General features: G+C 35.3%; 1 long non-coding RNA gene across 1 annotated transcript; it reads right to left on the bottom strand.

Annotated features, from left to right (window-relative positions):
* Nucleotides 1-21,190: 21,190 nt before the first annotated feature.
* LOC126957202 (uncharacterized) lies at nt 21,191-64,024 on the bottom strand. The gene is made up of 5 exons (XR_007726692.1): nt 63,993-64,024; nt 60,247-60,323; nt 31,147-31,339; nt 23,257-23,315; nt 21,191-21,290 (listed from the first exon to the last, which is right to left on the bottom strand). It is a non-coding gene; the product is annotated as an uncharacterized LOC126957202 (long non-coding RNA).
* Between the last annotated feature and the right edge of the window lie 8,065 nt (nt 64,025-72,089).

Below are 72,089 nucleotides of genomic sequence, written 5' to 3'. Positions count from 1 at the left end.
TTTTTTCCAGCTTTTCTAGTTTCCTTCAGTATACCAAAGCTGCATACTTTAGGTTCAGTGGAATGTGTCTGCCTGTTTCCAATCTGAGCAACTGGGAGGTCTGTGTAAGCACACTCTGCAATGGGATGGAATCCTGATCAGGGCTGATTTATCACTTTGTGCCCTGAGGATAGGCTCTGGGAGTGATCCTGAACTTGAATAAGCAGGTTGGAAAATGAATAAGGGAATAAATAAAATGATTGCAAAATAAAAATTTGTAAAATCTATGAAAAAAATACAGATGCATGACAATAAACAGTATGGTACAAATACACTCAAAAAATAAACTGGTGTGATTAGTGTAAATATAATAAAATAAAACTACGGTGTCAAGATCAAGTTATAAACATAGCTAAATAGATGAGCAGTAAGTGTATATTTTAGTCTTAAAAAGAAAAAACAACTTACGTCAACTTTTGTACTCTAATAGGAACTACAAATATAATTAAATGTCAAATGAAAAATTAAGGAAATCTACAATTCATGATAAAAATTGAGATACATACTGTGTAAAAAACACTGTAATTAGTCTAGGATGAACAGCACCGTAGAAAAATGGAAGATCAATATTCATTTCACAACACAAGAAACACAAATAGACAAAGCACATAAGAACATATACATATGGACGATTATCTCATATTTGTGCATAGTTTGTATATAATTTTACCTTCTGTACAAGTAAACAAAGTGATATAGAAGCTGTTTGCTTATCTAATTGGTGAAGGTGAAAAAAATGCAGCTTGTTGATTATTACACAAAATGGGACTCTAATTCCCTGCCAGTGAGAGAGAGTGAATTATTATACAGCTGTCAAAGCACAAAATTGCACCAAAGTTATTCAGGTAAGGAAGACTTCACGGAAAACGATTGCAATAGGGAAGAGAGACAAGAACTCAGTCTGAACTTCATGGACATAAAGGGAGTTTATTAAAAGTCAAATTATGGCGGAGTTTTAAGAGCTGTGGTGAGGGGAATCATAGGCCATTTGTGTTTTCTAATTGGCCTCACCAAAAATAAAAGTAAACTTTCTTTTATTGTCATAACAGGAGCTAATATTACAACTTTGAGCAAGATGCCTCCTATCCTCCCAGGAAGAATGGGAAATGCTGTCTTCTTTCATGATTACATTTCAAAGGAATGGCTCACATGTTTTTGAGAAAGACACTCTTGGGTTGTAAAATTGGCAAGAGGCCTTTAAAAACATTTGCATACTTAAAGAGGCAGAGAAAGAACTTGCCTTACACATCTGCTAAAATAAATGTTCTAAGTAAAGGGAGGGGAGTGACCTCTGTGGTTAGTTCGTCTGGATTCTGTCAGGAATAGGGTGAGAGGGAGGTCTGGCCTAGAGGCCAGAAAAATCCTATGTAAAGTTTAGTCAAGCTGAGAGGAATGTTAAAGACTCTTGGTCATACCTTACTAAGGGATCATTTTAATACATTGCTTAAAATACTCAAGGCATTCTGTGCCATCTAAGTAGAATAAGATTTTTATTCAGTTATTCTAGGGAAAACATTAGTTAGTTGTGTATGCTATGTATGCAGGAGGAGTAGGTTGCCTGAATGGAGTCACAACATCGTGGTAATCTGCTCCTGGCAGAAACTGTGATGCATCTGATTAGTTTTGACTGAGTTTCTGAACCAGAGGTAAGCATTTGAAATCTGTATTTTAACTTTCTGTAGTACAATGTGGTACTGTATGAGGGGAACAAAAGTCTTATGGTTTCAATAATTTATTTAAATATATTGTAGAATTGGTAAAAATAAGCCACTTTTATGTGATACTAGGTGTGTCAGATCCCAAGCTCAGCACTTCACAAAAATCATATTTTAAATCTCACAAAATTCTAATAGTAAGGATATTGACATCCCTAGTTATAAATATGGAAACTAAGGCTATTAATTTCCTGAAGATCCAAGAGTTAGTAAAGGAAACGACTTAGTCAAAACTTGATTGTTCTAATTTTACAATACCTCTTAGACATTGTGTTTGTTCTCCAGAATCAAAGTCATTATCAAATATTTGTATCTGTTCAAAACTTTCTGTGAGTCTAAGTTAATGTAAGATCTTGAATATGTTATGCTATGATAACTAAAGATCTGAGGAATTTCTACATATTGGGGAAAATATCAAAAATACCTTCTATAATAACATTGCATTGAAAAGATGTATTGCTGTTGGATGGATCAATGAAAACTTTGGAAAATCAAGACTACAAATAAAATATTCCTCAAAGCTAATCTTTTGTGTAATATTTACTACGCAATTTCCCAGTAATATTGTAGCTTTCATCCCTACCAGAAAACATATATGAAGCAAAATTTCACTGAAAAAAGTGAAAATAATAATACAAAATATGTGCAAGTTTACAATATGATAAATTGCTTTTAATAGGCAATTTTGAATAGCTCAGATTAAGGGAGGAGACCACCCCTCATATTGCCTTATAGCCAATTTCTGCCTCCAAAGAAAGAAGAAGTAAAAACTAAAAGGCAGAAATGGAATCCATAAGCAGACAGCCCGGCGCCACACCCTGGGCCTGGTAGTTAAAGATAGACCCCTGACCTAATCAGTTATGTTATCTATAGTTTACAGACATTGTAAAGAAAAGCACTGTGAAAATCCCTGTTCTGTTCTGTTCTGTTCTAATTACTTGTGCATGCAGACCCCAGTCACGTACCTCCTGCTTGCTCAATCTAACATGACTCTCTCACACGGACCCCCTTAGAGTTGTGAGCCCTTAAAAGGGACAGGAATTGCTCACTCGGAGTTCCCAGCTGAATAAAGCCCTTCCTTCTTTAACTCGGTCTCTGAGGGGTTTTGTCTGCAGCTTGTCCTGATACAATATGATATTTATCAATTGAAAACAATTTAACATGCTAGACACTGAAATATAAAAATATTCTAAATCATTAAACATATTTATAGCCAGTTTAGCTTACGATGTATTTCATTAATTGTCATTTTCTAGGATTAAGATTATAACAATTCAGTGGGCCCACAAAATTTTCAAATGTTGGGCCTGAAAAAGTTATGGGTGCTCAGAGAAAAAGTATAAGTTACAGTCTTAAACTGTCTTTAGTTATGTCATAAATTAATTAATATATCTTCTCAATTATATCTAAACATCAAGATCAGATCTTCATTTGAAATGAAAGTGTCACTCTATAGAATAAATTTAATTCAGAGAATGTCATTTGTTAATGTATTTTCTGGATCACAATAAGAAAATTACATAACTATTTTATGTAAATTCAATTATATAGAATATGTTCTATTTGATACTATTTATGATCTGATCCAGTAAGTTTAGAATCTTAAATGTAATATTAATAATAAATTTATCTGTTATCTTTATTGACTCATCAATTTCAAGTAGTCAAATAATTTAAAAAACATATATTCCAAACTGCATAACCACTCCAATAATTTCATTCTTACTACCTGGAGGGTTTTATGTGTCTTGTTTTGTTTTGTTTTTATTTTTTAAATTTTTGTTTTATAGAGTTGCATGAAGGAAAAATAAGCAGAAAAAAATTTATGGATTAGCATAATAAAGAAAGGATAAGTAGCTTTAAGTGGGTAAGATATTTGAAATTTCTGCCAGTAGTTCAGGAAACAATATTCATCAGGCATCATTTCTGAGATTTTTCTTTTGACTCTATCTTATTCGAGTTGTACAACCTTAAAATTGGAATGAATTCACAGATAGCATATTGAAATTTACTATTTGGCCAGGCATAGTGGCTCATGCCTTTAATCCCAGCATTTTGATCCGAAGCTGGTGGATCACGAGGTCAAGAGATGGAAACCATCCTGGCCAAAATGGTGAAACCCTGTCTCTTCTAAAAATACAAAAATTAGTTGGGCGTGGTGGCAGGTGCCTGTAGTCCCAGCTTCTCAAGAGGCTGAGGCAGGAGAATCACTTGAATTCTGGAGGCGGAGGTTGTAGTGAGCTGAGATCACACCACTACACTCCAGCCTGGAGACAGAGCTAGACTCGGTCTCAAAAAATGATAATAATACATAAAATAAAATAAATAAATAGATAAATAAAGAAATTTACTATTTTGGAGCAAATAAAATCAATATTTAAAGATCTTATAAAGCTTATTTTTAGAATAAGAGATTGTTTTTGTTTCCCTTCCTAGGAAAACAGACTGTTATCTACCTATCTTTCAGTATACAATGCTTTAGATGGCAATCAACTTTAGTATAATGGTCTATCTTCTACTAAAAGAGGTAAATATTTTAAAAGACAGATGTGTTTTGTGAAAGTGTAACTTATTGGAAAGTTCTCTTAATCAGTGAAGTAATCATAAAAGAAGTCTATTTTAAAAGGAAAAATGCAGTGGTAGCTTTGTATAGCAGAGGACCTAAAAGAGATTTAAATTTTATAATGTTTGTTAAGCCTGTATTTCCTCGATGTCTCCTGCACTACTGGAGAATAAAAGCTTCTGAATTAGAGCTAAAGAAAATTATCCTCTAATCAGGGGTATTATATATTAAATGATAAGCTAGTGATATGCTTTATTTGGGTTTTGATTTATTTAATTAAAAAGAAAGCATTTGCATTATATAAAATCTACTTTAAAAAATTTTTAAGTCTATGTAACTTTTTAGTAATTGGAATTCTCATCTAATTACCAAAGAAGACAACATTTGTTCAGTTTCAGTTGACATTTTCCCCAATATCTTATTGAATTCATATTTTTATCCTGTTTTATACTGTTTTTGTACACTGAAAAGCTACTATTAAGTTGGTGGTGTGTATGAAAATCGACAGTGTTCAAAAATATATGGAACTTCTATGTTTCTTTGCTGAGGTTAAGTTTTAAGAAGTAAATAAATAAGACAGTATCATCTGTGAATGTCTGTTAAATGTGGATTATGGTAATTTTATTAAAAATTGACATACACTTGTAGAATTGTGTGTTCCAGTCTATTCTGTCACTTAGTAGCTCTGATAACTTGGGCAAATCAAGTTTCTCTTATCTGTAATCACACCTAACAACACGGGGCAGTAATGTAAATAAAATATTAGCCTTTTCTCCTCTATTTGGAAACTATTTATCTTTTATATTTATCTGTAACTATTAAACCTGTCATCAAAAACACATTAGAATCAGGTGTTCTCGCTGTTGAGTGTAAAGGCGGGCAGGGTAAAAAAGTGAGGAAAAACAGGGAACGTATGTATCACAAAGCTCTTCCAGGGCAGCTTCAAAACCTAGGTTGCTAAAGAATAGAAAATTGGTCCAACAAATCAAGTCATAAATGAAATTAAATTAAGCAAATGTTAGTTAAAACTATATTATTTACACACACACACATTCACACACACACACTCATTACTACATTTGAAAGATTTTGTTCCTAGTCATTCACAATCAATTGTAATTTGCAAGTAATATAGTTTAGATCTGTGTTCCCACCCAAATCTCATCTCAAATTGCAATCCCAAGGTGTTGAGGGAAGGACCTGGTAGGAGGTGAATGGATCGTGGGGGTGGTTTTCCCCATGCTGTTTTCGTGATAGTGACTGAGATTTCATGAGATCTGATGGTTTTGTAAGTGGCAATTTCCCCTGTACACTCTCTCTCTCCTGCTGCCTTGTGAAGAAGATGCTTGCTTCCTCTTTTGCCTTCCACCATCATTGTAAGCTTCCTGAGGCCTCCTCAGGTGAAACTGTGAGTCAGTTAAACCTCTTCCTTTAAAAATTACCCAGTCTCAGATATTCTTTTTTTTTTTTCCAAGGCGGAATCCTGCTCTGTTGCCCAGGCTGGAGTGCAGTGGCACGATCTTGGCTCACTGCAATCTCTGCCTCCTGGGTTCAAGCGATTCTCCTGCTTCAGCCTCCTGAGTAGCTGGGACTACAGGCTCATGCCACCACACCCAGCTAATTTTTGTATTTTTAGTAAAGACAGGATTTCACCATGTTGGCCAGAATGGTCTAGATCTCCTGACTTCTTGATCCACCCACCTCAGCCTCCCAAAGTGCTGGAATTACACACGTGAGCCACTGCACCTGGCCTTCAGGTATTCTTTACAGCAGTGTGAAATTGGACTAATACAGAAAGTTGGTACTAAGAGATTGTGGCACTGCTATAAGGATAACCCGAAAATGTGGAAGTGACTTTGGAACTGGGTAATGGGCAGACATTGTAACAGTTTGGAGGGCTCAGAAAAAAAAAACAAACAAACAAACAAAAAAACCAGAAAGATGTAGGAAAGTTTGGATGAGGAACTTATTGGGAAATGGAGTAAAGACCCTCATGTTATGCTTTAGCAAAGAGACTGGTGGTGGTTTTCCCCTACACTAGAGATCTGTGGAACTTTGAACTTGAGAGAGATGAGTTAAGGTATCTGGTAGAAGAAATGTATAAAAAGCAAAGCATTCAAGAGGTGACTTGGATTATTGTAAAAGTGTTCAGTTATATCAATCCACAAAGAGATGACTTGAAATTAAAACTTATGTTTAAAAGGGAAGCAGTTCATAAAGGTTTGGAAAAGTTGCAGCCTGACCATGTGGTAGAAAAGAAAAACTCATTTTCTGGGGAGGAATTCAAGCTGCCTGCAGAAATTTGCATTAAGTAATGAGGAGCCCAATGTTAGTTGTCAAGACAATAAGGAAAATGTCTCTAGTGCATGTCAGAGAATTTCATGGAAGCCCCTAAGGTACTCCTTATAGCAGTGTGAGACCTGACTAAAACAGTAAGCCAGGTTCATTTATTTAAAACAGCTTGGAGGCTCAGCTATTATATGTTTGGAAAATAATGACTACAACTAATGCAACTTGACCCAATAGACATCTATAGAACAAGAACATGCCACCCAAAAACAACAGAATAAATATTCATCTCAAGTGTATATTGAGGATTCTTTATGCTAGAACATCTGCTGGGCCACATAAAAAACTTTAATACTGGTATCATACAGAGTAAATTCTCCATACACAGTAAGGAGTATAAAATTAAAATAAATAATAAAAAATTTGGAAATTTAAAAAATATGTAGAAATTAAGTCTCACACTTCTAAATAATCAATAGAGCGAGAAAGAAATCACCGTAAATTTCAAAAATACTTTGAGATGAATTATAATTAAGGCACATTATGCCAACACATATGGAATGCCACTAAAACAATGCTGAGAGGAAAGTTTATAGTATTAATTTCCTATACTAATCAAAAAGAAATATCTTAAATCAGTAACCTTTTCTTTCATCTTAAGACACTGGAATAAAAAGCAAATTAAACCTAAAGCAAACAGAAACAAAGGTAATAATAATAGTTAGAGTGAAGAATAATCAAAGAAAGCACAGAAAAACAGTAGAGAAAATTAAAAACAACAAAAGTTGTTTTTATGAAGTGAGTGACAATATTTAGAAACTTGGTTAGACTGTCCAAGATGAAAAGAGTGAATATTCAAATTACCAAAATTAGTAATAAAAGTAATTTCTACTGAGTTTCCAGAAATAAAAGAGTGTAAAAATATACTATTAACAATATTTGCCAATAAATTAAATAAACTGAGTTGAATAGAATAGAAACACAAATATACATACTACGAAATTTCCTCAAGAGGAAACAGAACTTATAAATAGCCCTAATAACTAATCAAGTGATTAAATTAGTCATTCAAAAACTTACCAAGGAGAAAGCGCCAGACCCAGATGCCTTCAGTGGTAAGTTCTAAAAAATATATCTAAAGAAATGTATTCCAAATCCTCACAAACTTTCTAAAAAATAGACAAGGAGGGAATAACTCCTACTGTATTAATAAGGCCAGTATTACCCTTATCAAAACTACAGAAATAAATCACAAGAAAAAAAGAAAACCAGACAGATTCTCATGAATTGAGCATAAAAATCCTCAGCAAAATATTAGCAAACAGAATTTAGTAATAAAAAAGGGTTGTACAACATGACTATATGGCATTTATCCCAGGTTTAATATCTGAAAATTGATTAATTATTATAAAAATATAATAAAGAAAACCATGTGATCATCTCAGTAGCTGCAGAAAAAAAAAAAAAAACACTAGACAAAATACAAAACCCCTCTGATTAAAATATGTGTTCTACATACTAGCAGTACAGGAAAGTATCTTAGGCTCTTATATACAAAAAAGCCACAGTTCATATCATATTTAATGGTGAAAGACTGAATGCTTTCTTCCTAAGATCAGAAACAAGAATAGAATGTCTACTCTCACTTATTTTATTTAACATTTTATCGGAGGTTCTAGCTTGGGTATATATGCAAGAACATTAAAGGAAACAGTTTCAGATTAGAAAGAAAGAAATAAAACCACATCTATTTGCAGACAATAGTCTTATATATGAAAAAATCCCTAGGAATCCACTACAATAAAAGCAACTATTAGAATTAATATAGGAGTTAAGTAAGCTTATATAATTTCAACATAAAGAAATCAATTGTATGCCTAAACTATCAGTAAATTTACATTAAGCTACAATTATTTAGTCAATTTCAGTTTTTTTTCAACTTTTATTTTAGAATCAGGCCATACATATGCAGATTTGTTACAAAGGTATATTTCAATAATGCTGAGATTTTGAGTATGATTGAATTGGTCACCCAAGTACTGAGCATAGGACCCAATAGGTAGTTTTTCAAACCTTTCCCCCTCCCTCCACTCTTCTTGTGTTCCCCAATGTCTATTATTTCTATCGGTATGTCTGTAGGTACCCAAGGTGTAGTTCTCACTTATAAGTGAGGACATGCAGTATTTGGCTTTCTGTTTTTGCAATAGTTTGCTTAGCATAATGGTCTCCAGCAGCATCTATGTAGCTGCAAAAGACATAATTTTATTTTTTATGGCTGTGTAATACTCCATAGTGTATATGTACCACATTTTCTTTGTCAAATACACTGTTGATGTGTTGATTCCATATTTTCTTTTTCTATTGTGAATAGTGCTGCCATGACTATATGGGGACATGTGTCTTTTTGGTAAAATGATTCAGCTCCCTTTGACTATATACTCCGTAATAGGATTGTTGGGTCAAGCGGTAGTTCAATCTTAGTTCTCCACAATGGCTGAACTAATTGACATTTCCACCAACAGTGTATATGTGTCCCATTTTCTTCACAGACTTGTCAATACCTATTACTTTTTGACTGTACAAAAATGATTCTGACTGCCGTGAGAAGGTATCTCATTGTGGTTTTGATTTGCATTTCCTTGATGATTAATTACGTTGAATATTTTTTTCATCTTTGTTGACTGCTTATATGTCTTCTTTTGAAAAGTGTCTGTTCTTGTCCTTTGCCCACTTTTAATGGGGTTGTTTTTTGCTTAATGATTTGTTTAAGTTTCTTATAGAATCTGGGTATTAGTCCTTTGTTGGATCATAATTTATGATTTTTTTTTCACATTCTGTAGGTGGTCTACTTACTCTGTTGATAGTTTCTTTTTCTATGCAGAAGCTCTTTAGTTTACTTAGTTCCCACCTGTCAATTTTTGTTTTTGTTGCAATTACCTGTGGGGACTCAGCCCTAAATTCTTTCCCAACATAGATATTGAGAAAGGTATTTCTTAGGTTTTACTTCAAGAATTTTTATAATTGTGGACCTTACATTTAAGTATTTAATTCACCTTGAGTTAATTTTTGTATATGATGATGATAGGTAGGGGGTCCAGTTTCATTTTCTGCACTGGGAAATAAAAAAGTTAGAAATATGTTTAACAAAAGTCAGACAATCTATTGTATAACCATACAAAACAATTGTGAAAGAAATTACAAACCTATGTTTGTAATCACATCTCATGTTATGGGTCAGAAGACAATATTGTTAAGCCAAAGCTAAAGTTATAAAATTTTTGGAAGAAAATATTGAAGTAATCCTTTGTGAACTTGATTTAGGTGAAGGCTTCTTTAGATAAAACATCAAAAGTGCAAGTAACAAAAGGAAATTATGAATAAATTAGATTTCAACAACGTTAAAAATTCTGAGTATATATTTCACCAAAGAAGAAACATAAATGAACAAAAAGTACATGAAAATGTGTTCTACATCATTTATTATGAAAGGCACAATGAAATACTGCTTCATGCTCAATAAGGTGACCATAATTAACAAGACGGATCTTAACATGTGTTGGTGAAGATGAGGATAAATTCAATACATATATTAACAGTTAGAATATAAGATAGTGCAGCTACTTAAAAAAATTCTGGTAGTACTCCAAACATTAAGTAGAATTACTATATGGCCTAGCAAAATTTTACTGCAAGGTATTCATTCCAGAGAAATAGAAACACTTGTCTGCACACAATCTTTTACACAAATGTTTATAGCAACGTTATTTGTAGTTTCTCAATAGTGTAAACAAATCAAAAGTCCATCAGCTTATAAATGGTTCAGTAGACTGTTGTATCTTCATTCAGTGAAGTAGAGAATTATCTGCCAGTAAAAAGGAATGAAGTATAAATAGATGCTCAAACATGGATTAATGTTGAAAATATTATCATAAGTAAATTAAAGCCAGTCACTAAAATGTGAACTTATTTTTAAAAATGAAAAAAGTAAGTCACGCATATATTGTGTGTGAATCAATTTATAATGTCCAGAAAAGACAAATCTATAGTCCCATATCTCTAAAACCAATTTAAAATTATTAACACTTTTGCTATTTTCAAGTTACATGCCATTTTTATTAGATCTTAAGTGTTTATCTATTTCTATCATTACAATATGGTTTAAAGCAATAGTAGAGAGGGTTTGTCATGTATTTAGAAATACAAATTATATAGTTTAATGTGTTTTCAGTCTGGTTACAAAAATGACATTTTCTGGCCGGGCGCGGGGGCTCACGACTGTAATCCCAGAGCTTTGGGAGGCTGAGGCGGGTGGATCACGAGGTCAGAAGATTGAGACCATCCTGGCTAACATGGCGAAACACAGTCTCTACTAAAAAAAAAAAAAAACCAGATGACATTTTCTGAAGGCAGGTGTGAAAAGCAATAAAGGAGTGGGCGCCATATAAAAAAACAATAAAAAGCGATAAAGAGGGATGCAGTATAGTCCCTGTTCCCACTTCTTTCAGAATATTTGAAGACCTAATCGAAGGCTTTGCTTTAGAAGTGAAGAAGCTCAACTCCAACAAACCTAAAGACTTTATCTAACTAGCCAAGCAAATTAATGAAGAGTCGAAATAAGGACCAAGATTTCATAATTCTGTATTCAGAATTGTACTTCAGTCTGATGATTGAAGGATGTTTAGCTGTTTTACACACTACAGTATTGTTCAACTGGAAATCATATCTATACAAAAAGTGTGAACTGCTTCTGAAATTATTTTTGAATATGTATTCATAATTTATACTATTCTTTTCACTCTTATTATATAAATATTTGTTGAGTAAGTTTATTAGTTTGGCAAGTGCTTCTTCTTTTAGAGGAATTGACCATTCTTTCCATTCCAAATATGTCATTAAAGGATGTCAGGTTCAGTGTTACACACTCTCGATGCTTGAGCTTTTGCACAATGATTGAGCATAAATGGGTATATACACAAGTAAAGATAGAGTACATAACAAGAAGAGGGTCTCTTTCTTATTCTAACAAGAAGCTTTGAGTATGTGAGCCTTGATATACACATAGTTGTGTTTGTATTGAAAAATACATACAAGAAGTGAACTAACATGTAAATGGCTTCTAATGGTGTTGGGGTCCCTAAACTCAGTTATATTTGACTTTTATTTCACAATTGTTTTAGTCCCATATCTCTAAAACCAATTTAAAATTATTAACACTTTCACTATTTTGTTATTATACTCTTGTTTTATGTTTCTATAATCATTTTCCAGTAAAAGTCATGGTTGGAAAAAAAAAAAAAAAAGTCATGGTTGAAAATGTGGAAAATTAACAGCACTGTCTCCTCTAGTGTGTGCTTTGGGTTGGTGGCAAATTTTTCCTATGGATGTTCTCTGTGTGTAATAATTTCGCTTCACTCAAAGTCATTGTTGCAGCATCACTCTGGCAGCCCATGAAAAACACCATGATCCCACTTTGAAAATTCTGCTATGACCTGAGAATGTATTCCTTGCCAAGCCATCCTCTGAAGGTTTGGAACTGACCATGGAGCCATAAAATGATCATGATGATGAAAATCCTGCAGATTCCAGGGTAGCTGGTTCAACTCTTTATCAGTGGAAGACGGAAGGAATGAGACAGAGAAAGCACTACGAGAAATGTAGACCAGACCACCCCTGATAATGCCAGAAGATCTCACACACTACAGAAAACTTAGAAATTTCAAAGGTTCTCCAAAGAGCAAGGCTGCTGAGGTGCATAGCTCAGGACAGAGATATACCTGTGTCTTAGTGAAGTACTGAATAATGAAAAATGAAAGACAAATTTAATAAAATCGTACAGAACATGAATCATATATCAGTGTGTAACTGTTACTTAAAGGAGCTTTATGTGTTGCTCCATATGTGAAATAATAAACCAAATTTGAGATATGAAAGCATTAATTCAACACATTTTATTATTTTTCCCACACTGTATAAGCCATTTGAATATGACTTCCGTTCAACTCAGTATTTTCTTTCCATGGTCCTTTATAAATACAATCTCGTCCAATGTTGCTGACAAATTCTCTAAGAGGAAAAGTGACTGCTTTTATTAAATTTCCTATGATAGAATAAAAGAGGGGACTGTCACTTAGAAGATCAAGGGGGAAGGGTCAATGGAAGGAGTCTGACCAGTATGTATTTGGCTTTTACCTAAGCCCACACTATTTGGTGGTGTTTTGGGCCACAAATTGAAAGTATTTTGTGAATGTTAAAAAGTGCTTATAATATTTGACACATTTTCTGATTACCTAAATTCTCTGTACCAAAACTGGGAAAATTTAATATTAAACTTCTATTTATTAAAAAGAATCCCGGCGAGAAAGAGATTAATTGAATAATTTGATTTCAAAGATACAGAAAAATTGCACTGTACCTAATACACTTAAGTTAGTACTTAAAACTAAAATTATTCAGGCTGGGCATGGTGGCTCATGCCCGTAATCTCCACACTTTGGGAGGCTGAGGCAGGTGGATCGCTTGAGGTTAGGAGTTCGAGACGAGCCCGGCCAACATGGTGAAACCCTGTCTCTATTGAAAATGCAAAGTTTGGCCGGATGAGGTGGTATATACCTGTAATCCCAGCTACCCGGGAGGCTGAGGCAGGAGAATTGCTTGAACTCAGGAGGCGGATGTTGCAGTGAGCTGAGATTGCACGACTGCACTCTAGTCTGAGCAACAGACCAAGACTGTATCTCAAAAAAAAAAAAGAAAAAAAGGAAAAAAAAAAAAAAACTAGAATTATCCTACATAGTATTAGGTAGTTACTCTTTTCTTTACTTTGTCTTCTGATTGCTAGGTAGTCACACCTAGTTGTGAAGAACACAGTACAAATAGTAAATAGTTCAAAATAGCCTCCTTGAAATGTAAATCTCTAAGAGTATCCATCAAACAAATATACACACACACATATATAATCAAAAATTATCATTCAAAGTTTATATCCTATTTCTTTCTTTTTTCTTTTCTTTTTTTTTTTTTTTTTTTTTTTTTTTTTTTTTTAAGTCGAAGAAGTCTCACTCTGTCACCCAGGCTGGAGTACAGTGGCATGAACTTGGCTCACTGCAACTTCCACCTTCTGGGTTCAAGTGATTCACCTGCCTCAGCCTTCCTAGTAGCTGGGATCACCAACGTACGCCACCATGACCAGCTAATTTTTTTGCATTTTTAGTAGAGACAGGGTTTCACCATGTTAGCCAGGCTACTCTTGAACTCCTGACCTCAAGTGATCCACCCACCTCCCAAAGGGCTGGGATTACAGGCGTGAGCTGCCGTGCCCTGCCTATATCCTGAATTTTTATGTAAACTGTCTGTAGCTGTTAATAGAATATGTTCCACTCTGTTTTAAAACTACCAAAATTATTAATTTAAATTTGTGTCACATTATAGGTTTTATCATTTGTAAAAATAATTTAATAATATAGATTATTTAAAAAATAGAGAATCATGTACTATAATGACACATTTTATGAGAATTATCCTGTAACAATAATAAAATCATCACAAGTTATTTAAATCAAAGTAAATTAATGATAGAGTTTATTTTTAATATTAGTAAGAAATCAGAAGACATCCTGCCTTGTATAAACTTAATTTGATGATAATATTTTAAATATCTCTTAAGTATAAGTTGGAAAATATAATAATGAAGTTTATTTTTACTGTCTTCTTCACAAAGTCATGAAACATTTTGGTAATTTTATATTTAATTAATATACATTAGTTCATTAGCAATCATTTCATAAAAATATTTCTTTAGGCACTAGTAATTTTTAAATTTACCATGTATAAATACATCGTTAAGATTATATTTTTATTAATTTTGTCATGTTTATCATCTTCTCTTTTAACTGTAGACCATAGGAATTATATACAACATAACTTGGTTAGTATAACTGTTGAAGATACTTTGCAGTAGATCAACGTTCCTAACAGTGTCAGTTAGCCATTGCTGCTCATAAAGTACATCCAACACCTAGTTCCTTAAAACACAACTTTCTTCACTCACAATTCTATGGATGGACTAGGATTCTTTATGCATCCATAGTCAGTTGTGTTAATCTTAGCCTGACTCTTTCACAAGTCTTGGGCTTCACCTGGGAAAGCTGAACTGAGTTGACACTCATCCCTGTGATTTCTCATCCTCCAGCAGGGCAGGTTAGATCTTTCACACAGTGGAGGCAACGGTCCTAAGAGAATGGAAAGATACATAGTCTACTGAGCACTAGACTCAGAATTGTCACAGTGTAATTTATGTCCATTCCATTGGACAAAAGAGGTCACAAGGCACAGAGGATATGAAAATAGACTTCACCACAGTGAACACAGAAGCTGCACGGTTACATTGTAAAACATGTGGATACAAATAGCATTGGAGAAATAGCACCAATTGTATACTCAGTCTACCCTACAGCCAAAGCCTGACTTCCAAATTATAGTAACTCACAACATGTCATGTCTCTTAACTTACCCTCTGCTCCCCCAAATAGCCACTACATTGAAAATACTTGTATTGGGTAGGAAAGGTATTTAGAGAGACCCAGATAAGCAAATATTGATCATTTCTATGATTAGAAATCTTATCCTGAGAGATGTCTATTACTATTTTGTATTTGTGAATTTTTGACAGTGTGACCTTTAGCATCTGCCCAAAACTCCTGGTTAACATGACATTAACTGGCATAGTTGTGTTCTAAGTCAACACTTAAAGTTGTATATTAACAAAAGAGGGAGGAGAAGGCTGTTTTTTTTTTCTTTCCATCCTATATCATTATCAACTTATTTACAAGGAACACAACTACATGTGCTCATAGATACAGATATAGATACACACACATATACATACATGGACAAAACACGCCTACACATACAATTACACAATGTGAATACTCTATATCCATAGTTTCTTATAATTTAAATTTGAAATTCATCACATTAAGAGAAGGTTAAATATGCACTGATCTTGTGGCTTGCTTTGGCCAACACATTGCAGCCAAAATGGCAGTTTGCCAATTCTGAACCCATGTGTCAGAAGACCTTACTCATTTCTCCTAGCCGCCTTGGAACTTTGCTGTTCAGGTTAGGCTGATAGAATCTTATGGTAAGACATCCACATCCAGGCACTTGACCTTACTAGCTAATACTTAAGCAAACACTAGATATTCTGCTGGAGGCAATCCAGTCTCAAGTAACCCATCAGCTAACCACATACATGTGAGTAAGCCAAAATGAGATCACTTAGACCTGACTGATTGCTTATAGTGCTCAAATGATCAACATATTGGTGGGGGAAAATACTGTTCTAACATTAAGCCACTAGGTTTTAGCATCATTTTTTATAACAAAAACTAATAGATATGACTGTACATACACATGTTAAAGATGCCAAAATATAGAAATGAAAGATATTATTCAGATATATAGGAGTCATTACTCCTATGAGTGACTGACAGATGACTTTAAGAATTTTGTACTTTTTAAATACCTTTTTAACTCGGGTGTATTTTTGGTCTCCTGTATAATTTTAATATTATATTCTCAAAGTTGACTCAAATGGAATGACCAGTGTTCAAACAAGTACATACTGATGATCTAATTCCTTCAGGGCATCTACAATTTAAATCATAGCCTAACATATGTATTGCCAAGATATTCAGTTACTAGTTTGGATTCTTCTCTGCTAGACCTATTATTTTGCTTTAGTCAGATACTCCGTGAATTTGAATTAGGCCTCCCTTGGTTTTTTCACCTGTCAAACTCTATCCTATTATAACAACTTCAAAAGCTTAACTGTCTTCTCTGACCTAATTTTTTCTCAAGTGGCCAGATAAAAGGGAGTGAAAAATAAATTATGAAACCATCATTTGCTACACAAGTGAATAAATATGAAAAGAGGTTAATGAGAGGACAAAGATCAAACAAGCTCAACCAAAGTAACACGCACACTGTTCTTAATGACTACAAATGTTCACAAAACTTTACCTTTATCCTATAAAATACAACATCCTAAAATAATAAATTATATTGAAATATGAATGCACGCCAACTTGAGGCCAGAGTTCATTGCCCTTGTGTTTTACCTTCATGCTCTTAAGCTCAGGTAACAAGCTTATTCCTCACAATACTCTCTCCATAAAATCATAGCAGTTATTCTTTACCTGGTCTTTTATTACAGACTTATTCAATAGTAATAAGGAGCAAATTATTACCTTCTTATAGATTGTGTGAGTTCACAGTCAGACAAAATTAAAATAGAAACATCTAAAGACCTCATGACAAAAGAGACCAGATTGTCTTCACTGACCAAATTTCCTGATTGCCATTATACATATTTCATAAGACTCCTGTTTGTATGTAAGACCTTATTATAAACTTGCTATACACGAATGATTTTAACAATAATAATAATGAATATAACTGCATTTTGTTAAATGCAAATATACTTGAAAACTAGGTGAGAGAAATTTTACAAAGTACTTTCCCTGAAATATGAATATTCCTATAACAGGTTATAGCTCAGTCCTATTCTAAATAAAAACACCAGTAATACTGTAATCCCAGCACTTTGGGAGGCCGAGACGGGTGGATCACGAGGTCAGGAGATCGAGACCATCCTGGCTAACACGGTGAAACCCCGTCTCTACTAAAAAATACAAAAAACTAGCCAGGCGAGGTGGCGGGCACCTGTAGTCCCAGCTACTCGGGAGGCTGAGGCAGGAGAGTGGCCTAAACCTGGGAGGCGGAGCTTGCAGTGAGCTGAAATCCAGCCACTGCACTCCAGCCTGGGTGACAGAGCGAGACTCCGTCTCAAACAAACAAACACACACACAAACAAACAAACAAACAAACAAAAAATACTGATATTAGATTGACACTCTCACTAACAGCATATAAGTGTTTCTTTTTCTCCACAACCTCTCCAGCATCTGTTATTTTTTAAGTTTTTGATAGTAGCCATTCTGACTGGTGTGGGCTAGTATCTTACTGTGGTTTTAATTTGCATTTCTCTAATGATCAGTGATGTTGAAGTTTTTTTTCACGCAATTGTTGACTAAGTATACGTCTTCTTTTGAAAAGTGACTCTTCGTGTCATTTGCCCCCATTATTTTTGTTTTTTGTTTTTTTGTGTGTAATTTTCTTTAAGTTCTTTATAGATGCTGGATATTAGACCTTTGCCGGATGCATGGTTTGCAAAAAAAATTCTCCTATTCTGTAGGTTATCTGTTTACTCTGTTGATAGTTTCTTTTGCTGTGTAGAAGCCTTTAGTTTAACCATTGTGGAAGACAGTGTGGTGATTCCTGAAATACCTAAAGACAGAAGTACCATTTGACCCAGCAATCTATAAAGAACTAGGTATGTATCCAAATGAATTTAAATCATTGTCTTATAAAGACACATGGACACATATGCTCATTGCAACACTATTCACAATAGCAAAGACATGGAATCAACCTAAATGTCAATCAATAATAGACTGGATAAAGAAATATATATATATATATATATACACACACACACACACACACACACACACACACACACACACCATGGAATACTAGGCAGCCATGAAAAAGAATGAGATCATGTCCTTTGCATAGACGTGGATGGAGTTGAAGGCCATTATCCTTAGGAAACTGACGCAGGAGTGGAAAATCAAATGCCTTATGTCCTCACTTAGAATAGGTTAGAAGAAGGAGAACACATGGACATATAGAGGGGCACAACACACACTGGGGCTTATCGGAAGGTATAGGGTGGGAGGAGAGGGAGAATCAGGAAAAATAACTAATGGGTACCAGGCTTAATACATGGCTGACAAAATAATCTGTACAGCAATCCTCTATGACACAAGCTTACCTATGTAATAAACCTGTACACATATTCCTGAACTTAAAAAATGAAAGTTAAAAAGATTACCAAGAATACAAGTTCACCATTCCCAAACTTTCAGCTGAGCTCTTGCTGTCTCTCAGAAGGACTTTTGAGAACTATATAGAATCATGAAACATCATAACTTGAAATACCTTGATTGATGTATTTTAAGTTTTAATTGAAACCTTCTATTTCTTATACAGTTGCATTATTACAAATAAGTCTGACACATTTTCTTAACCAGAAAGTACTTATTTCTATGATTGTTTGTGTTTAATTTGATTATTTCATCGTAAGACGTCTGCAATTTCTAGGTTGTGTATTTTTACATTTACATCCCATATTTACCATTTTTACATTTTTCTCTTCTGATATATATAAATCTTTAGGTTCGTTTATTGCACAAAGCAGGAAGCTCCTTTTCTATCTTCACAGGAGTTCTGTAAAGTATGATAGTTTCTAGACCAGTGAAGACACAATCTTCTAGATATGTAATCACTTGATAAGCTTATTAAAATTGAATTTCATAGAAACATTATATTTTAGGTTAGGATTGGAGCAATAAATCTCTGTTTTGTTCCCAAGGTGTTTATGATATTATATCATTCTTTGAGTGAATTTAAAGTCTTTGTAGTTTTGTTTTTTGCTAATAAGAATCAATATTTTGGAATTATAATTTTCACTGTGAAATGCTTCTGAGGCTGTGAATACAGGTACTCTATTTCTCTGAATTGTGTATGCTGCTTCTCACTTTCATTTATACTTGCTTTGTTTCATTCAGCTGAATGAATAAAAAGGTTGGGTAAATATCCCCAACCTGAGAACATGTAACCTGTAATTGCTTCCTTTTCTGTTGGCTTGGATTCTGTATTTCTAAACTAGAGAAAAACAGGATGTTAGAAGACTCTTTATCCCTTTTCCCAGGCAATAATGATGTTCTGTGTGAGCTCTGTAGCACATTTTTTCAGTTTATACTTAAGTAAATGAAGATATAACCCAGATTTTGTTCAGTGTTTTGTTACTCTTACTTCTAAGTAGAATGTGTTTGTGTGTGTGGTTTCCACAGAAGTAAATGAAAAATAGCATTCTTTTTACCTGTTTAATAATCATGATTGTCTTTGTCAGCAAATATATTATGTGAACTATTTATAGACATAAGTATAAAGACTTTGGTTGTAATTGCTTTCAGAACTTGACTTTAAATGTAATTTTAATTTTATATTTATAATCTCTCAATACTGTTTATATTGTAGTTAACACTCCAACTATTTTGGAATATTTAATTAATAATAACTTCTCAGTATTTAGTATTTTCTTATTAAGACATGATTTAAAGTCTTGATTCAAAATTATTTGTGTCAGATAAAATAAATACTATTAATAACAATAGACCTCCATCTGTCTCAAACTATAAACAAATATCAAATTCAGCATTTTCTAAAACTAGTGGTTAGCTTCTTGTTAATTTTGATTTATTTCTTATTTATAAATATTCAAACAATTATAAAACCTAAAATGACTATAAAGAATAATGTTATTATATTCTTAATGTGATCTGATTTTCCAAAGGAGAATCAGGAAAATGTGTTTTTGAGATAAATAACAAAAAAAAATATGTTGGGGAAAAGCTGAGTGTTGGGAAAAAAGCCCTGCTCCCTGGAACTGATATTTTGAACAAGGCAACCAATGAGTTGTCTGCAATCAATCCTCTGAAATGGATTAAGGCCATTGGAAGCTCTACACTTGCAAATTTTGTTCTAATAATTAAGTGCTTGTACTATCTCCTTTTAGTCTGCAGATGTGGAAGCTGCCTCTGGAGAGAAAGCCACCATCAAGAACAAGCAATGATAGCTGTGGCAGTTTTACAAAAAAGAAAAGGGGGCATGTTGCAGAAAAGCTGAGTGTTGGGAAAAAAGTTGAGGCAGGGCTTGCATGTCTGACATAATGTAAAGTCTTGGAACATGTCCAGGGTCCGGGGTCTAAAACCCCTTGTGGACTTTGAAGAATGTGTCTAGACTTGCTGGCTCCTTGCTTCTAGCACTCCCAGTCTCATAGATCAATTGTATCTTAAACTAGAAGAACATGTTTCCCATTATCTCAAGTAGCAGAACATGTTCCATATGCTGCAAAGAAAATGCTAAACCATCACAGCTGTAGATCATGCACTTGATACACCAGTTTCTTTCAACCCCCATATCCTCACCACCTGCTTTTTTGTTTGATCACCAATAAATAGTGCAGGCTTCCAGAGCTCAAGGCCTTTGCAGCCTCCGTACTAGCGTTGGCCCCCTGGTCCCACTTTATGCACTCTTAAACTTGTCTTTTCTCATTCCTTTGACTCCGCCGTACTTTGTAACCCCCACAGCCTGGTGTTGGGTCTGATCACCCCAACAAAATAAGATTGCTACAGTTTTTGTATGTAATTTATAAAATATATGTGTTATTTGACAAAATAAATATGATTCAAACTTGGTATCTAGATTATTTGTTGGATATATCAAAATTAATAAAGTGGACATTTTAGAAATTATTTAGAATAAAAATAGCTGTAAATGAGTTTCTTTCTGAATACAAATTGCATCAATTAGTAACTTTGGATATGTGGTTTGGTAAGAAACAAACACATACAAAATCTCAGAAGCTTAAAAGAACAAAGGTATATTTCTTGTCTATACCACACGTTCATTTTGGGCAGGCTGGGAGCTCTGCTTCCCATCTTCTGCAAGTTGGGACCAGGGTGATAGAGCAGATAATTTCTGCAACATTGCTGGTTATTCTGGTGGAGAGAAAGAAGATGGCACATCATGTTTGGTTCTTACATGTTTTATCTTGATCCACAACCCTTTCGCTTTCTGATGACCTATGCAAATTACTTGACCAACACCAATCACCTGAGGCTAGAATAGCCCTACCCTACCAGGTTCTCATAAAGAAATCAGAGAGATTTAATGCAGAGTCTGACATCCACACTGGTTCAATATTATTGTGATAAAATGTAGAATGGCTTTAGAACATATGGAAAACATTACCCGTAGCTGTATAATCCAGAAACTTTTTTTTTATTAGCTTTAATGTTTTAGCTTTATGTTTATTGAGTTATCTGACACATTTTTCAGATGTTATATAATATTTAAATTGTTTCATTTTAGGTCATGTTTTATTCAGGTATTGATAAATTCACTTTGAGTTGTATTTTGCATGATGCTAGAAAAATGTAATGATTTCACTTTTCTGAGAAGTTCAGTGAAATTTCTGTGACTGTTCTAGTCTACCCATGTGGTAGGAAGTTTATCTAACTTCTGTCTAATTATGTGTCAGTTTCCACTGTACTTATGACACTGCTTTAGCCATCCAATGAAAGTACTTTAAGTAGTCTAATATGGATTTTAACTTAGTCACCACGGTGATCCTGTTAGCACTTCAAACTTTACAGATTACTCCTTGAAAAAAATGTGCTAGACTAAGGAGTTCAAAAGCTAATTGCTTTATTTTATGTGCCATTGACTTAACTTTCATTCATTTTTTCTTTTGATCTCATCTCCTGGAGGGTAAGTCTTACAAAATAAGCTTCATTCTTTCTTTGCTGTTATCAGTGAAGGCATATTAAAGGCAAAAGGCAATTAATTTGATGATTTGACTGAAATGTGCTTGGTTGTGTAAGACTTTTCAGCCCAGTACCATTTATTGTAAGTCTGTAGGAAGGACATCACATTCAACTCCACACACAACATGATAAATCAAGTGTTTTTCAAATAAAGAATCATCACTTCTGAAGTATCTATGGGATTCTGCAAGTGACCTATTCTCTTGCATTTGTGAATTCATTAAAAGATAGTGTTATATTTGATTTTTAAATCCTAACCTAATAAAATTCAATATAATGCATTTTGAATCACACAAATGACCATTATATTAGAAAGGTAAATGAATAAATTCAGTGCCCACAGGCAAGTTTGCTTTTGACTTTATGATTACTTCTGAGCAAAGTAAAGATCAAGTGAGGTCAAGAGCAGCTGTACAAAGAACATTTACTTAGTGGTTTAAATGGGAACAAATATTCTGAAAATTAAGTCATCTTATGTCATTACACGGCAGTATACTTAGGACAAAGTCAAAAGTACTTAAATAGTGTATAGAGTGACAAGGGAAAAGTAATGCTTAGATTATGCTTTTGTACAATTGAGCGGCTTCTTTGTTATAAAAGTCAGTTATTCATCATCATAAGAAAAATTTTAAGAAATTATTTTAAATACTCAGTACCATTTCTATGTGGATTAGTCCATTCTCATGCTGCTATACCCTTAGACTGGGTAATTTAAAAATAGAAAATGGTGTAATTGACTCAGCATTCCACAAGGCTGGGAAGACCTTAGGAAACTTACAATCCTGGTGGAAAGGGAAGCAAACATGTCCTTCTTCACATGGTGACAAAGAGGAAAAGTAAGTGCCCAGCGAAAGTGGAAGCCCTTATAAAGCCATCAGACCTTGTGAGAACTAACTCAGTAATACCATGGAGAACAGCATGAGGAAAACCACCTCCATGATTCAGTTAACTCCACTTGGTTCCACTCATGACGTGTGGGGAATACAGGAACTAAAATTCAAGATGAGATTTGGGTAGGTACACAGCCAAACTATATAATTCCAACCCGGGCCACTCCCAAATCTCATGTCCTCACAGTTTAAAACACAATCTTGGCCTTCCAAGAGTCCCGCAAGATCTTAAATCATTTCAGCCTCACCTCAAAGTTCCAAGTCCAAAGCCTCAACTGAAACAAGGCAAGTCCCTTTGGCTATGAACCTGTAAAATCAAAATCAAGTTAGTTACTTCCTAGATACAATGGAGGTACAGGCTTTTGGTAAAAACATGCATTTCAAATAGGAGAAACTGGCCAAAATGCAGGGGCTATATAGGCCTCATGCAAGTCCAAAATCCAGTGGGGCAGTCAAATCTTAAAGCTCTGAAACAATCTCCTTTGAGTCCATGTCTCACATCCAGGTGATGATGATTCAGTAGGGGTGTTCCCACAGTCTTGGGCAGCTCCACTCCTGTGATTTTGCAGGGTACAGCCCCCCTCCTGGTTACTTTCATGGGCTGGCATTGAGTGTCTGTAACTTTTCCAGGTGCATGGTGCAAGTTATCGGTTATCTATCATTCTGTGGGCTGGAGGATGGTGGTTGTCTTCTCATAGCCCCAGTAGGGAGTGCCCCAGTGGAGACTCCTTGTGGAAATTCCAATCCCACATTTCCCTTCTGCACTGCCTCAGCAGAGGTTCTCTATGAGGGTTCTGTCCCTGCACCAAACTTCTGCCTGGACAGACAGGCATTTCCATCCATCCTCAGAAATCTAGGCAGAGATTCTCAAACCTCAATTCTTGACTTCTGTGCACCCGTAGGCCTAACATCACATGTAAGCTGCCAAGGCTTGGGGCTTGCACCCTGTGAAGCCACGGTCTGAGCTGTACATTGGCCCCTTTGAGTCACAGCTGGAGCTGAAGCAGCTGGGATGCAGAGCACCATGTCTGGAGGATTCATAGAGCTGTGGGTCCCTGGGCCGGCCAAGGAAAGTATTTTTCCCTCCTACATCTCCAGGTCTGTGATGGGAGGGACTGCCATGAAGGTCTCTTCAATATACTGAATTCTTTATTTTGAATATATCACTAGCAGTGACATGGCTGGATCATATAGTAGCTCTAGATTTTTGTGGAACCTCCAAACTGTTTCCTACAGTGGTTGTACTAACTTATATTTCCACCAACAGTATACCAGGGGTTCCTTTTCTCCATATTTTCACCAGCATTTGATATTCTTAACTTTTGGATAAAAGACATTTTAACTGGAATGAGATTATATCTCATTGCAGTTTTGATTTGCATTTTTCTGATGATCAGTGATGTTGAGGCACTTTTCATATACCTATTTTCATTTGTATGTCTTCTTTTGAGAAATGTCTATTCAGGTTTTTTTTCAATTTTTACTTAGATTATTAGATTTTTTTCCTATAGAGTTGTTTGAACTCCTTATATATTCCGGTTATTAATCCCTTATCTGATAGGTAGTTTGCAAATATTTTCTCCCATTCTGTGGGCTGTGTCTATATTTTGTCAATTGTTTCTTTTGCTGTGCAGAGAAGCCTTTTAACTTGATGTAATCGATTTGTTCAGGTTTGCTTTGCTTGCTTGTTCTTGTGGGGTATTACTACAGAAGGCTTCGTCCACTTCTATGTCCTGGAGAGTTTCCTCAATGTTTTGTAGTAGTAGTTCCATAGTTTAAAGACTTAAATTTAAGTCTTTAATCCAATTTAATTTGACTTTCATACACAGCAAAATATATGAATGTAGTTTCATTTTTTTCTATATAGATATTTAGTTTGCCCAGCACAATTTATCGAAGAGACTATTCTCTCCCTAATGTATGTTCTTGGCACTTTTGTCAAAAATGAGTTCACTGTAAATTTATGGATTCATTTCTAGGTTCTCCATTCCGTTCCACTTATCTCTATGTCTGTTTTTATGCCAGTACCATGCCATTTTGGTTACCATACCTCTGTAGTATAATTTAAAGTCAGGTAATGTGATTCCTCCAGTCTTGTTTTTTTAATTAAGAATAGCTCTGGCTATGCTGGGTCTTTTGTGGTTTCCTGTAAAATTTAGAATTTTCTTTTTCTCTATTTCTGTGAAGAATCTCATTGGTAATTTGATTGGGATTGCATTACATTTGTAGATTCCTTTGGTTAGTACGGACATTTTAACTATATTGAGTCCTCTAATTCATGAACACAACCTATCTTTCCATTTCTTTGTCTTCTTCAATTGCTTGCATCAGTGTTTTATAGTTTTCATTGTAGATACCTTTCATTTCTTTGCTTAATTCTTAGGCATTTTATTTGTAGCTATTGTAAATGATATTTATTGATTCCTTTTTCAGATTGTTCACTGTTGGCATATAGAAATGTTACTGATTTTTGTATGTTGATTTTGTATCCTGCAACTTTACTGAATTCGTTCTTCAGTTCTAATAGATTTTTGAATGGAATCTTCAGATTTTTCCAAATATAAGATCATATTATCTGCAAACAAGGATAATTTGACTTCTTCCTTTCCAATTTGAGTTCCCTTTATTTCTTCCTCATGTCTGATTGCTCTAGCTAGCACTTCCAGTATTACGGTGAGTAATAGTGTTGAAAATGAGCATCCTTTTCATGCTTCTGATCTTAGAAGAGAGGCTTTCAGTTTTTCCTCATTCAGTATGAAACTAGTTATGGGTCTGTCACATACAGATTCTATTATGTTGACATATACCAAGTTTTTAATGGTATCTATCTAGAAGAAATGTTGAATTCTATTAAATGCCCTTTCAGCCTCAATTGCAATGATCATAAGGCTTTCAGTTTTTCCTCATTCAGCATATAACCAGCTATAATTCTGTCATATATGGCTTCTGTTATGTTGACATATGTTTCTTCTATAGCCAGGTTTTTTAGGTTATTTATCCAGAAGAAATGTTGAATTTTATCAAATGCTTTTTTCAGCCTCAATTGTAATGATCATATGACTTTGTCCTTCGTTCTGCTGATATGATGTATCACATTGATTGATTTGCTTATGTTGAACCATCTTTGCCTCCCTTGGATAAATCTCATTTGGTCATAATGAACGATCTTTTTAGTGTATTATTGAATTTGGTTTGCTAGTATCTTGTTGATAATGTGTTATATCAATATTTATCAGTGATAATGGCTTATAGTTTTCTCTTTCTGATATGACTTTGTCTGGTTTTGGTATCAGGGTATATACTGGCCTCATATAATGACTTTGGAAGTATTCACTTCTCTATTTTTCAGAATAGCTGAAGTAGAATTTGTGTTAGTTCTTCTTTATATGTTTGGTAGATTTCAGCAGTGAAGCTATTGGATCCTAGACTTTTCTTTGCCGGGAGACTTTTATTATAATGTCAATGCTGTTACCTATATTCTGTCTGTTCAGATTTTGGATTTCCTCATGGTTCAGCCTTGGTAGAATATATATGTCTAGGAATTTATTCATTTCTTCCATATTTTCCAGATGACTGGCAAATAATTGCTCACAGTAGCCACAAATGGTCCTTTGAGTTTCTGTGGTATCATTCATAATGTCCTGTTTTTCACCTCTGATTTTATTTATTTGGGCTCTCTCTCACTCTCTTTTCAGTTAGTCTGGCTAAAGGTTTGTCAATTTTACTTACTTTTCAAAAAAAAAAAAACTTGTTTCATTTATGTTTGTGTTGTTTTTGTCACTTAAACTTTATTTCTGCTCTGATCTTTCTTTATTTTTTTCCTCTGCTAAATTCAGGTTTGGTTTGCTCTTGCTCTTGCTTTACTAGTTCTTTAAGGTTCGTTGTTAGGTTTTTAATTTGATTTTTTTTCTTTTTTTGATGTAGGCACTTATAGCTATAAACTTCCCTTCTAGTACTGTTTTTACTGTATCCCATAGGTTTTGGTATGTTGTATTTTATATCAATTGTTTCAAGACATTTTTCATTTCCTTTTTAAATTCTTCATTCACTCATTTGTCATTCAGGAGCATATTGTTTCATTTCCATGTGTTTGTATAGTTTCGAAAATTTCTCTGGTTGTTAATTGCTAGTTTTATTTCATTGTGATCAGGGAAGATGCATTATTTCAATTTTTTGATTGTTTTAATTCTTGTCTTAATACATAACTAACATATGATCTTTCCTTGAGAATGATCTATATGCTGAGGAAAAGAATGTGTATCCTGCAGCCATTTGAGGAAATGTTCTGTAAATATTTATTAGGTCCATTTGGTCTATAGTGCAGGTTAAGTCTGTTTTTACTCTATTGCTTTTCTGTCTGGAATATCTGTCCGATGCTGAAAGGGGGGTGTTGAAGTTTCCAGCTGTTACTGATTCGGGGTCTGTCTCCCTCTTTAAGTGTGATAATATTTGCTTTATATATCTTGGTGTTCTACTGTTGGGTGAAATATATTTACAATTGTTATATCCTCTCACTGAATTGACCCCTTTATCATTGTATAGTGACCTTCTTTGTCTTTTCTTATAGTTTTTGTCTTGAAATCTATTTTGTCTAAGAACAGCGACTCCAGCTCACTTTTGGTTTCCACTGGCATGCAGTACTTTTTTCCATACCTTTATTTTCAGTCTATGTTTGTGTTTATAGGTGAAGTGTGTTTCTTGTAGACAGCAGATCAATGGACCTTGTTTGTTTATTCATTCAGCCACTTTACACCTTTTGATTGGCAATTTGGTACACTTACATGCAATTTATTATTGATAAGTAAGGGCATACTCCTACCATTTTGTTATTTTGTTTTTTGATTGTTTTGTGGTCTTCTCTTTCTTCTTTCCTTTCTCCTTTCTTTTAGTGAAGATAATTTTCTCTGGTGGTATAATTTAATTTCTTTTCAACTTTTGTGTATTTCTATGATTTTTGATTTGAAGTTACCATGAGGTTAACAAATACTATCTTAGAACCCGTTATTTAAATATGAGAAAAACTTAACACTGTCTACATATACAAACAAACAAGAAAAAAAAAAAACCACTAATAAAACTCTATTTTAACTTTGTCACCCTATGTTTTAATGCTTTGTGTTTCTATGTATATCTTATTGTACTGTCCATGTCTTTAACAGTTGTTGTAGGTATTGCTTTTGATTTGTTAAAGATAGTCTACACATCAACTTACAATGTTATAATGTTCTGTGTTTTTCTGTGTATTTACTATTAGCAGTAAGTTTTGTACCTTCAGGTGAGTTCTTATTACTTATTAATGTTATTTTATTTCTCATTGAGGTACTCTCATTAGCATTTCTTGTAACAGGTCTGAGGCTGATGAAATAACTCAGTTTTCATTTGTTTGTTCTTTATTTCTCCTTCATGTTTGCACAGTATTTTCACTGACAACATTATTCTAAGGTAAAAGTTGTTTTTTTTTTTTTTTCCATCAGCACTTTAAATATTTCATGCCACTCTCTCCTGACCTATAAGGTTTCCACCGGAAAGTCTTCATGAGACATATTGGAGTTCCACTGTATGTTATTTATGCTTTTTCTCTTGCTGCTTTTAGGATTCTTTCTAAATCCCTGACCTTTCAGGGTTTAATTATTAAATGCCTTGAGGTTGACTTCTGTGGGTTAATCTGCTTCATGTTCTATAACCTTCTTATACGCAGATATTGATATCTTTCTCTAGGTTTGGGAAGTTCTCTGTAATTATCCCTTTGAATAAACTTTTTCCCCTTATCTCTTTCGTTACCTCCTCTTTAAGGTCAATAACTCTTAAGTATGCCCTTTTGGTGCTATTGTTTAGACCCTATAGGAAAGTTTCACTGCTTTGTGTTCTTTTTTCTTTTGTGTCCTCTGACTGTGTACTTTCAGATAGTCTGTCTTCAGGCTCACTGATTCATTGTTCTGATTGAACAATTCTGTTATGAAAAGACTAATGCATTCTTCAGCATGTCAATTGCATGTTTTAACTCCAGAATTTCTGCCTGATTTTAAAAAGTTATTTCAATCTCCCGGTTAAACTTATATGAGAAGATTCTTAATTTCTTCTTTGTATTATCATGAATTTACTTGTGGTTCCTCAAAAGAGCTATTTGAATTTTCTGTTTGAAAGGTTCCATATCTCTCTTTCTCCAGGACTGGTCCCTGGTTCCTTATTTAGGTCATTTGATGAGGTCATGTTTTCCTGGATGGTCGTGATGCTTGTAGGTATTTGTGTCGGTGCATTGAAGGGTTAGGTGTTTGCTGCAGTCTTCACAGTCTGAACTTGTTTGCACTTATCTCTCTTGGTAAGGTTTTCCAGGTATTTGAAAAGACCTGGGTGTTGTAATCTAAGCCATATCTGCATTAGAGGGTACCCTAAGCTCAGTAATGCTGCAGTTCTTGCAGACTTATAGATGTGCTACTTCATTGGTCTTGGGTAAGATCTGGAAGAATTATCTGAATTACCAGGAAAAGACTCTTTTTTTTTTCCTCATACTTTCTCTCAAGCAAGTGGAGTCTCTCTCTCTCTCTCTCTTTTTTTTTCTCTCTCTCTCTCTCTCTCTCTCTCTCTCTCTCTCTCTGCCACCTGGAGCTGAGAGTAGGGTGACACAAGCACCCCTGTGGCCACCACCACTGGAACTCTGCTGGGTTAGACCTGAAGGAAGCACAGTACTGAGTTTTTGCCTAAGGCCTGCTGTAACCAATACCTGGATACTAACTATATTTGTTCAATGTCCTCTGTTTCTACAATCAGCAGGTGGTGAGGCCAGCATGTGTGCCCTCCCCTTGAGGGTGATAAGTTCCCCCAGGCCCCAGGTAGGTCCAGATATGACATCAGGGAGCCACGGACTGGAGTCAAAAATACTACAAGTCTTTCTGGTATTCTGTTGTACTGCAGCCAAGCTGTCACTCAAACCATGAAATGCAGTCCTTTTCATTCTTCTTTCCCCTTTTTACAGGCAGATAAATTTCACCCCATGCCACCATCATCACAGGCCCACAGAGAGCACTGCCAGGCTAGTGTCAATGTTCCCCTAAGGCCCAAGAGCTCTTTAGTCAGCTTGTGGTGAATGCTGCCTGACCTGGGACTCACCCTTCAGGTCTGTGAGCTCTCCTGTGGCCCATGGCAGGTTCAGAAATGTCTTCCAAAAGAAAAGACCTGGAATTGGGGACCCCAAGAGCCTGCTTAATGCTCTACTGCACTGTGGCCGACCTCATACCTGAAGCCAGCCAGTCTCAGAGTTTCACCCAAGGCCCACAGTATACTACCTTTATCACTGCTGGTTATTCAGGCCCCAAAGCCTCTTTAGTCAGCAGGTGATGGATCCTGCCAGGACTGGGCTCTTCCCTATAAGGCAGTGGGTTCCTTTATGGCCCAGAGTGTGTCTCAAAATATTATCTAGGATAGGGGTCCTTGCAACTCTGACTGTTGCCCTATTCTGCTGTGACTGAGCTGGTATCCACGATACAAGATAAAGTAAGAGTAGGTACATTGTAATTATCTATTTACATGTAATTTAATTTCATTTCTTGTTTGGTTAAAGTCAGATCACATAGCTAATAAACATATGAATGTTTAAATGACTGCTTAAACACTTGAGAAATAATTAGAAAGTTTTCTAATGTCAAATGAAATATTGTTATATATTGACTCCACTATGTTAGAATTCAGAGCTAGTAGTGATTATGAATTTCCAGACCCCCATGTTTAACCCTTTTTAAATTGCTATTAGTGTATTTTAAAATGTTTTTTAAAAATATAACAACATTGAGATTTTTATTCTTTCTAGTAAACTCTTAATTATTAAAGAGAAGGAGACTCATATAAATGTTCATGGAAATAATGTGAACTCAGTAAATATCTGGATAAAAGAATCCAAACAAATGAATTATAATGGTAAAACCCGCTGTTCCTCGCAGACTGATGTGTGAACAGAATCGTGACACACACACACACACACACACACACACATACACACACACACAAAATCCTTCCTCAAAGGGACAGAGTTGACAAATGAAAGATTCTCCTCGCATGACCTTAAAATAATCTAATATTTCTCCATTATTACACAAAGGAATTACTGCAGTTTTATTTTTGATCTCTACTGAATAAGGGCTCACCTTTTGATGGTTGCCATTTTATGCTTTTTGTGCGTAATAACTGCCTTGACATTTATGGTGCTCCAATGTGTCTTTCTTAATGTGAAGGAATCATCTGTGCATTAATGAACTGGCTTGATGTATCTGCCAAACCTTTGAAAGAAGCAATTAAATACCTGTACGAACTTGTGTGAATGGCATGATTTATTGTAATCTAAGAAGAAGAAGTATAAACAAAAAGTAATTAGTTTTTAAGGTGGCAATCAAGTAGTACAACATAAGAACTACGTCTATTGAACTCCATCTACATAGAGCATAATAACAACATGCTATTTTTTTAAATGTCTCATCAAATTTCAAATAGTACTTTTGGGAACATGTTCAACTTATTACTGTTCCAAAAATTTTAAATTACAACTATGGGGTATCATTCTCATCTATAAAACTAGAAAACTTAAATTAGACACAGAAGGAACATGAATATTCAAGGTTAGGAAAGAAATGTTGAAATGAATACTGCTCGACATCATTAAAGGCAGAATGAGCAGTAATCTAGCTGTTCTTTTTTATACCTTTCAATATGTATTAGAAGCCTAAAAATGTCATATACTATAGTTCATAAACTACCCTTTGTAAACAGCCATAAATATAGGATTAATTCTTCAGGATCACTATGGCATTCATTTTTTTTTTTTTATATCTACCATCAAAGTAAATACCCAAAATATCCAAGAATAAAGGAATAATACATTGAATTATGTTAATGCACCAGAGAAATTGTATTCAGCACTTTAGGTGATATTTAATTACACCAAATGCATTTTTTATGTAGCACATATTGAGTACATTTGTGAAGGGAACCATCCTAATCGATTTACATTTAGTTCTTATAAGGCTTATTTCTTGTGCGATCTAATATTTTTCTCAATTTACTGACGAAGATCATTTTGATTAAGGTAACTTGCTTAGGGTCACACTGCTCATGTGTAATGAAGCAAAGAGCAGAAATATGTCTAATTAGAAAAATCCATGCTCTTAACCCTTGAAGCATACTGACTATTCAGTGATGTTGTAATTTTATTGAGCCAAAAAATACTCAAATACACTTTCTGTGTATACATTAAATGTTTAAACTGGATTGTTACAAACTAATAATGTCTCTCTCTCTCTCTCTCTCTCTCTCTCTCTCTCTCTCCACTCCCTCCCCCATCTTTCACTTTCTCTCTCTTTGGCTTTTCTCCATTATCATTCTTGATATATTCAGCATACATCCTTAATATATAGGTATAGTTGACTAGGTTGAGTTGTTATTTGCACACATTATTTCTCTTCAAGGTTCACAAAAGACTTGTTTTTCTCAGTCGGCCTGATTGACTTAGTCTTCAATAACCTATATTATACTGAGTTTAAAAGTGTGGAGGTTTCTTAATAAAAAAATTGCATTTTTGTGTGGTTGTCTCCATGCATTGAAGACCTGTCTGACATACCACATTTTGGGGGGAGTCTGGAACATAAAGAGTATCTTTGAATGGGACTTGTGAGAAGCAATCATACAAGCCTGTAATGACATATGATCAAATTAAAAAATAAGAAGAGAAATGCTATTATTCACAATATATTTTTTTGTGTTATAAACACGGGATATGTTTTTTATATAAATTCAGAGGATTGTTTTTTTCTTAAAGGTCCATTCTCTTCTCTTTTCCTTATGGTACCTTTTATTTAATCTTTGTAGGTCACTCTAAGTGTCAGCCTACTAGGAATGCCTTCCTTGATTCCTTAGACATGGCATTTTATTGCTCATTTTGTACTCTCTTTTGTGACAGTTAATATAGTTGGAATTGATGTTTTTTAATAAGTGTTTGTTTAGTGTTTCTTTTCCCAGTTAGACTGCGAGTGTCATGAAGACTGAACAGAAAATATGTTTGTCATCATCTGTTATGTATCATAAGGACATTATTAAATGAATAAGTGAGTGTCTTTCATATATATACATATATATATATTTTGTTGTGGTGGTGGTTTGTTTGTTTTTGTTTTTGTTTCTTTTTTGAGATGGAATCTCGCTCTGTCACCCAGGCTGGAGTGCAGTGGCACAATCTCAGCTCACTGCAACCTCCACCTCCCGGGTTCAAGCAATTCTCCTGCCTCAGCCTCTCAAGTAGCTAGGACTACAGGCACACACCATGATTCCTGGTTAATTTTTGTATTTTTAGTAGAAATAGGGTTTTGCCATGTTGGTCTGGCTGGTCTCAAACTCCTGACCTCAAGTTATCCACCCACCTCGACCTCCCAAAGTTCTGGGATTAGAGGTGTGAGTCACGGTGCTCAGCCCTCATACATGATAATAAAAATCGAGAAATTAATTCTTTTCTGATTAAGAAATCACATATATATATGATATATCTGTATATCATATACAATACATATAAATCTTAGAAATCTGTAGAGATTATATAATGTGCTCATAGAATTGCAGTGATCTTATGAATTCTAAGTAAAAGGATGTCTAGAAGTGGGGTATATGGGGTTTTTGAGCTGGTCCTGTAAGAGGTAGAAGAGGATATATTTTCAGGATAATTTGTCTATGGCACACTATTCTCCATAAAGCATACGACTTTGATCTTATTATGTACTCTTGAATTTTATTGCATCTTTTTAACCATTCCTGCTGAACATAGTGTGGACTAAAGGTATGAATATTTAACTCTAAATATATATAATGTGGGAAAGGAGCTTCAAGATTGTTGACTAGATACATCTGGTACTTGCTCTTCCACAAAGAGAACCAAAATAGTGAGTAGATAACTACACACTTAAAATAGATCACCTAAGAGAGGACACTGGAATTCATCAAAGTGACAGGGAACACCTAAGTCAAGGAAAGACAGGAAAGCAAAGCGACTGCTTGGCTGGGATTGGTTGGGGGCTTGGAGAGACTCCAAGTAGGGGGAAAGGGAGATTCTCGGTGTTCTCTATTTTCACCATGCTATCCTATCCATGGGAGAGCCCTTTGACCCAGTTGGGCCCTGAAATCAACACGGGGAGCTGCCTGGAGAAAATGTAATAGGATCACTCTGGAGAGGGGGCCCACAGGGTGTCCCACAAACCCTCAAATCCTAAGCAGCTGCCACTTTAAGGGTCAGAGCTCGAGTGAAGTGTACCCCCCAGATGACTGCCTACAGTTGTTCCCACTGAAAGCAACTCTGTCTTCCCCAACAGAAGGGCTACAGGCACAGCTGCTGCCTCTGTCAAGCATTCTGCTGGTGGCCTCGAGATTGCCCTGCACCTGCGTAACACAGAAAGTTTCTGTATCTGCTATCAGGGGACCTGAGGGCAGGTCTTCTTGGCCTAATTTCACTCCCCCCGCTACCTGGGCACACTGTCCAGAGCCTGGAGATTGCCCAGTCCAGTCCACCACATTGGCACTTGAGAACATCTCTCAGCTGCCTGAGCTTGGACCCACTCAACAGGTCTCTGCCAACATACCTGATACCCATCTACACTTGCCACACTTGAACCTGGAAACTGGCTCACCCCACCCATTACAACCACCACCACCACCATTGTGAACCACTTGGGGCCTTTAGGGTTGTTCCAACATTGCTACTGTCATCACACATGCCACACCTATTACCCAGGGGCATGAGAACTTTCCCATCTGTCCAGCCCACTGCTACCATTTTCTGCATCTGACAAAGCTGCTGGGAGGTTCAAGAATTGGCCTGCCTGCACCTGCTAACACCAGTGTCAGTGTACACCACCCTGGGTGCCAAGGACAGTTATACTTGATCCATCACTGCCATCAAAGGGGTCCAACTGTTATCCCAGTCACTACAGCCTCCAGTAGCAACTGCATCTTAAGCCACTGAGGAAATCAGTCACCACTGATTCTGTTATTGCCAAAAAAATCAAATGGAAGACATGCTATTGCATACAACCACAATCAAAGCCAACATGAACTACATCCAGATACAGGAAGCCCAGAAGTTCTGAAGTGGATACAATTCAAAAAGGTCTTTTCTATAGCATATTATAATCAAAATGACAAAATCAAAGACAAAGAGAGAAGTCTAAACAAAGCATGAGAAAAGCACATAGTCATTTGTAAACAAACTCGCATCAGACTAGCATAGTTTTCTCAGCAGAAACCTCACAGACAGGAGAGAATTTCAACCTCACAAAGTGCTGAAAGAAAAATAAAAACTTCCAGTCAAGGATATAATACTCATAAAGTTATCATTCATAGATGAAGGATGACGTTCTACTCATTCTTTCTCAGAAAAACAAAAGTTGAGAGAATTTATCACCATCAGATCAGCCCTCCAATAAATGGTTAAGGGAGTCCCACACCCAAAAGTGAAAGAATGATATTTACCATCATGAAAAACATTAAAATATAAAACCCACTGGTAAAGCAAACAAGGAGTGAAAAATATTTAAATTATACTGTTACAGAAAACTAACAAACCACAACGGTGAGAAGAGATAAAGGAACAAATGATATACAAAACAAACAAATCAATTAATAAAATAACAGGAATAAGCTCACTTACATCAATAATAACTTTGAATGTAAACAAATAAAGCTTTCCTCTTAAAAGATACAGACTCGTTAAATGAACTTAAAAAAATAATTCCGCTAGGTGCTGCCTAAAAAAAAGTCAGTATGACATGTAAACACACATATAGGCGAGAAGTTTAAACAGATTAATTTACCACTGATACCACAGAAATCCACAAAATTCATCAGAGACTACTATGAAAAACTGTATACTAAGAAAGAAACTGAAAGACCAAGAGGAAATGAATAAATTTCTAGATACATATGACTTATCCATATTGAATCAAGAAGAAATAGAAAACTTGAACAGACCAATAGCAAGGAATGAGATTGGATCAGTAATAAAAAGGCTCAGGACAAGATAGCATTATAGCTGAATTTTATTGAACTTTCAGAGAACTAACACCAATTCTTATCCAGCTATTTCACAGAATTGAAGAGTATTCCATGGTGTGTGTGTGTGTCACATTTTCTTTAATCATTCTATCATTGATGGGCATTTGGGTTGGTTCCAAGTCTTTGCTATTGTAAATAGTGCTACAGTAAACATACATATGCATGTTTCTTTATAGTAGAATGATTTATAATTTTTCGAGTATATACCCAGTAATGGGTTTGCTTGGTCAAATTGTACCATGTCCTTTGCAGGAACATGGATGAAGCTGGACGCCATCATTCTCAGCAAATTAAAATAGGAACAGAAAACCACACACAGCATGTTCTACTCATAAGTGGTAGTTGAACAAGGAGAACACATGGACACAGGGAAGGGAACAACACAAACTGGGGTCTGTTGAGCAATGAGGGACAAGGGGAGGGAGAGCATTAGGACAACTATATAATGCATGCAGGGATTAAAACTTAAATGATGGGTTGATAGGTGCAGCAAACCACCGTGGCACATACCTATCTAACAAATCTGCACATTCTGCAGATATATCCTGGAACTTAAAAAAGAAAAAAAAAAAAAGAAAAATAAGATTTCGTGAAACCCCGTCTCTACTAAAAACACAAAAGAAAAATTAGCCGGGCGTGATGGCGGGCGCCTGTAGTCCCAGCTACTCGGGAGGCTGAGGCAGGAGAATGGCGCAAACCCGGGAGGCGGAGCTTGCAGTGGGCCGAGATAGCGCCACTGCACTGCAGCCTGGGTGACAGAGCAAGACTCCATCTCAAAAATAAATAAATAAATAAATAAATACATAATGGAAGAGGAGAGAATTCTACTCAACTAATTCTAGGCCAGCATTATCCTTATACAAACATTTCAGAAGATGTTTGTTAAAGTCAGATTCCAACCATACTATCTTTAAACATACAGTAATTTTTTATTACAATTTGATATATAAATAATTTTAAAGCTGTGTTGTATACATATATGTCTGAAATTCGGAATTACTCTTAACTTTGTCTAATTTTAAATTTAATATTTAAATACATGGGTCTTAATGGAATTGTTGCACCCTGTATTCTTTACAAATGTATTAATCTATATATCTATACATCCATTTATAGATATTCAGACATGTTAGACATGTATGCATGTGAAGGTTTTTAGAGAGTTTTTGATATTTTGGTAGCTGCTTGTGTTTTAACATTATATTTGTTTTACTGTTTTACCTTGCTAGGTATGTTTTTATATATCAAAAGCCTTTATTTATTTTAAATGATACAGATTCCTTGGCTTACTACATTAGCACATCTGGATGCGAGGCATGAAAATCTGTCTTTACAAAATATAACGAGAGATTTTTGTGCACAGTACCATTTAAAACCATTGGAATAGACCACAGAATGACACCAAAAAGACTGTGGTAAGGTTGGCAAACTGAGTTTGAAATAGTTGTGCAGGTTGTTCCTTCCAATTTCTCCACTCCTTGAGTTAATCCTATTTACAGAATCTGATGAGACAAATTTTATCCTAAACCTAATAGACTTGGCTTTCTAGATGCATGTTATGCAAAACATTTAGGATGAAATTGACCTTATCCTGTTCATCTTAGTAATATTTATCTTCTCCTTGAATGTAAATATTATATTTTAAAATATTCATTATTTTCTGTAGTATATATACTGTTATTTATAATGTTCAGTTATTAAATGTTTTGATTATGTATCTTTTATATTCATGATTGTATGTCATTTATTTTTCTAGCTGTCTAGATCAAACTATAGACCTAAGCATCTGCTGACCATGCTTCTTTCAGTCTATCTTATTTAAAATGTAGTGAAATGTCCTAATTCTTGAAAGAGGAATTTCTTTCTACTAGCTGACATGGCCCCTTGAAAATCTAGGCATAATTTAATAATTTAGAAATCCTTTGGGCATCGCTTGACATGGACTGCCTAAAAGCATTAAATAAATAAATAAGTAGGTAACATATGAGGTAATAATAAGATTGCCACGACATATAAAACTAATATTTAAATATTGAAAGTCGATACCTAGGAGTTCATAAATTTAATACTGACATAATTATAGCTTCCCATTCACCCTTCATTCTTCTAATCACCTATAACCCCCTAAGATAGCAAGAAACTGTGAATCTACATAGGACAGAGGTAATTTAGATAGATCTAGTAATAAAGGCAGATTCTAGAGCATGATTCCCTTAGTAAATTTGTGGAATGGTAGTTCTGTATGGCATGGGAGAACACAACTTTCCCAGCTTTCCAACGAGTGCCCAAAAGGTACAATCTTTCAATAGTACAGATTACTTTCTGTCTGGGCTTTGGAATTTTTACCACACAGTAACAGGATGATTTATTGCTAGACTAATCTTAATGGTATTCTGTGGTCCTTAGCAATTTGTTTGCCTACAGTCATGGTCCCTTCTGCATACATTAGCCTAACACACTGTATAAAGTAATGCTTCTCACCGATACATTATCTTCTCTTTCATAAGGAATATTTCTAAATAATGTTTAAATGTATATAGTTACCTCTTTATATATTACAATGTAGAATTTCTTAATTAAAGACCCATATGGGTCACACTATTTAGGCAACACAATCTGATATTGAACATGTTTTAACATTCTGAATCAACGAATGAATCCATCTATTTATATTCAGTATTACACGTATATGTGGATGAATAATATTTTGAAATAGTATGGGTATGTGTTTATCAGTGTGTCTTGCCTTTTTCTTCCATTGAAAAAGATAGCTTTGTATTTAATTTCTCATTGTCAGTACATAGAGCATCAAAAAAAGAGACATGGTTAATAACACCTTTAGGCTATCAATTCCCAAATATTCAAGCCATAAGAAAACTTATGGGAAAGAACACTATTGGGTAAAGGTAGTAGTAGTTTTTAAAAGCTGAAGAGAAAAGTCTCTCTTAAGATTAACAAAATAATCCTTAAACTGGATAAGGAGACAGAAATCACAGGTACTCAGTGCCTTGAGTCTATCTAGTGTCAAGCATCCTCGTAGTCCCAAAGAGGCCCAGCAGTGTCCTAGAGAATACTGACTGTGTGACGCATTGAGGCAGATACATGACTGTTCAGAGAGAGGATAGAGAGGGTACCACGAAGGTGCCGAGGATGACAATTATTTTTGCACGGTGATATGGGTAGGACTCAATGAGAAGATAATTTTTGAGCAAATTGTAGAAGGAATAGAAAAGCCAAGTATATTTCTGAGAGCAGATGTCCAAGTAAAAGTACACAGTCTAGATCAGCAAATCTCATCTCTGTGTATTAGGAACAAAAACTCACCAGACAATTCAATAGTGTGTTTAGGGTTGTGAAAAATTGGCTTAGATTATAGAGATAAGGAGAAAGGACACAGACACATTCACCTGGTCATTGACATTGAAGGAAGGAGTACTCCTCTTTCTAGTCTTCCCCAAACAAATTAACGTGCTTAGGCTCCCCACTCCAAAGTTTAGGTCTCTGAAACGAAGTGGGGAGGTGGATAGGCCATTGGAATGACCTCTGAGTACTTGGCAAAAGTAGACTCTCATGAGGCAGCTTTAAGTCAAGACCATTGCCTTCAGTGATAAAGAAACATTTCCTTTTGGCTGGAGGTTAGAAGAAAAATATAGAAAGATCATTATTCAAAAAGATACAAAGAAAGCCACACCAGGTTATTTGTAACAGTATCCTCAGAACTTCGATAAATGCTCAGACCAAAAACAAAGCAAAACGAAACAACACAGAAACAAAACCTATTTAGACTGGTAGCCAATATGCCTCTGTTTAGACTGATGGCCAACCTGTCTCTGAGAAACTGAAGAAGACTTTTTTTTCCATGTTGTCTCACAGTCAATAATAATGATTTTAATTGTGCTTACAGAAACGCAGAGGAAGTATATTAAGAGAATTCTGGTAAGTATGAAACTATGATCTTAGTGGCTGTAAAATAATAAAATAGCAATACAGGTGTAGAGATTGATCATCTGTGGGCAATCCAAAAAAATAGACTTATCCACAATGCTAGAACCACATCAAAGTTAAAACACTCAAATGGAGGTGTCCAGTACGTAAATGGAATGTTGAAGTCTGGAGCTCAAGAAAAAAATCAGGATAGGTTGCAAGTCCATTTGGGAGTCATCATCACATAAAAAATTGATAATATAAAAATTGATTACATTGTTCATGTATGGCATGCACACATTGTAAAGATAAATGGGGCAGAAAGAAATCCCAGGAAAACACTAATTTTAAAAGCCAGGAAGAAAGAGGGTCATGAAGAAGCATGGAAGGGAACATAGGTGGCTGGAGAGTTGCAAGAAATATCACCTGGCCCTTAATATGACCTGCAACATCATTTATCTGCACCCCAAGTACCTATCAGGAAGCATAAGTGCCAATTCCTTGGTGCTTTGCAGAAAATACAACCTTTTTGATGTAACCTTTGGGGCATGCAGTTTATCCATTCTACGTAATCTATCCCTAGATCACATCAGAACAGCTGAGGCTGCAAATATAAAGTACTTTATTTCAGCCTCCTTAGAATGGTTTTATTGAAATACCTTTGGCAACAGCCATTATGGGATGCTATAAGATGTAGTTTTATTAAACTTGTCCTCTATTTTTTGTAAAATTGAAGTGTTCAATAAATTGCAGTTTTCTGTGTGACGACTGACACTAGGAACATCTTCTTGGCCACTGTACTGGGAATAGTAATGCTGTACCTCAGTAAATTTTCTGTTCCTTTATAACATTACCATTCATTTAGCTGATCAAAATTTACTTGCCTGGAAGAGGCAAGTAAATGGTCCAACTTTATCATAGAGGAGTTTAAGTCACATATTTCATATTTAACCTCACCTGGCTTTTTTTTTTTTTTTTTTTTTTTTTTTTTTTTTTTGCCTATGCTACTCTATTTTTATTTGTTTTTTATTGTTTCATTACATTTTCTTCTACTGAATGTATGAAAGTCAACTTAAACTATGCTATTTTCCTTTTACCCATTCTGATCCAGCATCCATCCTCCTCCACTTTGAACTGTGTCTTTGGAAGCAGGACTTTGTGAATGACATCAACCCAGCTCATTTTTCCTCAGGCTTCAGCATATCTTTGGCTAATGGGAGGTGTAGCCTTGGGGACTGGAAGATGGTGAATGAGTTTGAGCTATCAATGTCTCCAGGGTTTTTTGTTTGTTTATTTGTTTTACTTTTTGTGCTGTGATTTGACAGCAGCCTTAACTCTTATCATGTTATTCCCACCTGTGACCTTTTCCATCTCAAACCTAGATATGACATTGGCTTCCCACTATTGCTCTCGGCCTGGTGTTTCGCCATTTTTGTTTGCTTAAACCTATGCAAAATTTTATAAAAGTCACTCTTCTACCTGTCTTCTATTAATTCTTGCCATGTATCTTGTTTCCTGTTGAGATATTTTCCGATCAAGTCATCTTAATAATTGTTTGATTAAAGACATTTTCTATTTTATTGTGTGCATCCACACGAGTGTCCACTTACAGAGTCACAAACATGAGCTAAGTGAATTATTTTTATTTTTTTGAGTGAAGAGTCTAAAGCACAGAATGGAAAAAAAAATTAACAAAATTTTCTCTTAATAGCTTTGTTTAACTAGTCTTCTTTCTCTTAGTGTTACCTACACAAGTTAAAATTAACTTGTGATGGTACTATAGAACTGAACTGGGGTCCACTTGCCCAGTGCAGTAAGACCAGATATCTATACCAACGTTTGCGGCCACACAAAGAAAGTTGATTATTTGCAGGGCATCAAGCAAGGAGGAACAGGCAGCTAACGCCTAGCTCCTGACCTCTCCAATGGTGTGCATGCAAGTGTTTATAAAGGAAGGGTAAATTTCAGGAAAACAGAAGTTACAGCAAAATTGTAAATCAACACATAGAAGTTAGACACTGGTTTTGGCCTAAAAGGAAGAGAGATTTTGAAGTGGGATCCCACAGTTCCTAGGTCGATTCAAATATTTTATGATTTGAATTTGGTTCAGGAGGCAAAGCTTTGCCTAAAAATTTGGAATTAACAGAATGTTAGTTCTGGCCTGGGGATGTGACCTCCCCCAGGTCCCTCAGGAAGACATTTTAAAAAAAGAATGGTGATCAGAGTTCAGTCCTCAGTTCCCCTTTGAGGTTTACATGCCAGTAGACCTATTTGGTGGAAGTCCCCGTTTCTGAGTAACAACCCAGAGATATATGTTAGGATGTTATCTTTAGTTTCTACAGGGAACCATATATTCACATGACTCTAAGACTTTATACTATTGTTTTAAGTTACTATTATCTTCTTATTTATCAAGTTGCTTATTTACTTTTCAAGGCTAGTCAGCTCCCTGGAATTTCCCCTGAAGGAACTCAAGATTTTCCTTTATGTCCGTGCTTGGTGGAGCCCACAGGTCACTAAGAGGGGGTCACTGCTCTCCTCCCTGACTCCTGGTGTTAACACTCTTACATAGTCCCTTTTAATTATGTCCTAGGGTTGGTATGTGTGACCAAAAGCATGTGGAAAAAGTAATGGTGTGAGTGATTCACGCATAACATTGCAGTAGACGCTCCAAGCTCATATTCCTCCCAAAGAAATATTGAAAAACATGCAGAAACAGTCAGAACCAGCTCTGGCAGAACTCTAGAAAGGTTTACAGTAACCAAGTAAATACTGAGTTGAGAAAAAGGCAATTTCAAAACTGTTGAAAATGTCTTTTTCCACGATGGTTGACTGGATGCAGCCAGAAAATGCTGCTCCCATAGACAGACCACAATTTCGATTACACCAACATAATTTGAACTGATCTTTAGGGAGACAATGCTGAATGTGGATGGAGAAACGATGCGGTCACTGAGGCTGAAGAGGGAGGCAGAGGAGAACTCTTTGGGGGGTGCCTGAATGTTACCTCTGGTTTCTGCCCCAGAATGGCACCTGGGAAAGAGGTGATTGACATGGATGGAAAACTGCTCACATTTGCCACAGATCTCTGGGGTCCCAGCTGAAGAGGACCCCATACCCCCAACAAATGTGGGAGCTGGTAGAGGGGTCTTCCTTGATATAAGACAGAAACAGAGCTGGAGCAGGCACAGAGCTGGGAACGTTTGAGCATGGGGAAGCTCTGGTGGAGCCGGCTATAAGCACTCACTTCCCAGGGGCACCTGGCTCCCCCCGAGAGGCTCTGGAGCTAGCTAACTGCTAGGGAGAAAGCAGGGTCTGCTTCCCTGTGGGACTGGGGCATTTCTGTCCTGCAGGACGACTTGCCCACCAGTCCCTCCTGGGGCCCCTGCCTGGCCACTCTATAGGAGTGTGTACACAGTGCAGCCTCTGCTGCCCAGGCTGGGTGTTTTGCTCCACTCGCATGTGTTCTGGCAGCCTAGGAACACCTCAGACCCCATACTACCCCCAGAACCCAACCCCAGGCATCCATAGGAGGGAGCTACAAGCACATCCTGTGTCCCAGGGCTGTGGCCTGTGACTCAGGAGTCTCAAGATGTAATTGGTGATTGACACTTGAATAGAGCAGGAGCCCACACTCTCAGAAAACTGAGAGGACTGGCATAGGACCTAGCCCTGCCTTTCTCCACAGGGTAGGTCTAGTAAGGGTATACCCTATTTCCTTACCAGATCTCTCCCCCAAGGGAGTCCTGTGGCCCAACAGACCTAACTACAACAACAAAATAGTGGACACAGTGACAGTGATGAGAGGCGGCTCCCCCAACGACCACAAGCTGATCAGGTAATGGAGTCACCTCTCTTGCCCTCACACCAGAGAACACAATTGTAAACTCAAAGATACATGAAGGAACCACATGGCTCAGTAAAAGCCTATCTACTGCCCATTGCTCTCAAGAGCCATCTACTGGATCACAGCTGAAGCTACACCAGAGATCACTTTAGAATGTCCCCCCTGCAAAACCAATAGCAAACATTCTACAACAAAGCCCTATATAAGAACTCTGGCAATTCAAAAAGCTAGAATGTCGCCTTAAATCTAAACAAGCCCATGAGCTCCCCAACAACGGTTCTTAACCAGTCTGAACTGTCCGAAAGGACAGACATAGAATTTGGAATCTGGATGGCAAGGAAGCTCATTGAAATCGAAGAGAAAGCTAAAATTTAATCCAAGGAAACCAAGCAATCTAGTAAAACGATTCAAAGCTGAAAGATGAAATTCTCATTTTAAGAAAGAGCCAAACTGAAATTCTTGAGCTGAAAAATACATTATAAGAATTTCATAATACAACTGGAAGTACTAACAGCAAAATAGACCAAGCTAAGGAAAAAATACAACCAGTTCTTCAAGTCAACTCAGTCATACAAAAATAAAGAAAAAAGAATGAAGAAACATAAACAAAACCTCCGAGAAATGTGCGATTATATAAAGAGACAAAATCTGTGACTCACTGGCATTCCTGAGAGAGAAGGAGAGAAAAAAACAACTGGGAAAATGTAACACATCTGACGCTATAGTCCGTGAAAATTTATCTAATTAAACTTGAGAAGTTCATACACAAATCCAAGAAATACAGACAGTCTTGACCAGATAATATACAACACAGTCATCACCAAGGCACATAGTCATCATAATCACCAAGGTCAATCAACAAATCTTAAAAGTAGTTAGAGAGAACAGGCAAGTCACCTACAGAGGGAACCTCATCAGGCTAACAGTATACTTCTCAGCAAGAACCTTACAAATCAGAAGAGACTGGGGGCCTATTTCTAGTGTTCTTAAACAAAGAAAATTCCAATCGATAATTTCATATCCTGCCAAATTTATCTTCATAAGTGAAGAAGAAATAAAATCCTTCTCTGGCAAGCAGATGTTGAAAAAACATATTTCAATTAGACGAGCCATACAGGAGGACTTTAAGAGAGTGATAAGAATGAAGTCAAAAGAACCACATCTGCTACCACAAAGCACGCTTAAGCACATAGCTCACAGGCACTATAGAAGAACTACACAATCAAGCCTACATAAATACCAGCTAACAACACTACAGGATTAATATCACACATATCAACACTAACTTTGAATAGAAATGTGCTAAATCCCCCATTTAAAAGGCACAGAGTGGCAAGGCTGGATAAAAAGACAAAGACTCAACTATCTTTTGTCTTGCAGAGACCCATCACACATGTAAAAAAACCCACAAGCAAAAAGTAAAAGGGTAGAGTGAGACCTTCCACGCAAATGTAAAACAAAATAAAACAGAAAGCATTATTTTTCTGTCAGATAAAATGCAACTTAAGTCAATAAAAATTAAGCACATTGAAGAGCATAAAGAATGCAATCCAATAAGAAGCTTTACCCCCAATATATATGCACCCAACATTGGAGCACCCAGATTTATAAAACAACTTTTTCTTGGCATAAAAAAGGACTTAAGACAACCACAAATAATGTTGTGAGACTTCAACACCCTGCTGACAGCATTCAGCAGACCATCAAGTCAAAAAAAGAAAAAAAAAAGAATCTCTGGACTTAAACTCAACACTTGACCAATTGGACATAATAAAACTCCATCCAACAACCACAGAATAGACATTCTTCAAACCTGCACATGGAACATGTTTTAAGATCATGTTTTAAGGTTTGCTTTATGCTCAGTCATAAAGCAAACCTCCATAAATTAAAAAGCCTGAAATCACACCATGTACACTCTTGAACACAGCACAACAAAAATTGAAGTTAACAGCAAGAAGATTTCTCAAAACAACACGAATACACGGAAATTTAGAAACTTATGCCTGAATAATTCCTGGGTGAACATCAAAATTAAGGCAGAAATAAAAAATTCTTTGAAATTAATAAAACTAGAGACACAACTTACAAAAATATCTGAGATGTAGCTAAAGCAGTACCAAGGGGAAAGTTTATAGTCCTGAATGCTTTTATCAAGAAGTTAGAAATGTCTCAAATTAACAATCTAAGTTTGCACCTGAAGAATCTAGGAGGAAAAAAAAAAAAAAAACCAAACTCTGAAGCTAGCAAGAAAAAATAAATAACTAAAATTAGAGAACTTACTGAAATTGAGACGCAAAAATCCTCATAAAAGATCTATGAAAACAAGAGTTGGTGATTTGAAAAGACAAATAAGATTGATAGAGACCCCCTGGCTTGATTAACAAAGACAAAGAGAAGATCCAAGTAAGCACAATCAGTAATGACAAAGATGGTATTACAACTAATCACTCAGAAACACAGAAGATCCTCAGATACCACTATGAACGACTGTATGCTCAAAAATTCAAAAATCTAGAGGAAATGAATAAATTCCTGGGAGCATACATTCTACCCAGATTGGATCAGGAAGAGTTTGAAACCCTGAATAGACCAATATCAACTTCTGTAACTGAATCAGTAATGAAGAATCTACCAACAAAAGGAAACCCTGGGCCAGATGGATTCATAGCCGAATTCCACCAGACATACAAAGAAAAGCTAACACCAACTCTACAGCAGCTATTCCAAAAAATTGAGGACAAGGACCCCTTGCTAATTCATTCTATGAAGCCAACATCAGCTTTATGCAAAATTTGGCAGAGACACAACAAAAAAGAAAACATCAGACCAATATCTCCCATGATTATCTATGCAAAAGTCCTCAACAAAATACTAGCAAATTGAATCCAGCAGCAAATCAAAAAGTTAACACACCACAATCAAAATGCCAAAAATAAGCATTTCGGCATTATTCCAAAATGCAAAGCTGATTCGACATACACAAATTAATAAATGTGATTTATCGCATAAACAGAACCAAAAACAAAAATCATATGATCATCTCAATAGATGCAGAAAAGGTATTTGATAGAATTCAACATCCCTTCATGACAAAATCCTCAAAAAGCTAGTCATCAAAGAAATACACTTCAAAATAATAAGAGCCATCTATGACAAACCCACAGTAAACATCCTACTGAATGGACAAAAGCTGGAAGCACTCCCCTTGAGAACTGGAGCAAGATAAAGATGCCCACTCACATCATTCTTACTCAATACAGTACTGAAATTCCTAGACAGAGCAGTCAGGCAAAAGAAAGATGCAAAAGATATCTAAATAAGAAAAGAAGTCAAACTCTCTCTCTTAATTGATGATACGATTTTGGATCTAGAAAATCCTAGAGACTCTGACATAAGGTTACTAGTATTGATAAACAATTTGGATTCAGTAAAGTTTCCGGATACAAAACTAAGGAACAATAATCAGTAGCATTTCTACTCAACAACAACTGAGAGTGAAATCAGGAAAGCAATCCCTCTTACAATAGCCACAAAGAAAATAAAACACCTAGGAATACGGCTAACCAACGAGTTGAAAGATCTCCACATGGAGAACTATCAAGCACTGCTGAGAAAAATCAGAGATGACACAAATAGATGGAAAAACATTTCATGCTCATGGATTGGAAGAATCAATATAATAAAAATGGCCATGCTGCCCACAGCAATTTACAGATTCAATGATATTACTATCAAAATAGCAATGTCATTCTTCACAGAATTAGAAAAAATAAGTATGCTAAAATTCATATGGAACCAAAAAAAAGCCTGAATTGTGAAAGCAATCCTAAGCAAACAGAACAAAGCCAGAGGCATTGCACTACCTTACTTTAAACTGCAGTATAAAGCCAGAGTAATCAAAACAGTTTGTACCAGTACAAAAACAGGCACAGGGAAAAATGGAACAGAATAGAAGACTGGAAAATAAAGTCACACACCTACAATCATCTGATCTATAACAAAGCTGATAAAAATAAGCATTGGGGAAAGGACTCCCTATTCAATAAATGGTGCTGAGATAACTGGCTAGTCATATGCAGAAGATTGAAGCTGCACCCCTTCCTTTTGCCATATAAAAAATTAATTCAAAATGGATTAAAGATTTAAATGTAAAACCTCGAAACATAAAAATCCTGGAAGACAACCTAAGAAATACTTTTCTTGACATCAGTCTTGGCAAGGAATTTTTAACTAAGTCTCTGAAAGAAATTACAACAAAACCAAAAATAAAGTAGGACCTAATTAAGCTAAAAATCTTCTGAACAGAAAAATAAACTATCAACAGAGCAAACAGACAACTCAGAATGGGAGAAGATATTTGCAAACCATGCACGTGACAAAGGTATAATATCCTGATTTTGTAGGTTACTTAAACAAATTAATAAGTAAAAACCAAATAATCCCATTAAAAAATGGACAAAGGATACTAACAAACCCTTCTCAAAAAAGAAAAAAAAAGACATATAAGGGGCCAACGAACATATGAAAATCTGCTTAGCATCACTAATCATTAGAAAAATGCAAACCAAAACCACAAATACCATCTCACACCAGTCAGAATTGCTATTATTAAAAGAACAACAGATGCCGGTGAGGCTTGGGAGAAAATGTAACACTATACTCTCTTGATGGGAATGAAAATTAGTACAGCCACTGTGAAAAGCAGTGTGAAGATTTCTCATGTAACTTAAAATAGAGCTACCATTTGACCCAGCAATCTCATATTCAATATATACCCAAAGAAAATAAACCATTTTACCAAAAAGACACATGTGCTTGTGTGTTCATTCCTGTGCTATTCACAATAGCAAAGACATGTAATCAACCCAGGTGCCCACCAATGATAGATTAGCTAAAGATGATGTGGTACATATACACCATGGAATACTATACAGCCATGAAAGAATGAAATCATGTCTTTTGCAGCAACATGAATGGGGCTGGAGGTCATAATTCTGTGCAAATTAATGCAGAAACGGAAAACCAAATACTACATGTTCTCACTTATAAGTGGTAGCTAAACATTGAATACACATGGACATAAATATGGGAACAGTAGTCATTCAGGACTACTATGGGGGATGGGGAGTGTGTGGATTCAAAGATACTACCTATTGGGGACTACACTCATGATCAGAGTGTCAGTATCTGTCCTCCCAACGTCAACATCATGCAATATTCCCATGTAACAAATCTGCATGTGTACCCTGTATCTAAAATAAATGTTATGAAAAACAGCAAAATAAAATAAAATAAAATAAAATAAAAATAAAAACAAACAACAAATATAGAAAATATTTGTGATGTTTTTACTCTCCTTGTTTCAAATCCCTTGGGCATGGCAGCACTCTTGAAGAGAGATGTCCACATTACCAGAGTAAAACTCTGGTCTCTGGTTGTGGAGGAACCAGAACAGACTCTATTTGCAAATTATTGTGTGTGTGTATTCTCACTTGTATGAAAGCCACTTGAGGGAGTGATGTAAGGCACTCACATCTGTTTCAACAAATTTAGAATCCAGGCCAGGAAGCAAGTACTGGACATTACTCAAAAACACTGCAAACCAACCCAATAACCTGCAGACTCTCGTGGCAAAGAGTACGCTGAAACATACAATAGACTACCTGTAGCTTGGGAGTAAAAGCTAGAAAGAGTTCCTTTGGGAAGCTAAGACATTCAAAAGCACGTTCATATGAGGAGAAATTTTGAAGACCGTGCTGAGACCCAGAGAAAGACAAAATGCTTAGAAAAATCTAGGAAGACACAAACCTGTCATTTTTAGTTGATTCTTAGTCCCAGTACAAGCCTGGTTAAGTGCTGAAGGAGCACCCCCTTCAGACTCGGACAAGTGTTTTTTTGGTTGGTTGGCTGGTTTTAGCTGCTGACATTCTCTTTCAAAGGAAATCTCTGTTAAAACACTGGGTAGACACCAACTAAGGCACAGGGACTTTTTTGACTGCATACAAGGGATAGAGCCTTTACAAAAAGAGTTTGAAAAAGACACTAAGCAAATTGTCTACTATAGCTTTCGATTGAAACAACCACAAATGACAACAAAATAACAGCAAACTCTGGGGAAGGGAGAAAATCTAATTTCTAATATTATCTCATTATAATATTCAAATGTCCACTTTTTAACAAAAATATCACAAGGTGTACAAAGTAACAGAAAAATATGCTGATTCAAAGTAATGAAAAATGTTGATTTACTCTAATGAAGTCAAAATTTTGGACTTACAAAACAATAACTTGAAAATAACTCTTGCAATGGATCTGTTAATAAACCTGATATAGCCATTCTAAAATGTGTATATATATATGAAAGCATCATATGGCACAGCATAAATGTATACAACCTTATTAGTCAGTTATAAATAATTAAATACATAAAATTTTTAAAACAAAAAACAACTGTTAATTTTGCTAAATTCTAAACATTAAAAGAAACATTAACAAATAACTATGGGAAATCAGGGAAATAGTATATATACAAAATAAGAATATTAAGAAATATAAATTATAACAAAGAAACAATCAGAAATTCTGGAGCTAAAAAGCACAATAATTAAGCAAAAAAAATCAGTGTACTTGAAGATAATACAAATGAAATGATTAATTCAGAGAAGAAGAAAGAAAAGAGGGGTGAAAAACTGAACAGAACGTAAGGGGATTATAGAGCACCACCAGGGCACCAACAAATGCATTATGGGAAGCCCAGAAGACAAAGGATGGGGGAAGAAATATGATGTGATAATGGCTGAAAACTCCCAAATTTAATAAAGACATGAATCTACAACCAAGAAACATAAATGGGATGATTTCGAGAGACTCATCAAATTTACAAACAAACTTGAAAGGAGTAAAAGAGGAACAACTCATCACATACAAAAGATTCTCAATAAGATTAACAGCAATTATCAGCAGAAACCCCGAAGGCAAGAAGACAATATGGTGATATATGTAAATTACTGAAAAAATTTATCTACCAAAAATTTTAATTTGGGAAAATTGGATAAAATTAAGACATTTCAAAATAAACAAAAGCTGAGAGAATTCATTATCACTGGAACTGCCACACGAGGGATGCCAAAGGGAGTCCTTCAGGTTAAAATAAAAGGGCACTGAGGCCGGGCACGGTGGCTAACGCCTGTAATCCCAGCACTTTGGGAGGCTGAGGCGGGCAGATCATGAGGTCAGGAGATCGAGACCATCCTGGCTAACACGGTGAAACCCCGTCTCTACTAAAAATACAAAAACTTAGCCAGGCGTAGTGGTGGTCGCCTGTAGTCCCAGCTACTCAGGAGGCTGAGGCAGGAGAATGGCGTGAACCCGGGAGGCGGAGCTTGCATTGAGTCGAGATTGCTCCACCGCACTCCAGCTTGGGTGACAGAGCGAGACTCCATCTCAAAAATAAATAAATAAATAAATAAATAAATAAATAAATAAATAAATGAAAGGGCACCGAACAGTAATTCAATGCCATATGAAGAAATAAGAACCTCTGGTAAAGATAAATATATAGACCAATGCAAAACCAGTATTATTGTATTTTTGGTTTATAACTCTACTTTTCTTTCCTACAGATTTTAAAAGAGAGATACATAACAAATTATATAAAATTAATGCTGTTGTGTGAAAAATGAATAAAGACAGATTATAACAATGTAAGTGTGGGATGTATGAGACTTTATATGTACAGAATGTTTTATGTTATTGAAATTAAGTTGGTATCAGTTTGAACTAGATTGTCAGAAATTTAGGGTATTAAATGTAACACATGTGGTAACCTTAAGGGAAAATCTAAAAGGCATACAGAAAATGATTGAAAGGAAAACTATGGTTCACTGAAAATAAAACTACTAAATATCAAATACAGCAGTAATGGAGGAAATGAAGGATGGAAAATGTATAAGACATATAGAAAACAAACTCATACATCTACGGCATATTTATTTTTGACAAAGGTATCAAAATCATTCAATGGCAAATTAACAGCCTCTTCAACAAATGATGTTAGGACCACGAGATAGTCACATGCAAAATAATAAAACTAGACTCCTATTTCAAACATATATGAAAATTCACTTAAAATGCATCAGTCACCTAAATACAAGAGCTAACCCTAAAACTGTTAGGAGACAATACAGAGGTAAATATTAATTACTTTGAATTTGACAATAGATTTTTAGATATGACAAAAGCATGAGCAACAAAAGAAAAAACAAATAAATAGGGCTTTATAAAAGACAACAAACAAAAATTACTTGCAAATTAAAGAACATTATGAAGAAAGTACAAAAAAAAAAACTTACAAAATGAAGAAAAATTTGCAAACCATATATTTGATGAGATAATGATCCATCCAGATTGTACAAAGAATCCCTTCAACTCAACACCAATAACAATCTAATTAAAAATGGCAAAGTACTTGAATAGACATTTTTTTAAAGAAGCTATGTAAATAGCCTATAAGCACATTAAAATGCTCAACATCATTAGTCATTATGGAAATACATATCAAAACCTCTCTGATGTATCATGCCATACTTACCAGGTTGAAGATAATTTTTGAAAATGGAGAGGCCGGGCGCGGTGGCTCAAACCTGTAATCCCAGCACTTTGGGAGGCCGAGACGGGCGGATCACGAGGTCAGGAGATCAAGACCATCCTGGCTAACACAGTGAAACCCCGTCTCTACTAAAAAATACAAAAAACTAGCCGGGCGAGGTGGCAGGCGCCTGTGGTCCCAGCTACTCGGGAGGCTGAGGCAGGAGAATGGCGTAAACCCGGGAGGCGGAGCTTGCAGTGAGCTGAGATCCAGCCACTGCACTCCAGCCTGGGCGGCGGAGCAAGACTCCGTCTCAAAAAAAAAAAAAAAAAAAAAAAAAAAAAAAGAAAGAAAAAGAAAATGGAGAATAATCACTATTAAGCTATGAAGAAATTGGAACCTTCCTTCATTGTTGATGGGAATGTAAAACAGTGTAACTGCTGTGAAAAAGTCTGAGAGTGCTAAAAAATAGTGAACAGAATTACCATGTATCACAGTAATTCCACTCATAGGTATATACACTATAAATAATTGAAAACAGAGACTCAAACAGACACTTGTATGTTTATTATAGTACTATTCACAAAAGCTGAAAAGTGGAAACAACCCAAGGAGCGATGAATGGATAAATAAAGTGTGGTGTGTATGCACAATGGAATGGCATTCAACAATAAAAAAAAAAGATTCTGATACATGTTGCAACATGGATCTTCAAAAACATTATGCTAAGTGAAGCTAGACACAATAGGACAAATATAATTCTATTTAAATGAAATAGTTTAAATGGACAGTTCATAGAAAGAAGTTTAGAGCTTACTAGAGTCTGGAGAAACAGGGAATGCAGAGTTAATGCTTAATGGCTGTAGTATTTCTGTTTGGAATAATGTAAACATTTTGTGCATAGATAGTGGTGATGGTTGCACAACATCGTGAATATACTTAATAACACTGAACTGTACTTAAAAATAGTTAAATGGCAATTTTATGCCACATATATTTCATTCAAATAAAAACTATTTTAAAACACACTATTGAAGAAAGCAAGCCCACTTCACTAGCCAAGAAGATTTAGTAAATTAGTGCATTCCTGATAAATGTCACATTCAAACTGAGTCTATATTCTGTTATTATTTTTAGCTCAAGGTAAATAAATGGATTGCATGATACAAATAGACAAAGCAAATGGAGGCAAAGTGATATATTGCCAGGTGTTATGACCACATTTTTTCTCAATCATAGTTAAGTGTCTATTCTAAACATACTCTAATAAAACAGAGAGGTGGTCAATGTCACCTATCAGATTAGATTTTGAAGACTGAAGTTCCCATCTTGTTTCTCTATCTCCCTGTCTGTCTCTGTCTCTCTCTGTGTTGTTCTCTCTCTCATTATCACTTTGGGGAAAGCAACCACCATGTCTTCAGAACACTCAAGGCATCCCTATGGAGAGAGTCGACGGCAGGAAACTGAGGCATCAGCCACCAGGCCAGTAAGTAAATATGTCTTCAGATACAGTCCCAGCTGAAGCCATGTCTGCAACCTTATGATGACCTTGAGTCAGAAACATCCAGGTGAGGTACACCTGGATTCCTAACACCCAAAATCTGAGGATAATAAATATTTGCTATTTTAAGTTAAATTTTGGGGTCTTTCATTTTGCAGCAACAGATAGCCAATTTATAACTTATTCTATATCCACAACTTAAGATTTAACACTTGCCTAATACTCAATATTTTGTTTCAGAAACGTAAAATAACTTACAGACCAAAGTGAAAAAATAATAAAAAGGTTTCATTATAATAATTTATTTTATTATTTTTCAAACAAGAACCTAAATGATATTTTTCATATATTTTCTGCTCATTGTTTCTCTGAATAGGGAACATTTAAAAAGTATTATTATATGTGATTTAAAATCTAATTAAGGAACACTAACTTTTCTTCTTTATTCACATTTTACACCTTTGTGAGGTTAATTGCAATGTAAAACACTGTAATAAATGGTCTACAGATTGTTTGCTTGGTGCAAAAGATCTGTAAAGAAATTATAGAAATTAGTTTAAAGTGATCATGTAAAATATTATCAGACACATACTTGAAATCTCCATTCAGCAACAAGAAATTTTCACTGTAGTAAATGTTATACACTCTAATTTCCATGCAATTTATTATGATGGTTCACAAATTATAAAAAAGTTACTTTATTTTAGAATAAAATAATAGCTTAATATTAATTTGCTATAAAATTAATAGTGGCAGAAATAAGCAATAAATTTCCCATAAGGTGGAAGCTACTAATACAATACTTAAGGGAAATAAGGTTCCCACATTAATTGAGCATTTATAAATGCATTAAATGAATTTCCATGTGATAGAATTTAACAAAAGTAGCGTTTAGTTAAATAACTCAAACAATTCTCAGGTCAAAGTGCAAGTAAAATTATAAAACCCAAAGATGTGATTAATATGGTCTTGGATTTTCATAATAAAGATAGCAAATAGATTTTGTATTTGAAAAAGATATATTATAAACATTATATTAAACCTTCATGTATGTGGAAACAGAGCATATACAATTTTATAAAACTCTTCAGTTCAGTGTTCATTGGTTTTCCATTCCACAGAACGATAGTTGCTCTAAGATGGACAAAAATTCTGTTCTTTTAGTGTTTCAAAGCAATATATAACATTAAAAAAAAAAAAAAAAAACGAAAGGAAAATATTAACCCCTTAGTTCAGACCATCATCGCTAAAACTGTACTTTACTCAAGAACGAGTTGAGAAGATCCATTTGGATGTGTCTGTATAACTGAGGGTCACAAATGTGTTTAATGAACATGATGATGGAAGTTTAAGTGAATGCCACACTCACACAAAATTGTTGAAGGTGTATAAATTATTGTGTCTTTGTAAAAGACTTCTTGATAAATATCAGAGAGGTGTTATTTATGAACTCACCAATGAGAAAGGCAAGAGGATAAGAAAGAGGATACAGCAAGAGGATAAGAAAATAAAGGACAGATGGAAACTAAAGACAGATCGCAGATTTTAAGAGTGGCTGTTGGGGGAATGGATAGTGAATAGCAGAAATTAAGGAGGGCAGTGTGAATGATGGTGATTGTGTTTGATTATAAACTTACAGGGAAAATTGCCATTTGAATGGAATGAGTGCTTTTTTGTAGTGGGAGGTGGGTAGTGCCTTGAATGGGTGCTGGTGCTGTAAGCAGTATGAAAGTTAGGTGGTTAGTGGCTGAAGTGAACAGTAGTGGTATTTCTACAATGGCAGCAATCCTTTCATTTATTCTGGAAATGACACAAGATTTTCAAGAATAACAGACACAGCTTTGTAAACTCCAGGGACTGAAGATTATCTAATTATAGCAAAAAAAGTAGAATTGTGTATTTCTAGTTCAAGATGGTGATCTACTCCACATAAAGTCCGACGACATCAACAGTAGCTATGTCTATCTAGGATCTGAAACACATGGAAAAGCTGAGAGCAGAAGAATGATTATGAGGTCACAAATTTGCCATGAATGCCTGTATGACTGAATATGGATAAAAGCATATTGGTAAAACACTGAAACTAAAATATGACATATGATTTAAAATAAATATAGAGTTTAGAAAAAAGAAATTTATGTGTGATTGACCCTATAAATTAGTATGTGTTTCAGATTATTTTATGATGGTGAAAAACAGGGACACAATTGTTATTCTAATATATTATCTTACTCTATTGTAAAAACTATAGAGTTACATATTAAAGTTTCTTATTAATTTTTAAATACTCAGGGTAATAATAATGCTGTGGCTTTTTAAAAGATACGCATGCTCATTTTGAATATATTAAGAAATACGTAAGTAAAGAATGGGAAAAGAAAAAAAGCCCAGGAATACTCCCACTGAGAAATAATTGTCATTTTTGTGGTACAAAATTTCATATCTCCCTATTTGTAAAAATAGGATGACAGGAGTTAAAACTCAGTGCTTTTTTTTAAACTGTGATAAACAGAATACATTAAATTTCATTGAATTTGGCAGAAATTGATGTAAATTTAAGAACTTAAAGTAAATATTTCTCCACAACAGTTATTAGTTCTAGAATAATCTTCTGTAATAATGAGAAAAAATGACAGGCAGTATCATCTTGTACTTAATTTTTAAAATAATTACAATTCTATCTTACATTATCCGTTGACTTCCAGATTAAAACAAACAAAGTAAACACGTTATATTCTGTTTACCTCATCCATTCCCCTTTTTGTCACATGATCAATGTTTAATTATTTTATTTTTATTTTTTTCCTACATGCACCTTACTTTAATGTTCACCAGTGGTCAATTTTCAAGAGATCTTAATTCTAGATTTTTTGTTAATGTGGAAACAGTAACAGAGTATTGTTAACAAGACTTCAATATTCAAGATTCAATGTTGTCATTTGTTTCCATGAATAATTCATGGTTGCCATGTTCCCTAAGTTTGCTTTGACTTTAAAATGTTTGCTAATTTAGAACTGGAAGGTCAAATTTTTCATATGTAAAATCTTAGTGGCATAAGTTCTCAAAGATTGTATGAGCACTGTTATTACCTTAGAAAAAACTTGGAATTAAATTTAACCTTAGTCCTAATTCTTTTTCTTTTCTTTCTTTCTTTCTTTTTTTTTTTTTGAGGAGTCTCACACTATTGCCCAGGCTGGAGTGTGATGGTGCCATCTCAGTTCACTGAAACCTCCGCCTCCTGGGTTCAAGTAATTCTCCTGACTCAGCCTCACGAGTAGCTGGGATTAAAGGCATGCACCACCATGTCCAGCTAATTTTTGTATTTTTAGGAGAGATTGGGTTTCACTATGTTGGCTAGGCTGGTCTCCAACTCTTGACCTAGTGATCTGCTCTCTTTGGCCTCACAAAGTGCTGGGATTACAGCTGTGAGCCACCATGCCTGGCCTAACCTTAGCCCTAATTCTAAAGTAATCCCTCAAATCAACCTCTTCATTGCAGTAAATAATTTTCCCCTATTTCCAGCCTCATCACTGATTCTTATACAGTGCTTACTCTATTAAACAAAGGATTTGCAATTCTTTAACTGATTTGTTTTATGTTAAATGAATTCTAATTTTTTCTTCCTTGAGCTGGATGCTTTTAATATTAATGTAGGGAGAAAAGACTAAGCTATTTTAAATTCTAATAGTAAACTTAACTTTCCCACATCCTGTCCAAACACTAAAAATAACCAAGCTCATATAGTTAATATTTTCTTGTTTTAAATTGTACTAACCTAGAAATAGTCTGTGAGACAAAGATTTGAGTGGAAGAAGCTCATTTTGAAGGGATTTGGATTTCAGGAAGCATGTTTAAGTGGGGGGTTACTAAGTCGTACCTAACAATTATCAAATCCATCCCTACTGGGAGTTATTTAGGTCCAGTCTCACTTCAAGATAGCTGTCAATTACCATTTTAAGAGGTCCTAGTCCTGTGTTAATAAAGAGCTTAGCAAATGTTCTCCAACTATTATGATAGTTGAGGTTAAAAGTAGTGTCTTTGTTTGTTTTCTGTTTCTATAACAGAATATCACAGACTGGATAATTTACAAATTAAAAAAAGTTTATTTGGCTCAGAGTTCTGGAGGCTGGGAAGTCCAAGAGCATGGTGTTGATATCTGGTGAGGGCCTTCTTTCTGTGTTAGCCCACGGTGGAAGTGCAAGTGAGCACAGAAGCCAGAGAGAGGAATCAAGACAAACTCCATCCTTTTATCAGGAACTCACTTCTAAATAACTCATTCTCCCAATAAAGGTATTAATCTAATCATAACAGTAGACCCTTCATGGCCTAAATCTCTCTTAAATGTCTTACTTTCCAATACTCTTACAAGGGCAATTAAATTGCAAGAAGAGTTTAGAGGTGAAATGCAAACCAAAGCAAACAGAAAAATATGTGATTACTGGAAAGTAGCATACTGTGCAGGCTATTTAATGCAAACATTTAGACATTGTTTTATGAACCAAAGGAAAAGGGAGTTATTATAAATACAACATGGCACCTCTCTTTTCTTTCTTATGTCTCTTTTTTCCTGATACACGATGAGAATCTGTTTTGAATATTTCAAAACAAAATTAAAACAAACTGTTATAAATCTAATTGGCTTTTATTCTTAATTTATTAATTGGGGCAGCCTCCATTCTAAAGCATAGAATGAGATCTTTCAACGAACAAGAGCAGAAAAGTGGCTTTTGTAAGATGAGTTAAGGAGATAGAACAATAGAAAAGTAGTTGATTGAATAAAATCAAGTTACTTCAGGTTACTTGATTTTTGTAAGGGTGAAAGCAGAGAGAACTTCCTTTTTATGCTGAATCAGGTAGATCTGAATCTCCTGTTTTCAGAAAAAATAAAATAAAATAAAACTGATCTGTTATGGGACTTACCTGCTTTCTTAAAGTTTCCTTTGCTTGTTTGGCATTTAGCTTGAGTGACCATATTTTGGTTTGGTCAGGTCTGTTGGGGCCTAGTTCTGGAGCTCAGTCCAAAACAATGGCCTCCCATATACTTTGTTTAATGATAGTATAATTCTAAACTATGTTTATTCTAACTACCTCCATATTGTGGCATCTCAGATTTTGGTATGCATGACTGCCATCTAAAGTTTTGTTAAAATGGATATTATCAGATATTTTCTCTGGGGCATTTGACTCAATTGTATCTGTATGAGGCCGAGGATGCTTCAGTTCTAATATCTGCCTCCAGATAATTTTGATACAAGTGGTGCCTGGACCACATTTCAGGAACACTGTGTAGCATATTTCAGGGTTATTTACATTTCAATTGAGAATACTAAAAAATAAACAGTTTTACTCTTTACTTTCCATAAATTCCCATATGGGAAGAAGGAAAACTATTAATACTTCAACTAAGTCCCACAATCTTATTTTGACCTTCACTTTATCCCCCACTAACCTGGGAATAGTAGAAATATTATCCACTGATACCACACAGAGGAACCAGAAGATGGTACTTTCACCAAGACATTTAAAATTTGGCAGAAGAGGGAAAGGATATCACTGAAAAGCCAAGGTTGATGAATGACTTGATTCTAGTTCAAGACCAGCCTGGCCAACATGGCAAAACCCCGTCTCTACTAAAATACGAAAATAATAGCTGGGCATGGTGGTACATGCCTGTAATCCCAGCTGCTTGGGAGGACCCAGAAGGCATAGGCTGCAGTAAGCCAAGATTGCTGCACTCCAGCCTGGGTGGCAGAGCAAGATGCTGTCTCAAAAAAAAAAAAAAAAAAAAAAAAAAAAAAAAAAAAAAAAAAAAAAGAAGAAGAAGAAAAAGAAAAAGAAAAGCTTATAAATGTCACCTATGGGCTGGAAATGATGGTAGCAAGCTCTGAGTATAATTGAGTTCCTCTAGCTCAGTGAAAAAAGAAGGGTCTTAGGGATCAGATGGCAATGATTTATCAGAGACAAGGAGAAATGGAGTGCTATCTATAGTGGTCATCAAACAAATTATGTGTCTCTAGAAAAGTCAGAGATGAGCAGGCTGCTAAGGTGCTACCCGATATGTATAGAAGGAAAAAGTCTAGTACAGAAATCCAGAACCTTCACTCAAGTGAAAACCATGAGATGCTAAACCTCTTACACAGTTTCCAGATGTTGGTTTATATAAGAGGAGCCCTTTAACTGAGAGGGAGGAAAATATATAAAGGGAATCTTACAACATGGTCATAGGTGTAATCTGTGAACCCTTCCCCAAGCATTCCTAAGACAGACCTGTGGCTCGTGTGCAAGGAAATAAGAATTACCTGTAACTTTCAGAGAATATCATATGTTGGCTCTGAACTTGCACTGCTTCCCGGAGACCCAATTCCACTCTGGCTCACTAGTGAAACAAGAGATTTACAGACATTAGGTAATACAAAGAAAGGTGGTCCAGGAAAATTTAACAAAAGTCCAGTGTGACTGATGGTAAATTGTGTGTTATTTTCAAAATCATAAATAAATAAATTAGAAGGATTTCCATACTGGTTTCAATATATGGAGTAAAGTGTATTACGGCAGAAAGAGCTACACTGAAGTCTCCGGAACTACGTACTCCTGGGAAAAAAAAATAGTAAATTGAAGAACCATTTCATCTCTGAGGATCTGAAGAGATTATTTTTATCATCAAGCACCTCAGAGATGCAGGGGTATTGATTCCTACATCTCCCATTTAACTTGTTTGATTGTCTGGCACAGAAACCAATCGAATAATGCATAATAACTATAGAGGTTACAGGCTAAATTAGGTTGTGATGTCCATCAGAGTTTTCTTTCCAGATATAGTAACTTTACTCGAGCAAATCAACATAGCACTTGGTGCAAGAATTGCTACAGATTCTTCCTTGCCTTTCCCATCAATAAGAAAAATATCAAGCAGTTTGCATTTAAAAATAATACCATTCAAACAGGAAAAAGACGTTATCTTGTTTCATGACTAAGTCAATATGTTGCTGCTGCACAATACAATCTGGGAAAAAAATTATAATGATCAAATCCCACAGAAGATTCCATTGGATATTATGTTGATGGCATTATGCTAATTAGATATAATAAATATGAGCTTGTAAACACCTTATGTGTCTTAGTAATGTAACTGTGCAATGAAGGGTGAGACATAAACTTGGATCAATTCCAGGGGATGGTTAAGTTTCTAGGGATAAGTGGTCAAAGCATGTAAAGATGTTTCTTCGAAAATGAGCAAGATACAATTATCCATTCTGTTTGACCAATGAAAAAGTTTTTGCTGGTTACATTTAGATTAAGAAACATCATCTCAAGTCATGCTTTTTCAATGCATTTATTGGATAATTCCTGAAGCTGACAGTTTTGAGTAGGACCTTGAATAAGAGTGTGCTGATCATCATGTCCTGGGTTTTTTTTTTTGATTCAGTGAATCATCAAATGCATCATGCAGAGCAGAATTTAGTTACAAATTTACGGTTGCATATAGAAGACTTGGATATAGAAAGTCCAGAAGCTTAATGTAAACTTCCTTAGCAAGTGGCTTATAAGTCAATTAGCTGTTAATTTACTGACTTTTTCTCTGCTTCCTAAGGTCCCTAGTTAACACATGAAGAAACAAGAGTATACACAAGGATAACACAAAACATATCCATTGTATGCAAGAAACTGCTGGAAACCGGTATTAAAAAATAAATAGCATTGGAAAGTTGGTAACAAGGATATCTGTAGATAGACTTCTTAAAACAGGCGCTGATAGACACTGAGTGGGAAGATATTTTGATTACAAATGAATGCAAACAGCGAGCCTCCAAGGTGGTAAAAGTTCTCAGTAATTAGATGACTAAGGCGGCCTATCCTATGGATAACAGTCAGTCTCTTTCTCTGGTCATTCTAAATACGCCTTAGAGGTTCCATGAACAAAGTAGCCATGATGACAAGAAAAGAGCCTGCCCACAGTCTCAAAAGCTGATCTGGTTAAAGCTTCTGCTGATCTGGTTAAAACCTCACCAAAATCCAAACATTCTTGGGCCAATGCTAAACCCCCAGTATGACATAATTGTCTGGGATTATCAGTCAACTAGTGTTTCCAGGTTGTTTTTGTTACGATCCTCCTATGATGGAGGAGGATAGTTCATTTTCTGAACTTTGATGGACATACATGCAGTATGTCTGCCCAGCATCACCATTGATGAGTTTCCTCAATGCCTTCTCTTTTTCATGGTATCCTACACAGGATTGCCTCTGATCAGTGGGCATATTCCTCAGCAAAGAAAATATAGCAATAGGTTCGCAGCCATGGAATTCAGTAGTCATCACCCAGAGCCAGTTGGGTGGATGATTGGAAAGCTCACCAAAAACTTATGGTATTGCCTGGAAAATCACATGCTGTAAAGCTGAGGTACACCTCTATACTCTGTGGCAAATGCTTTAAATTTTAGGGCAATATATTTTGCAGTCTTTCTCACAGTCTAGATACAGAACTTCAGAGACCAATATAGTAAGGTGCAATTACAAACCCTACATGATGCAATTTTTGCTGATCCCCAAAACCTTTGGCTCCATTGCTTTGGAGATTTTATTTTCCAGTAAAGAATTGCTTCCATAGGAAAGACGGTCATAGTTTTGATGAATTAGAAGCTAAGTCAGTCCCTGACCACTTTAGAACACTAGTATCGCTGAATCAACTGGCAGAGGAATTTATTTTATTGATTAGTGTTACTGATTTAGGTTATTAGGGGGATAACAGAGTTGTTGCTATGTAATGTGAGTAAGGATATTTAAATTTGGAATTCAGGGGATTGGTTGAGGAATTTTTGCCTAATAACTCTAGTCAATGGAAGATTGCTGAAACAATAAAAATAAGACCACTAAAAGATCATATTATATGATAATGAATGCTGAATCACTCTGCGATTAACCAAATAAAACACATTTTCAGATGTTAATGGAGTGCAAATGCAATGGGAACAAGACCTTTGTGATGATCTACTTCCACTTAATGATTAGTAAATATATTTTCTCTTCTTTATGACTTTCTTAATAACATTTTCTTTTCTCTCTTACTTTCTTGTAAGAATACAGTATGTAGTCCAGGGGCGTAGCTCAAGCCTATAATACCAGCACTTTGGGAGGCAGAGTTGGGCTGATCAAGATGTCAGGAGATAGAGACCATCCTGGCCAACATGGTGAAACCCGTCTCTATTACAAATACAAAAATTAGCTTGGTATGGTGGCAGGCGCCTGTAGCCCCAGCTACTCGGGAGGCTGAAGCAGGAAAATCACTTGAACCAGGGAGTCTGAGGTTGCAGTGAGCCAAGATTGTTGTGCCACTGCACTCCATCCTGACAAGAGAGAGAGATTCCATCTCAAAAAAAAAAAAATTAAATAAAAAAAGAATACAGTATATAATGCATACAATGTACGAAGTATGTGTGTATGTGTTAATTAACTATTTATATTATCAGTAAGGCTTCAGTCCGCAGTAGGATATTAGTAGTTAATTTTGGGGGGAATCAAAAGTTATGCATGTATTTCAAACTGTGTGGAGGGTCAACGCCCCTAATATCCACATTATTCAAGGGTCAATTGTATATATTTTACTCAGCATAAAAGCCTTTATAAGGAAATGAAGACCCAAAGAGGCGAACCTGAAATAAACTAGTGAAAGCCAGTGATTTTGCCCAATAGGTGATGCTCATATTTTGTTGTAGCATTACTTTTTAGTTTATTATCATTTCGAAATGTCCTTAAGCTTTTTCATATCTGTTTTGTTAGCATAGAATGATATTGATTGCTCTATATTTCCAAATAGTGTAGCTTTCTATAACTACACCTAAGGTGACAGAAAATATTGATCCAAAATATAGAATATATATGTAAAATCAACAGGAAGAATGTATTCAATTGAATATTCAAATATTTGATATTACTATATTTTAAAATGTACTATTCTTCAATAATGCAGATATGTTCACATGTACATAAATCTCATAAATGACTCTTGATTCATGATCTTTCATAAGTAAATGTTGATGAAAGTGATTACCTCTTTTCTACTCCTGATGTTACGTTATTTTTGGCAGAATCTCCACTGCCTGAGAATTCTGGTTTCTACTTTGTCCTCACTCATGATGTAATAGTTGATATATAAACATTTACCTAATTGGTGAATTTTGAATAAGATACTGACCATGAGTAGTTCAATCTTGCCTTGGATGTTGTTTTCATTTTCTTTCCTCCCACTACGGGACCTTATTTCCAAGGAGACGTGCACTATGCTTTGTTTCTTCATGCCTTAAGTTTTATACATTTATACCACAGTATAACTATATACCATTGTCAATTTCATCACAATTCTTTGATCTTCAATAACTAAATCCTGTGATAATTTTAACTCTTTGAAAAGCAAAGCTAGAGGTATTACAATAAATGATTTTAAAATATGTTACAAAACTATAGTAATCAAAATAGCATGATACTGGCATAAAAACTGACATATCAGCCAATGGAACAGGATAGACAACCCAGAAATAAATCCATGCATTTAAGGTCAACTAATTTTCCTCAAAAAAAGGCAAGAGCATACAATAGGAAAAACATAGTCTCTTCAATAACTGGTGCTGGAAAAACTGAATGTCTACATGCAGAGGATTAAAAGTGTACCCTTATCTTACTCTATACACAAAAATGAAGTCAAACAGAAATAAAAACTTAAATGTAGAACCTGAAACAGTAAAACTCCTAGACGAAAACATAGGGGAAAAAACTTTATGACACTGGACCAAGTAATGACTTTTTTCTTTCAATATGCCCCCAAAAGCATGGGCAACCAAATTAAAAAAAAAAAATAGATAAAGGAGATTGCATCAAACTGAGAAGCTTCTGTACATCAAAAAGATCAATTGGCATAATAGAAAATCCACAGATTCCCCTTCTAGAAAAATCATTTGCAAAATATACATCTAAGAAGGAGGTAATACCCAAAATATAAAAGGATCTCAACTCAATAGCAAAAAAAAAAATAATCAAATTAAGTTCTAGCAAGCAAAATGGAAAAATGTCCCCTTTTAGGAAAATAGCGTCATTGCATTTTACTCCTGACCAAATACATTAGGCCAATTTTGAATTGTTGTAAAGAAAAACTTGAGACTGGCCAATTTATTAAAAAAGAAAAAAAAAAGAAGCTGAATTGGCTCAAAGCTCTGCAGGCTAAACAGGAAACACAGTGTCAGCATCCACTTCTGGAAATGTCCTCTAATGATAGGAGAGGGAAATGGGAAAGCCAGCACGTCACATGGTGAGAGTCGGAACAAGGAAGAGAGGGAGGAGGTGCCACACAATTTCAAACCACCAGATCTCACAAGAACTCACTTTCTCCCTGACAACACCAAGGAGGATGGTGTTAAACCATGAGAAACTGCCCCACGATCCAATCACCTCCCATCAAGCCCCACCTCCAAAACTGGATATTCCATTCCAACATAAGATTTGGAGGGCAAAAATATCCAGACCGTAGCATATTATGAATATCCATACACGTTGATATAAACTAATAAAATCATATTTTAAAGTTATATAATTATTATAGATGACTTACAATATTACATAATGATTTCTCTATTAATGGTAATTCAGAATTTTTCTGCATTTTTATTACTAAAATTACAGTAGAATAGCCATCCATGTTGTTATGGATTAAATTATGTCCCCGTAAAGTTTATGTGTTGGAGTTCTTACCCTCACTACCTCAAGATGTGACTGTAGTTGGAGAAAGAGTTTTTCAAAGAGTAATTAAGTTAAATGAGGTCATTAGAGTGGGTTCTAATCTAATCACTGGTGTCCTTATATAAACGGAAGATTAGGACACAGATATGTACACAGGGCAGACCATGTAAAATGAGAGCCACCTACAAGCCAAGGACAGAAGTCTCAGAAAGAAACCAGCTCTGCTGACATCTTGATATTGGACTTATAGCCTCCTGAACTGTGAGAAAATAAAAGGCCATTCTTTTTATTTTTTATTCATTTTTTAATTTAATTTAATTTTTTTTTTTTGAGACAGAGTCTTGCCCTGTCACCAGGATGGAATGCAGTGGCGCGATCTCCACTCACTGCAGCCCCCGCCTCCCAGATTCAGGCAATTCTCCTTCCTCCGCCTCCCCGAGTAGCTAGGACTACAGGCACAGGCTACCACGCCTAGCTAATTTTTCCATATTTTTAGTAGAGATGAGGTTTCACCATATTGGACAGGATGGTCTTGATCTCCTGACCTTGTGATCTGCCCTCCTTGGCCTCCCAAAGTGCTGGGATTACAGGCGTGAGACACCACTCTAGGCCAAAAGGCCATTCTTAAAGCCACTCAGTCTGTGGTACTTTGTTATGGCAGCCCTAGCAACTTATGTACCTGAATCCTGTTTTTTAACAAGACACATTTATTATTTTGCTATATGGATATATCGACACAGATGAGCTTTAATAGTGGAATTGTTGGGTTAGTATGTTTATAGACTTTTATTTAAATAGACACTGGCAGATTTCTTTCTATAATGTTTATAACAATATGTATTATAAATGTTTATTTGCCAAGGCTTTCTCTTCTTAAAATTTCTACTAGTTTAATTATTAAAGGTTGATATATACATCTATGAATATATACATGTATGCATATATACAAAATACACATACATGTACATATATGTCAATTTTATTTCCCAATAACTACTAGCAGAATTGACACTTTTTATGTTTGCTAGCCATTTAGGTTTGCTTGTTTCAGTCAATTTTTGTTCATATCATTTTCAGAATATTTTTTGGCTAGTAGTAATTTTGCTTGTTGGTTGTATATTTTTCCAACCTTTAATTTTAATGTTTTTAGTCTTTACGTTTTCTGGGAGTAACTTATAAATTTCACATAGCTGCAATGTATTTGGATTCTCTAAGCTGATATTCTCTCACTTTATTTTTTTTATAAATAAAAAATTTTCATAAGACAATTTGACAAAGTCTAAACTTCTGTCTCTCCCCTCTCCTATGACTTTACCCACTCATTACCCTCTCCCTCTTTCTCTCCCTTTCGCTATTGTTTTCTCCTCAAACGATGAAACAATATGAATGTCTTAGAGTACCTAAAATCTGTATGATAGTAAATACCAAGATGTTATTACAAAAAGATCTCACGGTTTTGGCTTATGTGTGGTAATCTGTTTCCACGCTGACCCAGGCTAATAGGAAAGCTCTGTTCTATTTGGTTATGCAGGGACCTTGGTCCCTATTTTCTTGTTGCTCTGTTATCCCCTAGGACACTGATCTCATTTTTACTCTAATTTCTGCATTCAAGGTGAAAGGTGCTCACTGCCGCAATCACATTGCAGACCACAGAAAGGGAGCAAAGAAGAACTCATGAGCAAGCAGCTTTTCTTTAATTTGCAGATACTCTGAAAATTGACCACATCAGATATGCTTACGTCGAATTAAACTGAAATCTAATCACGTAAATACCCATGACTGAAACAGAGGCTGAGAAATCTACATTTTAGATATGTTTTATCTACAGATGTACTAATTTGCATTTGCTGGGGCAGTGTAAAATCTCGGAGTGAATTATCTTCCTTATGCTCCCTGAATTTGAGGATTTCTGCCCATTTGCAATTCCAGAAAATGGTCTAACTTTGTTCGTTTGAATATTGTGTCCCCAAAGCAATATCATTTTCTGGGAAATCTGAAATATGTTGACCTGTATCATTTTGGATTCTATTTTGAATTACCTCTGTTTTATATATTGCAGCTGTTTAATCACTTCATGCTTTATTATGAATGACTTCTTCATATCTTTCTTTTTACTAATTATCTATAGATTAACCTAACCTTCTACATTATATAGCCATTTCATTTTAATCTCAATGGCTAATCTACTCAACATAAATATATACGGATATAAAATTATGTTATTTAAGTTTCATTTTTCTTATTTCTAAATGTTTCAATGCTTTTTTTTTTCATAATGTGGCCCCCATAATGGATATTTTATGTATGCATATATATTTATTTTTAAATCTGTCTAAACTACTTTAATTTGAAATTTGTTGCTGTGAATAATTTGGCTGTTGATTGTGTTGGCAGTCTTATTTACTGAGGATAAGCACTTCCTGTGTTCTGACTTGGGATGATTTATTTATCTTTAGAGCGCTATTATCCGTGCTAATTGAGTGAGGTTTGACATGAACTTTGCGGTTGCGCTGTGGAAGGGAGCTCCACTTGCTCCAGAGTGTGAGAGTCAAATGGGTCCAACTCTTGCTCACTTGCCTGTGGAGCCTCACACCCCTCTGGGTTGGCACTTGCTTCTTCTATCGCAGGTTCCAAGTGCGGGCTTTTCTGGCTTAGCCCTGCCAGCTTCATTGATTCCCACCTTTGCCCTACACCTCAGAGGCCGAGCATAGGACCTCTGAACCACTGAGTATTCCATGGGCAAACCTATGACCTGGGACACCCAAGTACCCCATCTGGTTAACAAAGGTCGAGCATAAACCCACTGTCACTGCTGCAGTTGGCTCTCACCTGCAAGTGCTACCTACAGGCCTGGAAGTCAGCCTGCACAGTCCATCACATCTGCTGACAGAAGTGCACAGTGCTTGGGAAAAACACAAGCTTCTTACTACCTCTGCTCTCTGCTACTACCATCACCCACATCATCCCAGCTACACAGGAGGCTGTGAGCCCACTCACCTGCCCAGTACACGACTACTACAACTGGCATTTGAGAATGCCGTGGCCCCAAGGCTATTTATAATCAAGAAAACCACACTGAATATTCGCCACTGAAGCACCCTAGAAGCGAAGCCAAATGACCTCCATCAACATACGTCCTAGTCACAGCCTGAAAAAAAGAGTCCTGCCCCAATGAAAGTAAATTGAAAAATAAGAAGTGACTGTTTCTTCAGGTGTGAAGAAATCAGTGTAATAATACTAGAACTATGAAAAAGCAAAATATTATGACATCTTCAAAGGGAACACAGTAATTCTCTAGCAATGGATCCTAAAATAAATGAATTTTTGAAATGATACGAGACATTGTCTCTATATACTACGTTTATTTTTGTTTCAATTCTACTAGGTGAACCAGAGATATTATCAGTTCATACACATTATATTCTAGGTTGAAGCTGCTGAACCAAAGATATAGTGTGAGTGTAAATTGCTAAATTTGCTTAAACATAGGGTTTTGCCACAAACGTTTAGTTTTCTTTTTTTTCCCTCTTGTCCCTACCCAAACTTTTAAAGCAAGGAACTAGACAGTAAGAAAATACACACACAGACACACACACACACATACACACACCCAAAGAAACAAACAAACAAAAACCTTTGTACTCTGTCTGTGGTAGTTGTAAGCATATGTTTGGCCTTTTGGTGGCATTTATTTTAAAGCTTCATCTTTCTTATCTAGGATCATGGCCTCATCTGATGAATTTTTATAAGCATGAAGCCTTAGGTTTTCTATTATTGGTGCAGGAATAGGCATGTTTACTCACACTTAACACTATATTTTAAAATAATTTTTAAATTGAACTTCAATATGCTCCTTATTTTTTAATTCAGTCATGGGCGCTTCACCCTTGTGAATGGAAGGTTCTTATGAAAGAGGCTTCACTCTGCACTCAGCTTTCTTGTCCTTCTATCTCTGCCTTGTGGGGACACAGTACCCTTTCCCTACAAAGAACGCACCAGCCAAGCATCTTGGGATCAGACAGCAGCCCTGACCAGACAACCAAACATGCCAGTGCCTTGACTTTGACCTTTGCAGCCTCCAGAACTGTAAGAAAACTAATTTCTGCTTTTTATAAATTATCCGGTCTCAGATATTTTGTTATAACAGCACAAACAGGACACCTTTGTAATCTCTCTGTATCCGTAGAGACTGTATGGTCTGCTTTCTTTGAATGGTTGCATCCTATGCTAATGTTCTCCCTTGAGGCTTTCTTGTGGAAGAAAAATTAAGGACTAGCCTTGTTCACATAGGAGTAATAATTAAATAATATTAGAAGGTAGATACTGAGCCACAGGCTGGTACTTTCACTAGATTAGCCATTCTTGTGTGGATTTCCATGCAATGGAGGTTTAGCCCCATTGCTTTCTTTTTTGGGGGGAGGAAATCAGGATCAAAAGTTGTAAAACTTTTACAAAAGAGGTCTCAGTGGAGAGCACCAGCATACTGAGTAAATCCTGTCTTTTTTTTTTTTTTTTCCTCACAATAGGAACAAAAGCAGAAATCAGGTTATCTTTACAAACAAGTTACAATGTATGTTAATCAAATATTTTTGTGGATTTTTTATTCCTTTATTTGTAAAATGAGCCAAAAATGACTTTAAAAAGTACCTTTTTCCTTTTAGTTTCTCTGAATCATAGCAACTTGAATTTTTGTGGTAGATTAGTTTTGTGTGGTCATACTGTGTAGGTAATTTAATATCAAACCCATTTAGTAACACGGTATAATTTTCAGACCAATAACTACAGTGTTATTTATGTAGGCTTAATATGCAAAATGGTTGTGTTTTGAATTATGACCTAGAAAAATTAAGCTACAATCTAATGGTTTTCACTGACATTTAATTCCACAATAACGGATTACAGTATTATTTTTCCATTGTATATTTGAGCCCAATATAGCTTTATAGTGTTATAAATAATTTAGCTCTCTTTCTTAGTGTTTATTTTGGTATATCAATATTCTATAGTATTCGTGCATTGCACTTATATTTTTTATGTTAACATAATTTATCTCATTTTACATTTTAATCACCTTGTTATATTCTTTAAAATTCAACTAGCATATTAATTTAACTTTATTGGCATAATTTATCTACATTATTTTCTCTTTAATTTGTAGAGGTGGAAAGAAACATTTAATGTATTCATGTTACAAATTGATGTCCAACAAATCTATGTTTATAGAAACAATAAATAAGAAACTAATTTCTAAAAATTATGGCAGTAGTTTAATTTCATCTTAATTTAAAGTGAAATTTTAAAAATAATATTCTTGATGTTTTAATAATTTGGCACTGATTTTTACTGAACTCTGGTCTAATTTCAATTACACATGTAAAGTTTATACATTTAATGAAGAACAACTCCATCCTATTTTGAAAAAAATCTGTTATAAAATTTCTAGGTAATTTCCATGAAAACATATTTACCTAAATTTTGCATTAAGAATACAATTTATAAGATTGAAAACTAAAACGACTACTCTTAAATTAATGCAGCAATTATTAGATGGTCCAACAACATCCTGATAACATATGTAACAAATTTTGTTTTATCTTCAACTGTTGTTGCTTAAAGCAAATACTTCTTTTAAATATTTTGATATTATAATTAATTTAAATATTTTTGTTGTTTTTAAATATCTCCTTGTTTGCTATAGTAGTAAACACTGTACTCTTCTTTATGTCTATCTAAGAATGCCCTGATTTAGTTTATTTGTAACACTGAGATATATAATTTAGAATGAAAATGTGTTTACTATTCAGTTGTTTCCAAAATATTTATTTAATAATAGAAAATGGTGTAATAGTTAATATACATTCAATATATATTTACTTTGGGAAACTGAAAAGGTTTTGTATATATATTATAAAATATATATAAATAAGAAGTTGTAAAGTTATCAGTAATAAAATTAATAAAGTAAATGAAAAGAATATATATTGATAACTCAATGTTATAAATGAGAAAAACATGTTTTAGGTGTCAATGTAAAAAATAAAAAGAAAAATTAAATAACTCATGTTCTCTGATGCCAGTGTTGTAAAGCTTATTAAACATGGGCAAATACAAAATCTATAACCACTTGAAAAAAAAGCCAATAAATAATAGCTCAAATTGACAATTAAAAAGATTCTCTAAAATCCTTGTAAACATGTATTATACTAGTAACATGTAGAGTGGGAAATATTGTAAAAATGGACAACTGATAAACTATTTACTTTTTTGTTTGTTTGTTTGTTTGTTTGAGACAAAGTCTTGCTCTGTCACCCAGACTGGAGTGCAGTGGCGCAATCTCGCCTCACTGCAACCACTACCTCCTGGGTTCAAGTGATTCTCCTGCCTCAGCCTCCTGAGTAGCTGGGATTACAGGCAGGTG

Source organism: Macaca thibetana, chromosome 6, assembly GCF_024542745.1.
Source record: "Macaca thibetana thibetana isolate TM-01 chromosome 6, ASM2454274v1, whole genome shotgun sequence".
Lineage (NCBI taxonomy): Eukaryota > Metazoa > Chordata > Mammalia > Primates > Cercopithecidae > Macaca > Macaca thibetana.
The sequence above is the reverse complement of the archived record's forward strand: the minus strand, read 5'-3'. Positions and strand labels throughout refer to the sequence as shown.